The sequence below is a fragment of the Homalodisca vitripennis genome, chromosome 4 (assembly GCF_021130785.1).
Source record: "Homalodisca vitripennis isolate AUS2020 chromosome 4, UT_GWSS_2.1, whole genome shotgun sequence".
Taxonomy (NCBI): Eukaryota; Metazoa; Arthropoda; class Insecta; order Hemiptera; family Cicadellidae; genus Homalodisca; species Homalodisca vitripennis.
In genome coordinates, this window is record NC_060210.1 from 756,026 (window position 1) to 819,080 (window position 63,055).

At 31.8% G+C, this 63,055-nt stretch overlaps 1 protein-coding gene across 4 annotated transcripts; it reads left to right on the forward strand.

The window, feature by feature from the left end:
• Positions 1 to 817: 817 nt before the first annotated feature.
• Positions 818 to 58,669, forward strand: LOC124358883. 4 transcript variants are annotated; one of them, XM_046811120.1, is made up of 15 exons: positions 818 to 997; positions 25,960 to 26,049; positions 35,313 to 35,410; positions 41,954 to 42,047; positions 42,438 to 42,613; positions 43,029 to 43,356; positions 43,811 to 43,939; positions 44,030 to 44,669; positions 47,555 to 47,678; positions 49,575 to 49,682; positions 50,120 to 50,200; positions 52,201 to 52,344; positions 53,236 to 53,418; positions 53,615 to 53,760; positions 57,056 to 58,669. In XM_046811120.1, exons 2-15 carry the CDS (start codon positions 25,984 to 25,986, stop codon positions 57,178 to 57,180), a joined length of 2,442 nt encoding a protein of 813 aa, XP_046667076.1. In that variant the 5' UTR covers positions 818 to 997; positions 25,960 to 25,983; the 3' UTR covers positions 57,181 to 58,669. The 4 variants fall into 4 exon arrangements, with proteins under 4 accessions (XP_046667076.1, XP_046667074.1, XP_046667075.1 ...); XM_046811118.1 differs by lacking the exon at positions 818 to 997 and adding an exon at positions 2,160 to 2,294; XM_046811119.1 differs by lacking the exon at positions 818 to 997 and adding an exon at positions 2,227 to 2,387.
• The last annotated feature ends 4,386 nt before the right edge of the window (positions 58,670 to 63,055 follow it).

Below are 63,055 nucleotides of genomic sequence, written 5' to 3' on the forward strand. Positions count from 1 at the left end.
ATGAGAATTTACAATGAATTATTATGCTAAGTAGATGGAATAAAATATGTAATATTTATACGCTTGTAACCTATATAATAACAAGTCATTAAATATTAAAGCGTTTTATTCAAGAGCTGTCGTGTGTTGCATCTCAACGTGCTTCATATTATATATCAACGTGTATTTAAAACGTACCTTTGTTTTAAAGTTAGGTGATTATGAATCGGAACTAGTCTTACAATTTGGCTACGGTACGCTTGACCTCAAATGGCAATAAACTTAGGAATAGAGTCAAATCGATAGATTTCAACAATATCATGCTATTTTACAGAACAGTTAAAGACAAAGGATTTTTTGAAGAGGAGTGCGATTGTAACCGATCTGGCGTAGCGTACCTTCAATTTGTTAAAACCCACTATTCAGCAAATAAATTATATAGACAGTTATATTGAAGTTAACTTAAATTTATTAACTTAAAGCCAGAAGATGAAAAAAATATACAAAACGTACTCTTGTTAAGTTAGAAATGTATATTTATTTAGCGGTATATAACGTGAAAAATAATACATTAACAGATTCATAAGTAATTTTGACGAAATAACAATTTTTAGAAGTCATCACTTGCCATCACTTGAAGGTGCGGCGTGATTGGGTGGAAATTTGGAAACCTCCCCCACTCTAGGGTCCTGTATAGCAAGAAGACCCTTGTACACCGAACCTCGTAAGTCGCCTCAGTAGTTAGTCAGTATCCGACTAGCTCAGCGTTCGTTCACACGATTTGTTTGACTAGCGCTATTATTTTAGTGAAATTATGTCTTCATGATATAACTTGTTCTGTGTTATTTTTATGATGTGCTAACGTTGTCTTTAATGAATTTCGAAGCAATAGTGTAGTATTTTAAAGTTAATTAAGTAAGTGAGAAGTTTTATTTTCTGTGAGTGAAACATTTCTATACAACGGAGGCAACTACACGCATTCTGGATTTCTCCCACTTTTGGATATCTACAACGAGCTGTAAGTATTACCGTACTTCATTATTTCCATTACTTGTTGTTTGTTATAGTATCGTTTACATTTATTAAAACAAATCCTTGATTAAGCCGTAATAAAAAAAAGGTTTTATGTATTTCTGTTAGTGACTAAAACACCAATTTTTCTGGTTCACTTAAAAAACAAACACTTAATAAGAAAATAATCCTATGTATTTATAGGATTGTCATTTTTAAAGTAGTATTGCTTGTATTTATTTATTCTTGATTAACTTCTAGGTGAAAAATGCGCGTATGGTCGCAGAATGCATAAGTTGAATTGATTAATGAATCGGAAAGTAGCCTTTATTAATTCATGTTTAAAATGTCCGATTCGTATCATTTATGCTCTGGTAGGTTTAATAAGAATCTACTTACATATCTAATACAAATAAAATTAAATAGAACTTAGTAATTAATAAGGAAAACTACATTCTTTTAATTTAACATTTTTCTTAATTTACTTCACAGTTATTTAAAAGCTACATTCGATATATTTTAAAGGATTTTGAATTTTTATAATGGTTACTCTTCTCTTGTAAGTGTGAACATCAGGGTTTCATTGTAACTAGGGCAATATTAAAAAAATGTACCTTATTAAAATATTGTATTTTATAATTTATTCGGATTTAAGAGGAAAAGGAATGTCGGCTTAAATGCAGACGGCGGACGTCAATAGTTAAATCTGATCTTTTCTTACCTTGTTACATAGTAATTAATTTTACTAAGTTCATTTTAAGTACTTAATGTATGTAATTCTAAAGTATGTATTTAATTTGTACAACATAGTATACAATTTCACAAACTTTTGAATGGTTGGTTTTAATATATATATATATATATATATATATATATATATATATATATATATATATATATATATATATATATATATATATATATATATATATATATCCGCACGAGAGTTGAGTCTTTCGTTTGCCGCTAGATAGCATGCACCTAAAATCTGAATTATTCAAGTTGCCCCAAATGAACAAGAATAATATTCCCTCATACACTATTACTTAATCAAGGACTGTACGTTAAATATTATAAATTCAACATTTTTATAGTATACACATTATAGCAGAACGAAGACCAGTAGTTTTATCAAAGAAACGCCGAGGAAAAAGTTAGAAATATACACCACGTGATCATACAGAATTGAGAGGGGGTTTTACTACTACCACCACTTCGGCACTCCCCACCACTACTTCGGAAAATTATCTATCGCGGGGTTTTGTGTACCACATGGTGATTTAGTTCCTAAATTAAAAATTAAAGTAAGTGATAAATTTGTACTTATGTGTATTGTGTATATGAGTTTTCATCATTTTAGTGCTTGTGTCCTTGTAATTAGCTGACTGTGATATCCTGTAAGTAGTAATTTGGTTATCGGAATGTGAAAATTACTGACCACGTTTTCTATTCAGTTATCCTTGTGTTTCACTAAAAATCTAATAATAGCGTCTGCCTAGAATATGTGCTCTTGATAGTTCATAGTATAATATAAAAGATTAGTAAAGGTTATTGCCCCTATTGTAATATCACAATTTGAAGAAATCCCTTATAGGTAATTATAAAATGTGATCTAAGCTCTATTCGTATGGTTTTAAATACCGGCTTTCACTTCTTATTAGCCTAGATTCAGTTTAAATCCCATTGTGTACAAATAGGATAGCAATTTTGTTTAATTATTTAATTAAAAAGTTCAATCTCATTTTTATAGTCTTTATTGTATGTTTGAAATAAATTTAAAAAATCCATTCTAGTTAACTTAACCATACAGAACAACAACACAACATGTTATTACATGTTCTTATATAAATCTGACAAGATTATTGTTAAAACTTGTTATAACTAGCTGCACATCATTGCCAATATAAAATTTAGCTTATTAGGTTGACAAATAACAAACAGCATTCCAAGAATTCAGCATGACTGTTTTCACCTGAATGTTATTTTAGTTTGGCTAGGTAATGGGCCTAATTTACAATTTGGTAAGTCTTCTCAATTGGTAAAATGTTTCAAAATGGTTGAATTATTTTAGTACCTTAACACCTAAGCATCTTATTGCAAAAAGCCATGTTCTCCACAACCTCTATGTAGGCTATTGGGCCTTTGCCCAGATATTAGGCCTAATTGTGTAATTATTTGTATACCTACCAAATGTGTTCAAAATTAATAAAAGGATAGTCATTTTCTGTATAAAATTGCTTGTTAACAATTTAGGTGTATAGGCTAAAGGCTTTTTCTGAGGAAAATTTCCCCACAGTAAAAAATAGACCCTGTACTAAATTCATTGATAGCCTAAATCGAATGTTGATCTTTCTTGAATGAAGGTTATCTTGCTGAACATAAATATTAATTAGCCTAAGCTTGTAAATAAAATTTCTTTATTTGTATAAAGTTATAGCCTAGTTTAAACTGTATTTTTGTAAGTAAAGTGTGTTATCCACCTCTGCTAGTAAACACCCTGGCCCGATATATAATTTCATTGTAGAGTGTAAACATAAATTAACTAACCTAAGTATAGGCTAGTAAACCAAAATCTTCATAATGTCAAGGTCAATTATTTCAGATGACCCTCAACTAGCCATGGTCGTAATTAAGCATATTGTATTGCTCACTGTTTTAATTGCGCTTTGAAATTCCAAATGCTTTTAACAACTGCAGTATAATTTAAAGCGTCCAACACTCAAATTATCAATATTCATGAGTAATGAATCATCAACATAAGTACTTAAACCAAATTAAGTTACAGCTTTGTAAATTACACTAAGTTATAGTCCTGCTGTTTTCTATCTTGAAATGTAATACGTTTATGATGGTAGATAAAAAAACTATCTAGGCTATGTGTATTTATAAAATGTAACATACGAAACAGTGTGACATTTACTTGCTTTTTACTATTTCGAAGGATAAGTAAACGTTTTTGACACTGTGACAAAAAATAAAGGGGTAGGGTACGATAAGCGGACCCGGTTTTTTATATTGAAATTGAAAACCGCTATTAGATATTACTTCATAACCATCGATATAATCAATCGATACTGATTAATTATTTTGAACAATTTACTTAAATTATCTATATTAAATTATCTATTGTATATATTTAAAATTTTACAGATATATTATGAAAACAAACAATTTAAGGAAACCCTGGACAGAAGCTATAATACTAGGCATTTGGCTAAGTACAAAATACACACCCCAAGGACAGACTATGGGCGCAGGCTACCAGAATATATAGTACCGAATCTATTTAATCAACTGCCTAGTGAAATAGAAAATTTACCAAATCTAAAGAAGTTTAAATCGGCAGCCTACATTTGGTTAAATACAGCTAGACCTCTATATCAAGTAGGCCTATAAAGACAAAACTTGCCATTTGTAGATGTCTTAGAAATAGGCCTAGCCTGGCCCAATCCCCACTAGCCTGCACTGACATTCCACTACACTGCACAACACTCAAAACTATTTTCATTACTCAGATTCACTCTCACTGTACTAGACTGTTGTTTATTCACACTACTTTATTTACCGACTACGAAAAGGCCACTAAACCCACTTTACTCAGTGAGCAAACATAACATAAACATAACCCAAAAACAAAACATAACCTAACCACGATTAGCAGAAACTGTTTCGACCAGACGACACTACTGCACACAACTGGAGACAGACAAAGAGGTACAAATTCAGACAGGTATGCACGTATTACACACCACTGAACTCCTAGAAGAATATATTGTTATTATTATTAGAAAAAATCGTTTTCAGATATCTAACCATGTTATTGTAATTTATATTGTTTTTCGTTATGTAATCGTTATATTATTTTATTGTTATTGTTATTGTTATATTAAGTTCAAACCAACCATAATACAATTGCCAAATATAAATAGAAACATGATGCCTGCCCTAAACCGCAAATAAATCGTCATTAGTAGTTTAATTTATTAAATTGATTTAAGCGATACAACTTATTAAAGACATTATTGCCAGTAGAAGTGGAGCAGTAGAAGTAAGGAAATATCGCTGGACCTCGCCGACAAGTTTTTTATGTAACTTGGCGAGGCCAAACTGTGTAAAACAATGTAATTGAATAAATAAATAAATAAATATATCAACAGCTGTAAACACTTTCAAATAATACACGTAAGGTAATATTTCAATTTTACATAAGTAACATTTGATTATTAAAAATGGAAGTCAATTTTTTTTAAACTACACAGCATTTCTTTGATAGATGATAAGACATGTTTTTCGTGGCTTCAACATGTTGGACTCGTACCGAAAAAACCCATTAACTTATGTGAAATTTGTGGGAAATAAACTGTAACTGTGAGAGGAGCAAATATGGTCGTCTTCAGTTTTCTTAACTTTGGTTATAATAATTTGTTTGATCACTGTAAATATTAAATTCATATTTTAATTTAAAACATGATTGCCATTGAGGACTATAGATACTTTTATATCGATTTATAGTCTAGGATTTGAGATGCGAATATTAGGTATCGATGATTACATTCTTCAATATAAATAAACGGGTCCGCTTATCGTACCCTACCCAAATAAAGATATAGCCAACTGTACACCATTGTCAACCCACCAAGTCATTACAGATGGGCAGTATTAGTGTCTGTAATACGTTAATCAATGATAACCTATTTCTAGAATACTGCTATTTAACCCTTTAAGGAGTATGGACGCCATATGACGTCTTCCTTTGATAGTATAAAATGAGTAATGATGAAATCCAAAAAAATACCAAAAGGAGTAAAAAATTAAAATCTCTTAAAAAATGTTTATAAATTTACATTTGAAAGCTTAACCATTTGAGTGCCAAGTATTTTTTGAGTGGGTATATACTGAAAAGTGCCAGGTATTTTTCTAGTGGGTGTACCTAAAAGTGCCAGCCCTTTTTCAGGCATTTTACAAGGTTTTAGTAAAAAATTCACAGTTCGATTATTTAATAAGCTATCAACATGATTCTTTTTTTATTTTTCTCTGAAAACTCTGTTTAATTAACATAAAATAACAAAGTTACCATAACACTCAATTTAGGAATAATACCAAAAATAGACTTACCTAAAAAAAATTCAAAAAATATTTTTTAATTTCATTTTTCAACCAAATTATTATGACCAAAAAAATTCATATCCTTTTCTTAGTCCATATCACTGGTAAGTGTATGCAATTGTCTGCAAATCTTGAAAAATTTATACTATTATCTTCAACAATGAATAAGTTGTACAACTTTTAAGAAACTATTGTCACATTGTTTCTGGTAGCTATGGCAACCAAAAATGTTTATGTGTTTCATAATTTAAAGTTTGATCGGAAGTGTACTATAACAATTTATTTTGAAAAGAACGATTCTTCACAAACATTTCAATATGATATTATTTAAAAATATTAAAGGTTACAATTTTTAGTGACTTTTTCCCGAACGTCCGGTAAAATCGGACGTCGGCACTTTTCGGCCAACTTTTGTTGTCCGGTAAAATCGGACGTTGGCACTCAAAGGGTTAATAAAAAAGGACTATGTGTTCTACAAGTCAATATTTCAGTACTTTTTTAAAATCAAATGTCTTATTTCCTCACTACGACAGACTCAATCAGTATTGTCTGCCATTTGGACAACAGTAACAAACTAGATGGTTGTTTAACAAATATGTCACTCTCACAAGATAAATATGGCCACAGTATGCAGTATACAAGGAATGGCTAGTATAATGTGGCGGCATATTCTGGCAGCGCAACGATGCGTGTGCTACGCGACCTTGAGTCGGTGGCTTCTACCGGGTGTCTATTGCGATCTGGTGGTAAAATCAGATTCCAAGTGAATGCCAGCACAAACAAGGAAGTTAAGTATGTTGCCGATAGATGGAACCACTTTATAGACTAATCTACCTAAAGGCAATCAGTAATAGCAATGCAATTACGATAATACAAAAATACAGAGGCTAAACGTCTTATGACGTCCGTACTCCTTTGGGCCACTATAAGAATATACGTCATATGACGTCCTTACTCATTATGTAGCGTTTACACGCACTCCTTAAAGGGTTAAGTGACAGCTGGGTTGAATAATAAGCCGTTCTCATAACGACTTGGATTAGGCAATGAGGCTAGGATTGGAAATATTACACTATGGAATGTTATTATGCAATACAAGTAGGTTATCAAAACTATTTTACTAGTAGTACTAAAGTTAAAGATAACCTTTACAAGTGCTCTCATGATCTTTGCTTCAATTTAAATAGGCTACCATTTCGAGGGACGTTTTTATTTTTACCAGAAAAGCGGGGCACCAAAGTCCGCACTGATGGCCATGGGCATTCTGAATAGTACTTTGCTGATACTCAGATGAAGTCCCAGATCATCCAATGTTATTTGATATTAGAGAATGTGGATGATCTAGGACAGATATGAGGTTCTCAAGATAGTTCCTAAATTCAAGCTCAGATCATGTAAGCACTCATGCGCATGTAGATTTAGTCTGTTTACTTTTAACTTAGTAATGTCATTTCAGTAAATGCATATGAATACCGAGATGGGATTGGCTGGTAGTATGTTACTACGATAACAGGTTACATGAACGTAATCTCTCAGCACATTATTTTGTGATAGGTTAATGACAAATAACAGTATTTTTCATTTCTAGCGTCTGTTACTCACATACCATACATTATTGAATTAATTTGGAACAGTAATGTCAAAATGAATTAAGTTACTGTATAGATTTTTAAGATTTTATTGTAGTGAAGTTACATTTTTCTTGTAAAAGAAATTCTGGTACTTTGGGATTATACCGACCACACCAGTATGAAGAACACAAAAATAGAAATTTATAGAAACAAACATGATAGAACGAAAAAACAACTCTTCAATTACAAAATTACAAACTTACAAGCATTTCCAGGTATTGTGATCGGTATTGTTGTCGCTGTTATCTTATCATTCTCGAGAATCCTGATTACGGCAGGCCGCGCGGCATCACGTGATTTGCACGGTACATCATTGCCTTTCCATTACAATTCAATTTATATTTCTGATTAGCCCCTCTAGAATTTGATATTTTACTGATAGGTACTATCTCGAGGGATGTTTTTCTTTCGTCGACATCAGCGCGGGGCAGCACCGAAGGTGCTGCCGAAGCCCGCGCTGATGGCCGGAGGCACTCGCATTTTGGGTGGCGGAATGTGATCAAGAATAAAAACAAGTTTTTGAGTGTTTTTTTTAATAAAAAGTTTTAGTTTGGTAAATGTTTGTTTTTTGTTGAATTTTTGTGTTTGGAGAAATGTAGAGGTAAAACACGGAAGTACAACAAAGCGATGCACCAGCTGAACGGGCGGCGAGACTCTGCAATCACGTTATCTACTAGACGCTCGACTTTGACCTCTGTCTGAGGATGGGGAGGTGTTTGCGATAAGACAATTCCTGTTTTATATTGACGAAATATTGTTCTACGCTAATCTAGTAATCAGTAGAAACGAAATGTGAAATAACGATTCATGTCTGGGTGTGGTCGGTATAATCCCAAAGTACCGAAATTCTTGTACAATAATTGTAAGTTTGAGGAGCTTAATACTTACTTTTACTTTGTAACAGAGTAAACATGTCTGGCAGCATTTAAATTGTTTAATCGATATTTGATTCCATTCGAGTGTTGAGCGGTTATTATACTGCAGCTGCTTTAAACCTTTAATACCAGCCTTTTTTTAAAATAGGCTACTAGTGAAAGTAACTTACAGTTTATGGACACTTGCATTAAAAAAGATCTAAAACCACCTTTTAAAGGTACTTTGGGATTATACCGACCACACCCAGACATGAATCGTTATTTGACATTTTGCTTCTACTGATTACTAGATTAGCGTAGAACAATATTTCGTCAATATAAAACAGGAATTGTCTTATCGCAAACCCCTCCCCATCCTCAGACAGAGGTCAAAGTCGAGCGGTCTAGTAGATAACGTGATTGCAGAGTCTCGCTGCCTGTTCAGCTGGAGCGTCGCTTTGTTGTACTTCCGTGTTTTACCCCTATATTTCTCCAAACACAAAAATTCAACAAAAACAAACATTACCAAACAAAAACTAAACTCTTTATTGAAAAAAATACACAAAACTTGTTTTTAATCTTGATCACACTCAGCCACCCAAAATGCGAGTGCCTCCGGCCATCAGCGCGGACTTCGGCAGCACCTTTATGATGGTGCTGCCGAAGCCCGCGCTGATGTCAACGAAAGAAAAACATCCCTCGAGATAGTACCTATCAGTAAAATATCAAATTCTAGAGGGGCTGATCAGAAATATAAAATAAATTGTAATGGAAAGGCAATTATGTACCGTTGCAAGAAACTTAGATAATCATGTGATGCCGCACGGCCTGCCGTAATCGGGATTCTCGAGAAAGATAAGATAACAGCGACAACAATACCAATCACAATACCTGGAAATGCTTGTAAGTTTGTAATTTTGTAATTAAAGAGTTGTTTTTTCGTTTTATCATGTTTGTTTCTATTAATTTATATTTTTGTGTTCTTCATACTGGTGTGGTCGGTATAATCCCAAAGTACCCTTTAAAACTTTAGTGAGGACAGTACTGGTAATTTAATCTAAGTATAGCTTAATATCTACTTAACATCAACAAATTAAGGGACTGGGAGGGAATCTGGTCCTGGGTGGCGGATTTTATTTTATTTATTTAATTATTGCAAACCCATTTTACTAAGAAAATCCTTTCTAATTTAAAAATAACATAAAAGAGATTAGTTGAGAAAAATTGAGATAATCATGCAAGAGTAAAAGGCTATAAAAATAAAATTAAAACTTGTAACAATACAAATACAAATCAACAATAGTACAAGTATGATATTACCAATAGATAAGGGGAAACTTTAATAAGCGGCCTTCGATTGTTATTATCGAATGATTCAATATATTATCAAACTTCAATATTAGAGGCTATTATTATTGTTGCATAATAATCGTATGCAACAAGAATTACACATTGACAAGAAGAATAATGCATTTCAATTTTTAATTAGGCTACATAAATTTAACAGTAACATTAGACAATAGACAATAGACAACTTTATTAACCGTTTAACAAGTAGCATACATGTAATAGGTTTAGTCAGTAGAGGCTAAAAGAACAATCATGGCTAAAACTAAAAACCAAAGACTAATTATGTACAAACCATGCAGTATTAATAAATACTAAAAGTAAGCACTCCATGCATTAGAAGTAATGGTTAAAGTCACTCTGAGATAAGGCAAGAACACACTTTGACTGTAGAAAGGGTTTGCCAAAAGGAAAGCAGTCAATTTGTTTTTAAATTTTGTTGTATTCAAGGTCCGAGCTGAGCCTGGAAGTTTATTAATAAATACAATACCTTGGTAATGCAGATTAGATTTAGATTTAGTGAGTCTTTTGTATGGAATATCAATAAGACTTTTATTCCTAGTGTCATGTCTATGGACATCACTTCTTAATATTAAGCTCTCATAATTCTCTTTAATATTCATAATAACATTAAAAATATACAGATTAACCACAGTCATGATATTCTGGGTTTTAAACAATGGTCTACAGCTAGCACATGAGTTAACTTTGCATATTATTCTAAGAGCTTTCTTTTGCAGTATTAAAACACTATTTACACCAGAACTGCCTCCCCATAGACTGAGCCCATACTGGATTAGGCTTTGAAAAAAGCAAAATATGCTGTCTTAACATATTCAATGGGGACGCAGTCCCTTAGTTTTCTTAAGAGATATATTACTCTAGATAACTTACTACTTAAAATATGTACATGATCATGCCAAACTAACTTACTATCTAAGGTTATGCCTAGTAGGTTAACACTATCTCTAAAAAATATCTACACCACTCAAGCTAAATATAATTTTTTGTGTTTTATTCATGTTAAGCATAAAAAGGTTGGCTCGGAACCAACTCGAGACTGAGTCAAGTGAGTCCTGCATCGATACGTCTAAGTCATGTATATCAGCATTAACATCAATCAGACTGGTGTCATCAGCGTAACAAATTACATCAGAGTTGATGTTACAAGATAAGTCGTTTACCATAACAAGAAAGAGTAATGGCCAAAGAACGGATCCCTGTGGGACTCCGTGCACAACAGCGCCCACCCGAGATCTATGACCATTTACTGTGACAATCTGCTCTCGTCCTCCCAAATAAGACCTGAACAGTTCCAAATTATTGTGATTTATAGTGCCTTAATTTTTCAAGCAATATAATATGTGATACACAGTCAAAGGCCTTACTGAGGTCACAGAGTGTTACCCCCGTATTTAGCCTGTGCTCAAAACCATCTAGTACACCACTAACCAAGTGAGAGACTGCACTCACTGTGGAAAGACCTTTCCTAAAGCCATACTGGGCATCCGAGATCAATCCACCCTCCTCGAGAAACCTTTGGAGTTGGCACTTAATAAGAGATTCAAAAACCTTCCCAAAAATGGGAATATTAGAAACAGGCCTGTAGCTCTCCGGCAGTGACCTATCTCCCTTCTTAAAAATGAAGGGTGACCCGAGCAACCTTTAACTTACCGGGAAAGACACCTTCATTTAAACATGCATTGAAGCAGGCCATCAAAGGCAGCAAGATATACCCAACCACTGATTTTATAAGGCTGTTTGATAACGAATAAATGTCCATGCTTTTACTGTCCTTCATCCGCCCAACCATGTGCAGAATCTGGTCCACCGTTATAGGTGTCCACCTCATGTCTTCCACAGGAGCATTAGCTCTTCTGGCCATGTCTATCGGATTGAAGGGAGCAGCCTGAACATTCTTGAGCAGGGCCTCTTCCGCAACACTGAGGAAATAATCATTAAATTTATCCGGTGTAACCGAAACCTTCGTTATATTTGTACCCAACTTTTCCTGCCTAATTACCTTCCAGGCAGCAGAGCACTTGTTCGCAGTACCCTCAATATAAGCAGCATTTGTCTTCAGTTTAGCTTGTCTTATTTCATACTGATACGTTTTTCTAGCAGCGCTATAGACTTTCTTAGCATCCAAGCTTCCTGTTGACTTAGCAAAGTCCCGGTAAGACATTAGTCTCTCCCGCATCACTTCGAGTTCAGGGGTGAACCATTTAGGTCTAGTAGGTCTATTTTTTCCGAGCCCTAAGAATCACTTCCGGAAAACAAAATTGAAAACCATTTATAAAAACTTGAAAGAAGTCATTAAACCTTGTTTCAGCGTCCCTGACAGAGTCTACCACAAACTCCCAGTTAATCGTTTGGAGATGGTTAATAAAATTACATAATTTATCAGGTGTGATGGGTCTAACAGTACTAACAGTTTGATTATTCTTGTTGCAAGGTATGTTAGGATCTGTTATCCAAACATTGGTACAAACTGAGTCATGGTCACTCAAACCGTAGTCAATTACTTTCGAGTCAATCAATTCAGTCGCGAGGTCGGTTATTATACTATCTAAACACGAGAGTCCTCTTGTAGGATTGTAGTTCATAAAATACATATTTAATGATTTAAAATGATTTTCCAGCCTGAGTGTATTAATATCGGTGCGCCTGAATTAGCACCCCCTGGACATAGCACCCCCTCGCTACTGACGTCATTTTGACGTCACGAAAGGGGGTGCTAAATCAGCACAGTGGCCGTGTCCAGGCCCTGAATAAGCACCCCCTTCGAATACGGGGGTCCTAATTCAGCGCCTTGACCGTGTTCATGTGCTGATTTAGCACCCCCTTCGAATAGGGGGGTCCTAATTCAGCGCCTTGACCGTGCCCATGTGCTGATTTAGCACCCCCTTTGAATCTGGGGGCTGCTAAATCAGCGCCGTATTGATGAGATGAATAATTACCCCAATGGAATAGAATAATAAACGTTTAACCATATTGCGATATATTTTTCAATAAAATAATATATATATATATATTATATATAGTCATATATATTATATATAATTGTATATATATAATAATTTAAATATATTTCAATGAGTATATTTTACTGCATTGCTGTGGTTTACTTAATATTTCAAAAACAAACAGTTCATTACCAATTGTAAAAACTAAGCATGAAGTATACTTAAGTAAAAAACTAGATTCTAGGCATTCAAATACAGGTTAATTTTAAAGTAAAATTAATTTGAAATCATGGTACGAACAACGCAGAGGAACTGATATTGCGTAAATCCGGCATGCGTAATAAATATACATAGTCAGAGATTATATCAACCTATTAACCACTTTAAAAACAATTATTTATTTATTTTAATTTTTCGAATACCAATCAAAAGCGGGAAAATTTAGAACCGTGAAATTGTAATTTTGCGACGGCTAAGAGTCAATTATTTTTAAGGACCCATCATAAACTGAATTATACTATTTAAACTGAATAGTATAATTCAAACACACTTGACAAACAAATTAAATATTATTTTATATCTACAAGAATCAATATCATTCAGTTATATCCATATTAGTGAGTTCAACTATAATTAAAAAAAACGTTGAAAACAATGTTAAAACACGTAGCAATAAATATACTACCATATTTTCAAAAGCGTTATTGCTTAGGTCAAAACATACATTTATATACTGAGTATTATGGATCTACATTGCTTAATTTCCCCTCTGTCGGTTAGTGTGCGTTTTTTTGTTGTTGTTAAAAATGGAATATCTTTTAAAATCTAAAAAGAAAACCTAATAAATTTAATCCTACCAAGTTTTGGTCAAAATTTTATGGCGGCTAAAAATATATAATGATGTTATCTTTAATACTTTCACAATAGTTGCTATTAACCCTAGAATGGTAACGCGTAGTCTCTCAGACGACGCAAGCTACAAAAACCGGTCCAGGTGGTAGGTGCATGACGTGACCGACCCCCCATCACCAATACCTTCCCCCTGCCAGCCAAGGTCAATGCTGGATAATGTTCCATTTTATTTCATTCACTCAGTTCATTTCAGTGAGTCCATAGTCGTCTGGTAGACTACGCGTTACCGTTTATGTAACTTTTTTGTTCCTGAGTAAATATATGAAAAGTTGTTTTGTGCGAATGTAGTGTTAGTTTTTTGTGATAATTTTTACCGTAGATGGTCAAGTAACCATGGCTGATGCACTGAACACTAGTTTTGAAATAAGAGAAATACTATCTGAACTTGAACGAAGTGATTGTGATGAGCAAGAAAGTGATCATGATGAAACGTTTTTTTTATCATTTTAATCAACTCATTTGTTATTTATGTCCATCAGGCATTGTCAAAAAAATTAAGCCAATGACAAGAAGGGCATTTGCTAAAGAAATATGTGTTAAACTAACAACTCCACACATTCAGGGAAGACAAAAACTGCCAAATTTATCAAGGAATCTCAAACGCAACATTGAAGATGTCGTTGGCCCATCAACATCTGAGGCTCAAAGTGTTATTGAAGAAGCAGGAACAAGGAAGATTTGTGCAGTTTGCCCAGCGAAAAAAAGGAGAATGACTCGATTCCAGTGCACAAAATGTTATAAGCATATTTGCTTGGAGCACCGAGGAATGCTGTGTGTAAAGTGTTCCAATAAAGACTGAAATCAACAAAAATCAGGAAACATGACCTCTAAGATGTAAATAATGTCATTTGTAAATAAATTTAATTTTAATTAAATTTTTATAATTTTTCCCTAAAGTAGTCTGAGAGACTACGCGTTACCATTTATGTGTGGCAAATAGGCGTTACCATTCTAGGGTTAAAACATTTTACCTTTTAACTTCTTAAAATCTGCAATTATTCTAAATATTGCAAGAAAATGAATTTGAGAGAGTTCTATCACAAATCTAATGACCAAATATATAAAATATCATATGCACAGATTTACTGTAACAAACCACTGTCGACATTGAGGTTCTCAGCGAGTAGGTCACGATACAAAAATCGAGTAAACGGCAGCTCCAGAATATCTTATGCCAATTGTGCTCACATCTTAGTCCCTTCATTTAAAGTACAGGAAATACATTAATATCTGTTGCCAAGCAACTTTTTTTCTAATAAATTAAAAACTACTAGAGATATTGCAAATTTATCAACAATGAACGCCTTTATGAACAATGAAGGACAAAAACAAACGTCTTAATTAACAATAATAAACTGTTGTATTTATCATAAAGCTTAAATTTATTCACAATATATGTTAAAAAAACTAAATAAAGTGACTAGGTTATTTGTTATATATTAAGAATAATAAACAAGAAAAATCGTCCAGTAATATTCAGACAGTAATGCTGTTATAGATGACAAAATCAAAGATAAGCGGTTTTATTGGAAATACATCTGATTGTCGCTTGACTAAATTTTCATAAATAAATATGTCCTAAAACAACAGATATTTAAATAAATTCATTAAACATCAAATATATGATTCTATTCTATCCTTAGATAGGCCTGAAACATGTATTTCAAATGTTTTGCATAATAAATGACAAAAATAAAAAAATAGGGACAAGATACTCTAAAGCTGATGTTAATTTATTTTCACGAACCATGTTTTTTTACAGTATATATGCTCTTAATGAGTTATTTATTATTAGTTTGAAATAGTATTTAAGTAATTAGATTTGTGATAAAATCAACGATCAGATTTATTCTTGTATACCTGCTGGATTTTAAGGCATTCAAAGTTAATCGATTTAATGGCCGCCATTTCGAAAGTATTAATGAATATTTTTTATAACTGGCCTTATTACCACAAATATTTGATCCAAATTAGGTAGGATTTGTTTATTCGTTTTAAGATATTAAAGCGAATTTGTCTATAAAAAACACATAGAGACTGACGGATAGGAAACAAAGCACCAAAGATCTATTTCCATATATTGAAATGCGTTTTCCATGACCTGAGCAGTTGCGGTATATAGTCCTAAGAATTACAGGACACTCTGAATATAAAATTAATATACAGAGTGTTCCACAACTTCTACCAATATTTTCAGACATTATTCATGGACCATAGGCAAAAACATTCATATTCACCTCTCTAAAACTCAATAATTACTCAAATAGCCACAATTTTGCTTTGTTTTTGTCTTTTTTACTTTACTATTTATATTTGATGGATTTTTTAGGTTAAAATTTTGTATATACCTTTATAACCTTAAGGAATAATTAAATCAAAAATTTAAATTTGTTACAAGCTTTATTTTTAAAATAGTGATTTCTAAAAAATCTTTAAGTGTAAATATCTTAAAAGCGATATATGGTAAACAAGATCTCAATTATTACACAATTTAATTAAAAATCCAACGATACCAAGTTTTAAAAATTGGTTGTGAAATAAGGGAGATAGTTTGTTTTATAAAACCAATTACTGTTTTTTAAAACCAATTACCAAAAAATATCCGCCTTTATTATATGACAGCACTGAATGTGGGCTGCAACAATCAGCTGTTTTGATTTTAGCTGCTCTAATCAGGTGATTTTAACATTACATTGCTGAACTGTGGTTATAATGTCCTTAATTATTTGTGAATATAAGTTTATTTTGATTAAGACGTCAGAAAAAACAATCTAATACATGTTGATTACCTAGACCTAAAATTAAAAATGTCTATGTTATAGTTATTATATTTCTATTTAATATTTTGTTTTTTAAATGGAAGACCTCAGACCTACTTCTGGCTTGTAAATTTATACGGAGTTTGTACATATGCTATTGATTACGGTGGTAAACGTAGATGCTTAAATGTACCAGTAAAGATTGCTATTTGTTGCAGTTGTTAAGTTTGTTCTAACCGAGGTTTGAAGATTTTGTTCTACCCGGAAAATAAAACATTAAAAAACATAAAATTTTACTGTATACAAAATGAAATATTATGTATATTTGTATAGTATTTTTTTATTACTACTGAAGTAATATTTATGCTTCTATAGCCTACATCTGTTGACTACCTAGTTTACAAATCAGCTATAAATATTGCAACGAATTGAAAATTAGAGTGTAACAACGTTCATTACACTTTCCGATATAAATAGCCTTAAAATAAAAGTACAGCTAAGCTGAAGTGTAATTTTAAATTTTACCTTTTTATAGACGCTTTATTAAAGACTTCACTGAGATTTCACTCTTCTTTATACAATATTGTAAGAATGTTCATCCTTAAGTTTGACACTCCCAGATACATGGGGTTAGAAGTGCACGTGTGACTAATGTAACACATAATAGTTAAAGATTCTTTAACTGCATACAAACAGGCGATGATTTTCAGTTTTTGTCCATACATCATTACCGTGTTCTAGTTTATCTTTTCTCTTCACTCGTGTAAAAGTATCCGTTACCTAGAGAGTATAATATGCCACACCTTGGGCCTGTACACTCGAACATTGTTTGATTTCTTCTTATATTTTTTACGAAATTTCATCAAAGAAATTCACTATACATAATAAGTTCTGTATTAATATAGGAATAACAACTGAGAATAACATCGATATTATTACTCGACCACTTGATCCGGCCAGATCAGTTTTGGACAGTAGGGTCGGTAGTGCACGGACGGGTTTCGTCAGCTTCGTCAAAATTATGTGTGCACCTACAGTCCTACAATCGATATTTGCTGGTTGATTTCACTCTGTATATTTCATATTTGGTAGACGGGCCGATATATAACGAGCAACGATGTGAAGGCAAAAATAAGGAGTTTCAAGTTTGTATAATATGTTTACTAGCTGATACCCGCCCCTTCGTACGGAACTTTTGTAGAATAACTGGTACGTCATAGACATCTCCTGTATGTCTTAAAAAAAATGGCATACTACTGATGAAATAAATTATGGTCATTGGAAAATATTCCAATTTTAATTTAAATGCAACATTCCATGATTTTTGTCCATGAATTTTCATGCTTTTCATGCTTCATCTGTTTCATTCCATAAAACCTAATTTTGAAATGTAATTAAAATTAAATATGAAAAAAATGCCGCAAAGAAAAATTCTATACTGTGTAACAGTCAACTATTTTGCCTAAAATACGAGCCTAAATTGTTTACAAAATTATATTAGTTTTTTTATTTGAGTTAATTAAACTAAAAAAAGAACACTCCATTTTGGTGAACCTATTAAATGAAATAAATAGTTTAATTATGGATTCGTATACAAATAACATAGTTTTAATTATATCTAGAAACATGTTTCATTGGGTTTTCACGATTGGATTAAGGATTGGATTAACTGTTAATGCTCAGTGAATACCCTTATCTAGACTATGAGTAGATCTTCCATTGGTATGGACGCCCAGTACTCAATACCTGTACAATAAAAATGACACAGCATAGATACTAGACTAATTGTGTATAAAAACCATAATTACATTTTACCTTTCGTAATATTCCAAAAATCTACTCAAAAATAGCTTTTACTTTCACAAAAATGTATAACTGTAGACACAGCAGTAAATATCTTATATTCGAGAGGAAAACAAATGATGGTATTTTTATAGTATTCTTATAGTTGATATGAAAGAACTTAATATACAATAATACAAATCTTATATCTCAAAAGAATGAATCAATACATCTAAATTAAGACAGCTAATTAAAATTAAAACAAGAGCAGCATTTATCATTAGTTTTAGTTTGTCTCTAATTACTGTATACTCGTAATTAAAAAACGTAAAGGGAAAAGTGCCTACATGGGCTTTAATCATCTGTGCGTAGAGAATTTTATGTTTTTTTTTATATATATATTTAGCAGTGCGTTAATTAAATTTACAAACGTATTAACTGAAAGAATAAACTGAAATAGAATAAATGAAGGATATGATTTAATTAATTATTTTAATAGGTGATATTTAGAAAAAATTAAGAAAGCAAAGTCATGAGTGAAAATTATTACACAAATATGACAATGCGTGTGAGAGGGAGGAGTGCTAAGGTCTATTAGCCTTGTTAGTCGGAGCATTATTATGTAATATTAAGTCTATGGTACTTTTGAAGAGAAAGTAGCCATATTTGATTATTATAGTATTTAATCGTGTATCGGAAATTGCAAAACAATCGTAGATAGTAGCTTATAAGTGGCAGCGTCACAAAAATCCAGATAACAACTGTTATATTTATGATTAAATTGAATATGTAAAATATAAATATCCTTTTTGCTGGTTGAATGCTAGGGGGTGCTAATTCAGTGACTGAGCCATGTCCATGCGCTGAATAAGCACCCCCTTGGAACAGGGGGGTGTTAATTCAGGGCATCGACCATGTTCATGCGCTGATTTAGCACCCCCTTGTAGTCGGGGGGTGCTAATTCAGTGCCTGGTCCGTGTCCGTGCGCTGAATTAGCACCCCCCTGCCGTGACGTCAGAGCCCGAGGGGGTGCTTATTCCAGGGGGTGCTAAAGCAGCGTCCCCTTAATATCACGCCTGGCGATATTTACATTAAAGTCTCCACCTATAAGAAAGTTGCATTTATGTTTTTCCAATGATAGGAACATTCTTTCGATGTTCGACATAAACAGATCCAGGTTACCACTAGGTGATCGGTAGATAACTATCACAATGATCTGAAATGTACAGAGTTTTACAGCTGCAAATTCATTATGCAATTCTGTACAGTAATAGGAAACATCAATAGCTTCATAAATACACTGGAATCTGTCCGACAAGAAAAGAGCCACCCCACCATGTTGTAAAGTACTGCGAGCAAAAGCGCTTATAAGTTTATAGCCACTAATGTTAATTAGGTCAACTTCTGTTGTTCCCAGCCAGTGTTCCGAGAGAGCCAATATATCAAAGGTACCCTCACTTGCTACAATCTCTAACTCCTGGACTTTGTTATTCAAACATTGTATATTTCAAAAAAGCATCCTGATTAAGTGTTTATTATTGCTAAGACCAGGTTGTGAGATATCCATTTTACCTAAGCTTAAGTACTCACCACTTACTTGTGTCATTCTCTCAACTTCTTGCCTACAGCTTTGGAGTTTAAATTATGCCTAAAATAGTCAACAAACGCTCCTCTAGGCCAGAAGTCTGGCTGAAAGGCCTTGTCACAGTCTGATTCTGATATACCGACCTTAAAAGAAGAATATTCTGATGGATATTTAGATTCAAGTTTCTTTACTACTACATTATCGCATTTGCGGGTGTCATTTAAAAACAACTTAGTCATTTTCAGATATTTCAGGACTCACTCTAGACACAAACATAAACACTTTCCTGTCCACAAACTTTAGGTTATGGCAGTTGTCAGAATTGCCAACAAAAAATGTTTTACTCTGGCGTGCACCACTGCCCTTACGTACTTTTTGATAAGTATTGTTTTCAGATTTGTTCAATGCCCTACGCCCATTAACAGCAGACATTCCCTGTTTGATAGCTTCCACCTGACTTGTCCTCCTCTTTCTCAATGACACCTGATGCCATTTACTCCTGTCATCTGTTTCATTAATTTTCCTTCGCTGTCCAAGGAAGTCATTACTTGAAGTAGTGTCTAGTAATTTTTTCCTCACCAAAACAGTGGAGTCGTCAATACGGCTGTCACCACTTAGGTTGTTGTCTCCCTTTCGTATCCCCTTTATTTTGTTTTTTGTTTACATCCGAGTCATCAGTTATGTTCGACCGAGTCGATACTCGCCCATTCGATATCTCTGTCAGTCGATCATAACAATCGGATGAGTCATTCGTATTCGTAACAATCTCGCCAGTCTCTGATGTCTTGTTTACCTGACATAACCTCAAATGGTAATCCTCAATATTGCTAAGTCTGTTGTTAATTTTTATGTTTTCACTAGCCATTTCTTTAACCAAATAAATTACAACCATTCTTTAACCAAATTACAAATAAAGAAACCAACTAGGCCTACATATTATAAAAACAGTACAATATTTTAGCTTGCTTGATAGCAGTGAGTAAGCTTTTGTGAAATGGAGGAAAGGTTCTTCCCATACCAGGAGGTGAACTCATATACATGTCTAAAAGCTTCTCACATAATTTGGCTACAGTATAATAAGTGGCCACCAACAATCAGATTATGATTATCGATTTTAAATATTGATACTATCGAATACGCCATTTGACCTATAGATATTCATAAATGATCATTGCTAGCTTTCTTTATTTAGACTAATGATGTCATTACCAGCTCTTATTTCGTTTATGTAAAGACTAGTGACGGGCGACAAGAACAATGGTGATGAATATGCAGGTATTGGCTCAAAATATTTTTATAAACCCTGAACAATGTTATGAATGGTTACAATTACCAGCTCTTGTTATTTCGTTTATGTAAATACTAGTGACGGGCAACAAAAACAATGGCGATGAATACGCAGGTATTGGCTCAAAATAATTTTATAAACCCTGAGCAATGGTCTAAATGGTTACAAAATAGTTACCTTGCTCCTTAAAATCTGAATTGTCCAGCTTTTATTGATGAGATGAAAACTAGAATTAAAGGTGGAAATCAAATAGTGTTTTGCTGCAATAAAAGAAAGAAAAAACACGATGTATCTAAAAAATGTCTTGAGAAGACTTGTTTTGAACATTCTAAATTTGGTATTTTGCATATAATGAAAAATCGTGTACTATTTTAGTTATCAAACAAACTTTTAGAAATTAAACAAACTATTACTTTGTTTATCAATGAATGTACTTTTGACGGCATCAGTACCTTCAGAAATACCATTTCAGATTGGATAAAGTAATCGTAAGTACTACGCTGCTCAGACGTTGTTTAAATCAAGTTTAGTTATTTTGTGTAATGTGAAACAAATACATTTATTTTACATATAAAAGTATAGCTTCCCTATAATACGATTTTAAAAGTCTAAAACTTAATTCAGTTCGACATTATCACTCAAAATTATCCCAAAGTAAGATCGTGTTTGGAAATAAATAAAAAATTATGTGTTTCGTTATTGCCTAATGGCGGCAAGAATAGTGACGTACATATCTTCTTTGTTTCATAAACAGTCATGTTTATCCTTAATAATACATAAAGTAAGTAAATGTTATGTTTTGTTGTAGGATAATTTTACTAATTATATATTATATTATAATTTCTGAATTATATTAATATTTATACATTAATGTTTAAGATTTGAAAACTAGCAAAACCATATTGTTCTTTGAAATATTTATTACGTAATTTGTTCCGATATTTTGCTTTTAGTCTATTGGATGATGTCATGAATATCGATAATTCGGATCATTTGATAATCATAATCTGATTGTGTTGGTGGCCGCTTATTATAGGTACTGCATCCCATAATTTCTTCATATTTGTCGCCATTTTCAAATTCTCAAAACAACTGCTATTTCTTCATGTTTATTGTTTGCATTCAAAATTACTGTAACTAATAACTTGAAATCATATATTAAATGAAATAAATTGTAGTATTGAATTATTCATTTGGATAAAAACAATTAAATCATGTGATAAAAATAACTGAATAATGTGTATAGGCCGCTTATTAAAGTCTAGGCATAAATAATAACAAGGATAGTATTTAAAAATAAATTATAACAAGAACGATGACAGTTAATTTTTCAGGTTAACACAAAAAGATACAAAATCTTTGACAATTCCTATATAATTATTATTTATGTACTTGACTGCCAGACCTGGAAGTTTCAAATATAACTTCTTTGTTTATTTTGTGTAAATTGGGTTTATACACTGGATTCCTTCATTCACTGCTCAACTTGTAATACCAATTTCAATCAAAGCGGGGTGGAGGGACTCAGTTGATATTATATGATAGGATACTGAATAATACAGTAAGAGTTAGTTCCTGCTGAGATACGTAAGGATGGTCTTGAGTTTGTGCTTCATACTCGCGTTGCTGTGCTTCCGGAAAAGTCGACATAGGGTGAGACAACATTGCTCAACTTCATTATCCTTGGGATGTGAGCATGTTGTAGGTATGACGTTTGGTGAAACCGTTTGACGAAGAAGTCATGGGATTAACAAGATAGGAGAAGGAAGGACATCAGGGTTGACCAACGTGAAAGTGTACCAACGTCAAAAGATACACTAATGAAAACTCACTGTTAACCTAACTACATTCAGACTGTCGTATCTACACGAGGACCAACCCGCCTACCCAAGAGCCAATCACCATAAATAACTTCCTTATATTATTCCTCTTTAACCTAAGTACTAATGTACCCTTATACATTAGTACTTACTATAAGGGTTTCAACAATTCTTAGTACAAAAAATTGGGTGTCTCTATGTCTCAAAACTATATAAATATCAATTTGTATACTTTGTATACACTACTCAAAAACTTCTTTAAATATAAAAAAAATTAGAAATAATAATAATAAAAGCTTATCTTTTTTTTATTTTGAGCATTGACAAACAGCTAGGCTTTAAAAAATATCCCACATTCAATTAAATTAAGTACACTCCAAGAACAATTTAAATATATTATTGTTAAATTAATATTTTATGATACTGCCACTAGCCCGTCCTTAAGGGGATTTGATTTACACTGAGTGGGGACCTTCATCGAACCATAATACTCCACTTATAGGTCTACTTTACACAAACATGATTTGGTTAGATTATGAGAATATGAATTAATGCAAACATACTCCCAACATTCTAGCAAAATACAGTCCTTCAACAGCAGGCAGATAGAATATGATAAGTGGGCCCTGTCTTATATTTCTAAGTATAATCATCTATACTCTATTTCCAAATAACAGAACTGTCATTTGATATCAGCATATCTAAAATACTAAATAAAAATTGTATGTTTGATATTGTAATGGAGTTGAATGTTTAAAATATAAATTACATTAATACAATGACATAATCTCATAAATTATAAATAAACAATAACCATGAAATAAATAAAAGTTTTATCAATGGTTAGTACTTGCTTCGTCCTTCACATTTACCAGACCCTTTAGAATTCGCTCCAGATTCATGTAAATAGAACTAGCAGCTATAACTTGACCATCTTGTTTTTTTAGTTGAAATTTATAACTTTTTCAAATGCAAAAAGTATTTCAGATTAAATTTATTTTTTCTACTGGAAATAAAAGTTATACAATTTTTTACAGTTTCAACCTATAGCCTATTTTATAAATGAACAATGTCTTGGGCTTCGGAGTAATTATTATATACAATTAAACATATTATAAAAGTATTACTTAGTACATAATTTCAACTTATTTCTATGTTCTATAACCTAACGCGAAACTACTTAAAAGTAATGGGAAAATAATTTATTGTCTTCACACAGTATGCATTGACAAAGTCAGATAAGGTGTACAATAATGCTACCATTGGTTTAACAGTCCAGAACACCACCTCTATAGGAAAATGCCAATAAATATACAATCAAAAATTTTTCCAAATTATGTTTAGTTACCTATTACCTAAAATAAATAATAGCAACAAATAACAATAAACAATTTAAAAACACAAACATTGAATCGTTAAAATTTAAGGTAATTTAAATTTATAGAAACATTTAAAAAGGTTTAAAAGTTGAATACTAATGTACATGTTGCTGTTCTTAATTTTACTTAATCTAAAGTATTCAAGGTTTATAAGTTCCGAGATCTAGTACTGTAGTTATAAACATAACTTCTAAAATAATACAAATTAAGATTTTCTGCAAGGAAAAGTAGGCATTGCAAAATAAATATACATGGAAGGGTAAGAATACCTAGATTAACGAAAACGGCCTACAAGAATCTTTTATCATTGATACCTGTGATGGCTCGTAATGCCTTTCTTTGAGTTTTAAAAACTAATTTTGCACCAGAGAGTTGCCTCACAAGAGTGTGCCATAAGGAACATGAGCCTTAAAAAATAAGTAAAATAAGCATTAATAACTATATTTTAGCTTGTAGAGGACTTGTATTTTTCTTAAGTAGAAAAATAACCCTCGGTAGGCAAGAACAAAGAGAGTTATGTGAACCCACCAATTCAGTTTAGAATGTAGGATTATGCCATGCAGTTTTACAGATTATTGTCTACATTTGAGCTTAAACAAACAACTAACTGTTTTGAACACTGAGAGGTGTCATTGACATAAAGAACACTGATTTGGTAAAAAATTAGGCAAATCATTAATAAAGATAACAAATAAAAAAAGGACCCAGAACAGAGCCCTGAGACACACCACTTCTTACATATTGTAGATCCAACCCCTGGTCACCAACTTTTACAAACTGATACAATGAGACAAGTAAGAGGTGAGAAGACTTGAACTGAAAACTTTCTCAAACAGTTACCAATTTCTATGTCATATTTCACAACTTTATAATTGTTTTTAAAGGTTAATACCGTACCTTATAGATGTAAATAAAACAGATGATATAATTTTACATTTGCTTCAAGTAAGTATGTATTTTCAACTGCTTCACCATAATTTTCAAAATTGCTACTCAAAATTGTATTATTTAAATTGCAGTTTAATTGGTACATAGTTTGTAAAATTCTGCAATTTAAGTACAGTTTTTGTCACCTAGTCAAGGCTAGGTGTTTAGGGTATTTTATCGATTGGTTATGTGCCTCCAGTTGCAGCACTTATGGTAAAAAAAATTAGAAAAACAAATCTCTATATTACCATTTACCCTGTAAAAAAGTGTAATTTGTCTATGGAATCTTAAACATACACATACTTCCATTATATTTATGGAAGAGACCACATAATTCCTGTTGACAATATTTATATTTATATTATTACTGATCTCAGCACATAAGTAGAACTGTATGATAGTGTAGTATCCTTCTGTACTTAATTTGACAGTAGAATCTTAATCTGTCATCTACTCCCTTAATATTCATGTGAGGAACCACATGATTGCTGATGACAATGTTGATATTTTTGTTATTACCTATCTCAGTACTCTATTAAAACTGTATTGTGGTTTAAGTTAGTAACCATCTGTATTTAATTTTATTTATAGCAAAAACTGATTTTTTTTTCAGAATTTATCTGCTTTCGCAACAGACATGGAGACTGGTTTTTTAAATCCTATTCAAGATGATGAACATTTCCCCACAAATTTTTATGGCCAAGTAAGTTTATTTTGACTGTTACAAATATATAGGACTCTAGGTTTTAAGTACATGCATGTTAAATACAGTATTAAAAATAGTTATATGAAATGGTAATAGTGTTACCTTTTCAAACCATCCATCATCAGTAATGAATTTTCAATGAATATTATATTATTAAACTGACTGTCGATTGCATTGATAATCCTTCCACCTAAGTCGTGAAACAAAGAATTTATTCTAATGTAATCAAAACTAGGGGTTTACAGTGTCGGTATGTAAACTCTACTGTCAATACGTAGGCCTATATGTCCTTGTATGGCCACATAATCTCGAATAACAAACAGATATACAGGGTGCCCACCCATCTGGGGTGAGAATTTAACGGACAGAAACTAGGAATTTAAATGACCAGGAATAACTAGGAATATGCCAGGAATCTTCTTTAGAACTGGGAAAATCTCAAAAAAATTACTACATTTCTAATAACTTGTGAAATTAAGAAGTAATTTGTCATCTCCTTGAATCAGGACATTAATCTCAAAACATTGGATTTTAAGTGATGTGGTCAGTGAAGTTGTGAATGAAGATCAACATATGTTTGTGAGCCCCATTTGATGCTGGTAGCCTCCACTAGAGTAGAGGAGTTTATCTAGGTTAGTTTTACCCCTGTGTCTCAACAAGCCTGCCAAACACGTAACAATCCATTGTACAATTGAACTCAGCCGACCGATCCCCTGGAGCCTTATTCACTATACGAGTGGCAGCTGTAAGCAGTAAAGCAGTACGAACAGTAGTTTTATGTTTTAGGTTTTATTCAGTCACCAAAATAAGTCTCTCAACAAAATTGTTAAACTCTTATTTTTTAGTGGAAATAGCATTTTAAAAAGATGTTTCTTAGATAGATTGGTTCTAAAGTGGTCACCCTGTAAACAGGCTTAGAGTTTGGTTTAGTGAATATTTTCATTTGTTAACTGTCCATTGGATTTTTACTTGACCCGATAAGACACCTTTTGGAGAAGAAAATAGTGGCTTTGCGACAACAAGGAAAGCCGAGAATGGGTTGTTTAGGTCCGATATGATGCTCAACAATGACAGAATGAGCTAAGGACTGAGCGTTAGGAGAAAAAAAAATAATGTCTGGAATTGGTGGCGGATCAGTTTCTCTGTTTGGTACCGCCATGCTGCTCACATCTGTTGTGCCCAGTATCGAGCATTCTCTGTATGTGCAATACGAACATTAAAAGTCGTCAGTATAACACTCACGATCCACCGCTTACCACTAGTAATGCAACCAAGGTCTCGGTTGGTCTATGAACGATTGCTCCACACACACAAACACGTTCTGATTAGACGTCAGATTACATAAGTTAAAACATAGAAAGTGTGAAATGTTTTGATATCACAGTCACATCCTAACCTTAACTGAACTAGTTGTGTTTACACTGGTAGGAAGTTGCGCAAGTTTTGTATCCGAAAGTAATAATCACTGGTCTAAACGAGCACAAGAGCTCAGTTGTTTGCAAGAACTATATATCAGTGTCGGCCATTAAAATTTCAATTATAAACATTGTCGGGAGCTGTGTGTGATAGACATTGTTTTGACTTCGTTTAACCCTTTTACTGCCGACGTCCGACATATCGGACGTCGGCATTTTTGCCGTAAACGCCAACGTCCGATATGTCGGACGTCTGTTTTTTTTTTATCGTTACTGGCTACTGTTATGTTCAAATGCCAAAATATTCGGTATTTTGGTTGTTTAGGAGCAAAGGATGATGAAAAAAGCTATTTGAAGAACTTTGGATTTCTATTTTTAATCGTCTTTGACTAGAATTGACGAACTACCTAGACAGCTGTCAAAACCAGTTGATTGGGTTATGTTACTGAAATCTTCGTTCATTGTTGTTGTTGACAATGTTATCGAAAGTTTTTTGAAGTGTTACTTTTGTTGATCAAGGATAAAATGAGTAAAAGAGTTACATCTAACTCTCCTGTGAGTGAGGGAAGAATAATTAAGTGCAAGACGAACTGAGTGACGATTTCCTTCAGAACTTGTCAGATTCAGATGCCGAGAACGAATCTGATATTATTGTTAGCTAGGGCTATTGATGACAATCAAAGTGATATGGATGACACTGATGACGATCCTGACTGTATCTTACCATCAGATAATGAGGAGTTATTAGATAGTGAGGGGGATGTGGCACAGATAAGTTTACCTTCCATTTCCACTGGTAGGCCTAGAGGAGGCCTACCAATTTTGGGAAAATCCTCATAGTGCAGCTATGTTTCAAGGTAGCACCTTCAAATTTGGTATATGTTCTAAGCAATTGCTCTAGTTTATAATGATATCATGCTCATAATTTTAGTATAATTTTAAAAATAAATTATCAGATGCCAAACACAATTTTTATTTTTTTATTTATTTTTTATTTACATCATTTTTTAAAATTAAATAATGTGTGTGTTTCAAATTAAAATGTCTTTTTATTATTAAAAAAACAGCATTTAAATACGAGTAAATAAAATAAAAATTCATGCAAATCTAATAAAAAAGATACAGAATTTTTTGTAAATTAATGCACAACAGCGATTTTCCTCCTTGGCAATTTTGACTGGTACAATAAAAAAATGGCCGGCAGTAAAAGGGTTAACAAACAGCCATACACTCGCAGAAAAATTCTTGCGACAGTTCTCACGAGTAAAATTGTTAATCTAGTCAACATTTTGCCACAGTAGTTGCATAAATTCTCTTGCAACTTTACTCGCCAGTCTAAACTTATCTTAATATTGTTGCCAGTTTGCAGACGGCCAGTCGGCCAAATCAATCCCGCAATTCGGTTTTTGTTGTCACAGTGGCATTGGCTGGACAGCAGTAGACAGAAATCCCATTAGGTCTCTGATTGGTTATTCATCTGAACAACTTTCTTCACTCATGACTATCAATCAGAAAGTATTCGAACCGTTCAAACCAAATAATCCAACATACTAGGCTATATGTTGTTTTATAGTCTATGATTATAATGTAGCAAACATGTTGTGACTTGTACCACGGCCTTTCTTGTATTTATTTAATTTCTTGTGTTGTGGTGATGGGGTAATTCTATTCTTGTATTATCGTAAAGGGCAAACACATAATATTGTAGAGCCAGTAATTGATATCAATAATTGTGCTCGTATTCTGAGGGCAACTATGTAAGGTAATGCTCTGTACTGGTGTCTACTTATTCTACAAATCACAAATTAACCTCACTTCGATAATTACTGTAGCAGACAACTATCTAATGAATTCATATATTGGCCGGCAGTGATATATATTCGGAACCATGATACTTCCACGGAACTGTAAACAGGGCTGCTACCAACTATGATAATCTGGAAAAATATGAATTATGCATGAATTTCTCCTGAAAAACATGTGTAGTGATTCCGATACTCTATACCGTGGCTCTTTTCTCTTTATTCTGATACCAACAGAAATGCTTGAAATACGTTTGAAAAATTAAGATTACACAATTTATTACAACTAGTGATGTATGGAGTTGAATCTCGAATCCAAATGTCCATTCTGGGACAAAAGTTGATAGGTAATACGCAAATTACTGATTGGTAACTCATTTGTTTTACTTGCTGTACAATAACATGCAGATAGGAACAATAAAATTAACAAATTACTCCAGTTTATAAATATTATTATTATTATTGTGTTCTATATTTATTTTGGTACAGGAGTTAGTTGCTGGGTGGTAGACAGACGATCGCTAATTTAAATTTTATCTGTACATCGTACTTAATGTAGTACATGGATTCTCTATAAATTCATATCCATGCATTCTTTTGTAAATAGAATATATTCTGGAAGATCATTTTATAAGCTACTCTTTATAATATTTAAAAGGAGAAGGCAGAGGGACTTGTTATTTTTGGTAACACTGTGTTGGTAATATGTGTTCTCTTTATTTTTCCAAATTTGATACATGTCTTTTCCAAAAATCATAGAAAGAAAACTTATTAAATATACAAGATGTTATGTCAACACATTGAAAGACAGAGATAAAAACTAAGTAGTTTAAAATAAGTGGTAGTGAAGAAACGCAAAGTATTTCTTGCATATTGCTAGTGACAAAATTTGCTAGAGCACTGTAGATACGTGGCATTTCCCACAAATACAGCTGGTGACTATAAACCTTCTCCTTTCCACTTAGCGTATGGGTTAAATACCATATTACAGTTGTTTATTTGGTTTGAAAATGTACTAGAGAATCTCGACCCGAATACAAGAGAATTTGAAAAGAGGTTTTGAGTGGCCATCCTGTATATAATTTTTTCATTAGATGTAATACAAAATGGGTAATCTTCAATAAGTTTCCTAAATTCTGTTACAGGTTTTTAATACTATCTCTTACTGGTTAATGGATAATTTGTTAATAATAATATAATTAATGAAAACAAAAATAAAAATTTTAAATAGTGATGCTGGTTGGTTCTACAAGCATGTTTAAATTGACAAAATTGTTCACTCAACATCACAAATACGAAAATTGCTGATTTAAAGGAAAGGCAACTAATCCATTTATATAACTGTACAGTTTGTGTCTGAATTGTTCCAAATATACAGATATTGTTCTACAAAATGACTGAAATGTGCATATCACAGTTTAATTACAATTGGATGGTCTGATACCAAAGTGAACCAACTCCATATTTTTAATTTTTCAGTACGAACAATAATAGATTTTCAATGTTTGATGCTAAATAGCACTTTGAAATTGAAAAACATATTGTTGTTTTGTGATAATCTGAAAAGTTACACTAATTGTATCTTCATAATTACTGAAAAAAATTAATATAAAACTCAGCAAGGGATGAAAATATTTTTTTCAAAATATTTTTGTACTGACATGGTTCAGTCTGGTTCATGAAACTTACCATTGCACCCTGGGTGCTTCAGTGAACCAATATTTATATGTAAAATAAGTTACTTAAAATATTTTTCTTTCATCTTTAAAATTACTGAATTGTATCTAAAATGTTCTAAGGTGGATTTTACTTTTAAATTAGGGAGGAATAATAAGTTCATTACTGATTTTTCATTCTGATTTTATTATTTAAAAAGTGAGAAGACCAAACAAACACAGTATTACAAAATTAAAAACAGGTCAAATTTAATAAAACTTTATAGATTATCAACCAATTCTTCATCGTTGATGATTTCACTGGTAGTTATTTCCTGTTTCTGGAACAAGTCTTCATAAAATCCATGGTGAATCGGTGGCACAAGTTCTAACATTGATTTTAAGTCAGCCTTTTTTTCAGAAGAAAGAGGTTTGCCGTTAGGATTCTTTGTGACTAAGGAAGATGGTGAAGAGGAACTTGAGTCTTACTGGGTTCAGACCTCTTGGTTTTCAAGGGTTTTTTGATTTCTTTTTTTTGGAGCCGTTTACTGAGACTGATTGAGTGGTACTCAACATCACTATTGTGTGTGTACTTATAATACATGACATAAGGATGACTTTGTCTTACACATAAACTTCTGATCTTTAACCATTCAACTTTCTCTCCGTCACACTCTTTTCTGTTTGTAAGAGCTGCGCAAACTTGATCAGTAGTTATCAAATCTGTTTCCTTTATAGTAATGACTTTCAAATGCTTGCTTCTTTGACCTACATCCCTTTATTTATTTCAGCAAGCTGTTGTGGGACATAAATGTATTCGTGTCTTCTCATGCTTTTTTCTATGTGACCAAAATCCGTGTCGTTTGGCAAAAAACTGTGGCCTGGTATGGGAAATTTTTGCTCAATTTTCTTTAATGTTGTTTAAAGGGTTTTGCACTAGTCGCATGAGTAGGGATACCATTTTGAAATTCCTATTCTGGCCACCACATGAGTCGCACCACAACACAATCTTTTCTTTTGTAGGATGGTCAGAAATGTATTTCAAAAGGCAGGATCCAATTTCATCTGGTCCCCTTCCTCCTTGACATTCATTCCAAAGGTGCATTGTTCCTTTTGACGAGGCACAGTTTATGAACGCCTAAAATTATAAACGGACAATTGCCTCTTTATAATATGCTATTCCTGTAGGAACCTTTGGCAATGAGAATGTCTTCTGTAAATCAAAAGTTAAAACGGTGCATTCGCCGTTTTTTGCTTTTAAGCAAATTGCATGTCCCGCTTCATTTCATCTCTTGCTGCATTTTACTTTTCTATGGTGAAGCTCAGTATTGGCCAACACTTGATTGAGTTTCAATTTTTTTTTCTGCAGAGTCTAGTTCACTCTCAATCGCTTCTTCTGGACATTATATGAATCGCACACTTTACAGGTGTCCTTATGAGGTGTCTTAAAACCTAAATTGAAGTCTTTGTAAAAGATTTTTTCATACATTGACTGAGACACAGTCTGATCTTTAACATTATCCAGCTTCCCATTTTTTGGGCATATAAACCTATACATTAGACTTAAATTTAATTCAGCCCCTAAATACTTTTTGTTTGGATTATCTTTGCGACTGTAATGGCTAGTGTAGGCAGGAAAAAGATGATATATGATTTTTAACAGAGTTAATTCGTTCATCTGATAGTTTGTTTATGAGGCGTATGTTTACCTCTTTTGTCTACAACCTCACCACGACTAACTTTCATCAGTGAGCGATGAATCTTCGCGCTATCTATTTTAAGTGTTTTTTATAAACATACTTTTACAAATCCTGACATCAATATTTTGGACATGGCAAATAATAGTAACGAGAGTGAATTCTCTCTTTGAATCATCAGAACCCTTTTTTTCAAAAGCATTTCGAACTTTAACAGACCTACCAATAATAGCAGTCTGTGTATCAAATGACCCTGAATTCCAAAAGAGATCAAAAAACTTTTTCCTTTCATCAATATTAACTTTTTCAGCGCATTTCATTCTACATTTACAGTCAAACGGTTCAAATATTTTACTTGCAACAGGATTACCACTAGTACTCTCATAAGCTTTTCCTGAGTTTCTGATTTATCTTTCTAATATTTTTTTTTCCACTTAGCTGGATCTCCGTAGTTTCTCTTTCTTCTCTTCTTCTCGGGTGGTTTTCTTCTGTTGCTACGAGTGTTTCCTGTCTCATTTCTGATCCATCTGCCCCAACATCTTTTCCATCCTTCTTCTTCTTCTTCTTCCTTTTTTGCTTAGAACCACATGGGGACATCATCTGCAACATTAATGCCAATATAAAGCATGTACAAAGCCAACAATATAAAATAGTCCTATTTTATTAAAGTATGGTGGTAAAAGGATTACTGTAGTTAAATAATGTACCAATATATACACACACAAAAAACAAAATAAGGTTTGTTTTATTAAAAAATGAATTAATTAATCTATTATCATTGTCTATAAGCTTTATTAAAAATCCAGGGGCAAACAAACAATCAGCATTTTTACAATCTCGTCTGCCAGAATGAACTAACATCATTTAAATATCTGAACACTGTATGCCAGAGTGAACTAACTCCAAAATCCCAGTTATGACAACAGATAGTATATCGTTGCATTGCAGATATCTGTTAACAACACTATTGAAAGGCTACAACATTAATATGTTACAAAAAACACAACCACAACAACAGCTGATATTATGGAGGAATAGTTAGTTCACTTTGGCATAAGATGAAAATGCTAAATGTACACTAACCTATTGCATATAATTGAAATGACCTTAGATAATTAGTAAATGTGAAATATTTACCTTCACTAACTAATCTTCAGCATGTTGAGGTGGGATGTACTCGTCGCCAGAATCTATCAAATAAGTCGGATAAACTGGAGTTTAACTCACTATTTATTAAAGAAGAGGATGCACCATGAACCAACTCTAATGCGTCAGCCATGTTTTTCAGGAGTTAGTTCAGTCTGCCACACAAACAAAATCAAAATTCCCCGTATGGTAAAACAGAAAAATAAAATTTCCCTCACAAAACTCAGCTGTTTAATATGGGTTCTCTCTGGCATGTGAATGTATTGTATTTTATAAAGTAAGAAATGACAATACCGGAAAAACATTGAAAATTGGAGTTGGTTCAGTTTGGCATCAGACCATCCAATTACAGTGGCTTTTATTAATACAGATTAATATTAAACAGATATACTTCAAGAACGACTTAGTTACCTAATTAATATGATTCATTAGAAATTAGGTAGAGATATAAAAATATGAATCTGCTACATAAAGTGTCAGAAGAAAGTATGATAATAGCTATATTGCATAGACATAATTAATGTTTTTAAATAATTAAAACATTATCAAAACTGACAGATCAACACCGATAATACTGGGTTGTTTTTTAATGATGATACTATTAAACAGTTGAGTTATTCAGTTGTAAATATTAAATATTAAGTATTGCTAAAAATAACCTCCTTATACATGGCACTATCAGTTGGCCTAAACCTGGTATCTCTTAACAACTATCAGCTGAGTAGTATAAGCCAACAGTGGTAGGAACATGGCAAGGCCGGCCTGATTATCACACCAGTGCTGAGCACTGCTTTCTTACAAATATATCTGGCTGTGTATGTATGTGTATTTCCAGGTTATCTAAATTTAGTTTCTCATTGTGGTGAAACTTAAATGTTTTGATTTAGATGAAACAATATTGATTGATAATCTAGTTGTATGCAAATCTAGAAAAGGGTTTGCTAATAATTTTATGAATTATTGAATTCTTTAATTGGATGGTTATTAAAGGCAATAAAGTGGAACTTAAGGGTCAGAAAAACTTGGTGACAACAGGAAAAAATAAGAAACAGATCTGGAGCTTTTTCTAAATGGCAGTGACATTGACGTTTTAAACTATCTTACAGAGAGTTATTCTGAATGGCAGTGACATTGACGTTTTAAACTATCTTACAGAGAGTTATTCTGAATGGCAGTGACATTGACGTTTTAAACTATCTTACAGAGAGTTATTTTAATTATTAAGGTTTTGATGCCTTGTAATAGAATGATGATTGTCAAGTGAAATTTTTATTCTGTTTATTGTGATTTAAATAGTTAAAAAATCTTTACTTGAAAAAAAACCATGAATTTTCAATAAAATTAGTTTGTAATTTTTTCTGAGAAAAATATTAAATTTGAGGATGATATAAGGAGTAGTATAAAAGTAAGCCATGTCAGGTTGAACATTTTGAAAGTAATTAGCTGTCATTTGTTATTTCCACTAATAAATATGGATCAAATTCCAGGAATATATTTTACTGTGCTCTTTGTATTATATTGATGTTTGATGTTTTTCTTTTTCAGGAGAGTGGGTTAGATGAATCTGAACACATTTTATTCGGAGAAATGATTGTGCCAGAAATTGTGGATTATGACAACTTGTGGCAGAACGCAGGTATCAGGTATGTGTTTTTGCTGTGTATCGGTTTCATATGTTATTTTATAATAATGTGCTTTCAGAAATGATGTATAAATACAGGGTTTCTCCTATGATCGGTGAGGATCCTTAATTTGCTAGATAGTATCTGATCTGAAAGTGTTTTCACGTTGAGTAAAATTCAAATGAAAGTTATAATGTTTCAAATTGTTATTATTAATATTTGCCTAAGAGGTAAGTGGGAATATTTAGGTATAGAATCAATTGCAATTGTATTGTGGTCATTGAATTGGGTTGATTCAGGTTTGGTTGACATCACGCAGTATTAACACAAATGGTGTGCTTGTTTTAGATAATTTTGTTTTCATCAACCATGAAATTTCATTATGACAAATTGTGGCAGAATGCAGATATAAGTAATGTTACTGTGTATTAATTGTGTGTTTTTATACTAATAATATGCTTTCAGAGATGATGATAAATTAAAGGGTTTATCCTACCAATCTGTGAGGATCCTTAACTTGCTAGATAGTATCTGATCTGAAAGATTTGTGTTCAATAACATTTCAATGAAAGTTATATATTTTTTAATCTTAATATTAATTCTTGGCTAAAAGTTAGACATAGAGTTACTTTTTCAATGGGAAAGATTGTCAGTAATAATATTATAAAAAATCAATAAAAATGTATGTCACTTAAGATTATAATTATAAACAAATAATAAAACAAAAATCAAGAATGGCATGATAAACTATCAAAATCATAACATTTTGATCACACACACCTCTGCTTACTGCTAATCATAGTAATTAATATTAAGTCAAGATATACATGCACAAATTTTGTTACGACAATTTGTGGCAGAATGCAAATTATAGCTCATGTTACTACTATGTATTGATTGTGTGTGTGTGTGTGTGTTTTTTTTTTTACTAATAATATGCTTTCAGAGATGATGATAAATTAAAGGGTTTATCCTACCAATCTGTGAGGATCCTTAACTTGCTAGATAGTATCTGATCTGAAAGATTTGTGTTCAATAACATTTCAATGAAAGTTATATATTTTTTAATCTTAATATTAATTCTTGGCTAAAAGTTAGACATAGAGTTACTTTTTCAATGGGAAAGATTGTCAGTAATAATATTATAAAAAATCAATAAAAATGTATGTCACTTAAGATTATAATTATAAACAAATAATAAAACAAAAATCAAGAATGGCATGATAAACTATCAAAATCATAACATTTTGATCACACACACCTCTGCTTACTGCTAATCATAGTAATTAATATTAAGTCAAGATATACATGCATAAATTTTGTTACGACAATTTGTGGCAGAATGCAAATTATAGCTCATGTTACTACTATGTATTGATTGTGTGTGTGTGTGTGTGTGTTTTTTTTTTTTTACTAATAATATGCTTTCAGAGATGATGATAAATTAAAGGGTTTATCCTACCAATCTACGAGGATCCTTAACTTGCTAGATAGTATCTGATCTGAAAGATTTGTGTTCAATAAAATTTCAATGAAAGTTATATATTTTTTAATCTTAATATTAATTCTTAGCTAAAAGTTAGGTAGGCATATTCAGATGGAATATCTGAGTCAATTGCAATTCCACTGTGGTTAGTAAACTGGTTTGATTCAGTTTTGACTTCCATTATGCAGTACTAACACCAATCTTCCAATTGACTGCTCTTTGTAGACGATATTTCTGATGTTGACATTGAAAATCACATTTTAATAGTTTACTTTACCTGAAACAAATGTGTTATATATATACAAGGTAGGAGTAAGCCACACGACATGTGTAATACGCTTCGCTGAGGATCAGTGCAAAATTTTAAGTATATCGCCCATTTCATTATTGATAGATAGAACGACAAGCAATCATAAGGTAAAGCAATTTTTATTCCCCCAGCAAACAAAAGAGAAATTGTGACCGAGTGGTTGGGTTCAGGTTTCAACGGCACTCTGTCAGATTCCATGGTAACATCATAGAACTCATTATTGTCCATGTAGAAATGAAGTTTCATTCAAAATGTCAATTCTACAGATGAAATCTTTCTCGAGATATCTTACCACATGATTTATTTACAGTTTCGTGCAACAAGTTTCACAGCATTGTTCTAATAATAAAAGTTTGGTTGAGCTAGTGAAGGTAATACATTGCAAGTGTGATGTGAAATCAAATCTTCATAGCTAATTAATCACATACTATTATTTATTTTTGTAAGTCTATGAATTAAAATGTCACATATTGAAATCTCATATGATTATACTCAATTTATTTATTCTGCTATTTTCCCGTTGCGATCATGATTATCCATAAAACCAATGAAAAAATATTTGCAAACGCTCATTCAAATCCCATGGAGTGTCATGCACCATGTTCGAATTCAGTGAATGAGTAACTTATAGAAATGAAGCTTTGTGCACAATTTCGAGTGTATAGGTGAGTTCATTTTCAAGATATCATGTGAATAGACAGACAGAAATTAAATTTTTCCGATCCCGCGAGTAAACTACATAAACTACACTGACGCTTAGCCAATAAATAGTATAAAATAAAATATAGAATTGTTTGACAGACAAGTACTAAGTTTGGCAATGGGGTATTTTCATACATCAGTAATTGTGAATTGTAATCATTACAATTTATGTAAAATAAAATATATATGTATATAAACAAATTAGTATATTTTCACATAGGAATTGTATAGTAAATTACATGGAAATTGTAACATTTGTTTCACAGATCTGGATATTGCTAAAAGTTTTTTTGTTTGGTTAAGACATCATACCTATAGTTGCATACAAAATGTTCAATTTAATTCTTTAACTCAAAATATTCATTGTTAAATCTATCATAGATTGTTTCTATTCAATTAACACCACAAATATACCAATTAACACCTCTAATCTAATTTATAAATTTGTATGTAAAAGGATTGTAAAATTTATATTTTAGTAAGACACATTAGAATATTTTTCGAAATGGCTTTGATAATGTAATAAATATATAACATTGTGATACGGTGGGTGGTTTTTTGGCCGGTAATCAAAAATAGTATTGCCCTCTACTGCATATTGTAGTGTAGGTACGACTAACATAGGTTTACACAGTTGGCAGCGGACTCGGGTCTATTTACGGACATCTCTATCCTGTGCCGACTGCTATCACTTATCATTCAGTAGGAATTTTTCATTAAGGCTGTCTAACATCTCACTAAAATTTAGTAAATAAAGTTTTTAGTGATAATTTGAAAGAAACAAAAATTTTTAAAGAAGTTATATATAAATGCATTACTTAATTGCATTCCGTAAATCTTAAATATATAAGTATTTTACAATATGTTTAAAGGAATTGATTTTGAAAAAAAAGAGAACTGTTTAGTATTTAAATTTCAAAATTGAGCATTGATTGAGGACACAGTGTTACGTAGAGAATATTTTAATCTGCCTTATGGGGTAAATACATTTTTGGATTGCATAGTTACATTTTTTATTTTTGGACTATGGCAGGAACAATTTTAATGCCATGTACTGATTATGTTAGATTAAAGAAATCAAGCACACATAAACATAATATGGCGAAGTTAATTGTTTACAAACATTTAATTGTGAATCAAGTTACAGTCATAACATCTCAACCTTATCTCAAGGTCACCATGTATATGATAACACCAGTTTGTTGACGTAGATGTGTGAAGTTATTGTACCTCGACTTTGATAAGAAACAGTGCCAATTAATATTCTTATTTTAAAGCAAGAATCCTAGCACTCATCTCATTGTTAAATTAGGATGGGTCCTACAATTTCCTATACGTAAATTCAAATTTGAAATGAATCCTTTTAACCCTGGACTAATGTACTATAATTAGTAGGTGATGTCCAAAAATTCTAAGCCAAAATATATGAGTTATGATAACTTATAACTAGACTATTTTTTATGTTATCAAGCTAATTCTTCGTTTTTTTACGTCTTAATAAATTTAGTTTACAGGAATATGAAAAAAACTAAATATATAATATCTTAAAAATTATATTTTAAAATATTTCTACATATATAAAACAAATAAGAATTTTAAAATTTCAAGTTTGTTAATAAAAACTATATTGCTAAAAAGTATTTGACATACAAATATCTATTCATTTTATATGTAACATTAATTCTTTTTTTAAGAAAACAAAAAGCCTACTTTATTAACAAGTTGAGTAACATCAATTTTTGTAAAGACTAGTTTTTTTTTTTTAATTCGTAGTACTTAACATAAAACCAAAGATATTTCTGATAAAATAAACATATATTAAAAAAAACTAAAACTCTTTTAAGTACAATATTTACATCAGTAGAAAATGTTTTCAGAAATATAAAGATAGCTATCACTCAAATCGTCATTACGCACATCCATACCACTTGCAACCAAGTTACTAATTGGCGCATTTTCGTTTACGGGAGCCTTTGTCATTCCTGTTACAATATTTACTTACTGCCGTGGCTCTTGGTACCCAAGGTGGTACTTTGCCTCGCCAACACACTGCCTCCAGATCTCTATCCATTGCCTCTTCTTCCCTTCTTCCCAGTTTTCTTATGTCTCTTCTGATCTGGTCTCGCCATCTCAACTTGGGCCTTCCTGGTGGTCTTTTGCCCTCCGGATTGTTTACAAGGACGTTCTTGACTAAGGAGTTGTCCTCCTTCCTTAGTAAATGGCCAGCCCATCTCATTCTCCTACTTCTCACCTCGGCCACTATGTCTGGGTCCATATATAGTTGCCTCAACTCTACATTATGTTTTATCCTCCACTCTCCATCTTCAAGGGTTGGCCCATAGATTTTTCTCAATAATTTGTTCTCAAATATTATCAAACGTTTTTCTGTTTTTTTACTTAACACCCAGTTTTCTGAGCCATATAACAGAACTGGTCTTATAATGGTTTTATATATACGGAGTTTGGTTTTGTGTGATAGTAGTCGAGAGCTTAATAGCTTGTGGCATGCTGATAAACTTCTGTGTGCTGCATTTATCCTTTGTTGTATTTCCATGTCTTCTTCATTATTATTCGTCAGCATTACTCCCAAATAAGTGAAGTTGTTTACTTTTTCAAATTTGTGCCCTTCTATTTCTATATTATTTTCATTGTTTATTTGGGTTGTTCTCCCACACTCCATTATTTTGGTTTTCTCTTCATTTATGCTTAAACCAACTTTTTGTGTATGGTTTAGGAGTTTTGTGACAATATTTACAATATGTTACAATATTTAGATCAAATAAATAACAAAACTAAAATTAATTACTGTACTTTATACAGTTATGAAGCAAGGTGAAATATTCACAGCATAGTGAAATTTCAAAGCATTTGGAAAAATAGGTGGCTAGTAAAAGATTAAAAAGTATACGTCTGTATTATACAGACACCTGGAGTTGACGCCATTTTTACGTCATAAGTATAATATGGACCTCAGTGTTAAAAGAATTAATGTATTTTAGTAAAGCTGGTAAATATGTTTGTAATATAGTACAGAAATAGTAATTTAAGAATAATAACAAAAAGATTAAATTACAAATTACAAGAACTGTAATTTTACCAATCACATCTATACATCAGTGATTAATTTAACAAGTCTGTTCATAGGACATAAGTGTTAAATAAGTACTCAGTCTCTTCATATAATTGCTGGTTATTAGGTCATATAAATTACTAATCCAGTATTTGAGTTGAATTGAATTTAAAAGTATTTATTGTCAATTGTATATTAATAGCATGGCCAATATTTAACGATTTTTAAGGAAAAACCATGTAGTGTTTACAAAAATGTAGAACATAAAAATGCTCAGCTAGTTGGTGAATTACAATATGTGTGATATATAACAAAAATGCAGTACTAAATACAACCTAAATAAAACAACAAAAACTACAAGATAAGATCGCTAACACAATGTATGAAATATTGATATATAAATACAGAACACACTACTTTCTCCTTGTGGTACCTTGGTGTTTTTAGTATACTCTATAATATTCTATAAAATCAGTGTCTCGTGTCACTCAAATTACTAGCAGCTATATTTTTAAATATATTATAAAATCATGATCAATAGTATAGTAGTGAACAAAGTTAAATATGCATATATCTTATTCAAATTTTTATATGTCTAAAGTAAACATTTAAAAAACAAAATTTAATTTTAATTGATTGATCCAGCTAAAATCGATGTGATAATGGTATCAATTTTAATAATGGCATTAATTTTATTTGCTGTATATTTGTTTTATGAGTATATATTGCTCTAAATTACATTTAAGTAATGGCGCGAATAATAAGTAAATGAACAGGGGGATAGGATCACAATGAATGGTATTATGGCCTGCTACATTAAAAACATTCAATAAAACAATGAATGAAATGTAATTACAGTTAGGAAGATATGTGTAATGTTTTTTTAACAATAGTTTCATGTTCAGTCTAAATTAAATGTGATTGCAGTGATATTGCCAACAATTGTTATAGCTCTTGGAAATATCAGTAGTTTGACATTTGTCCATATTGTTTCAGTGATGTTGCCAGCCATGAAGAGGAAACTACCTTGCAAAAAGATGAGTTCCAGCGTCTCCTGTACGAGTGGCAACATCATTTAACTTGCATGCAGGTCAGTGTCCTTTGCATCAACATGACAAATTGCTTATAGAAATGTTGGAAAATCTCAAACATGATGAGGATTTGTGGATAATGTCTGCATCTCTTGATGACCTAACAAGCTAGATAGTTGTTCTGATTTGAGATTTTAAGCATCCGAGACTTTGTAAGTAATTGTAAAGGTAACATAGAATGAACACGTGATGTTATAGACATTGGCTCAAGTCCAGATCACATGGTGAGCTCTTCCCTAAATAAACCGCATATCTCATATATGCTTCAAAATTTCCCAATGTGCCATTTCATTCTCAGTATTCTTCTAAACATATCGTTGAATTATTGATTCATATATTCTGTTGTGTGTTTATGTTTTCGTAGGTTGAAACAAAAATTGTGTTTACAGGAGACCGACAACTTTCAGCAAATGCTGCCCGTAGAGGAACTCACTTCAGGGCAACCGTCCACAGTATTTAATTCTCTACAATCCAGCAACAGCTTAACACCTGCAGCTAAATTAGCAATAGATGAGCTGTTCCCACTGGAATCAATAAAGGAATCCCCTACTCATATGGACTCTAGGTAACATAGTTATGTGAAATAAGTTATTGAAATAACTGTATTGAATAAGTCCTTTTATACTTAAAGTTATCCTGTAAAAACTGAAGAATGATAAGAAATGTATGTTTAATATTGATATTCTAAGATTTATCACCACATTTTATATTGTTGGGTGAGGATTCAGAGTTAAAAATTTAAAGCTATAACTCATTATTTAAACTGTAAAATATGTAACAGCTATTTTATTAGATATTTATTAAAATTATTTAGATTGGAAAGTGCTGTAGAAATGTGAATATAAGTAGTATAGCAGATGAGACGTTTGATCAAGACAAGATAGTCTATAGTATTCTCCATTGCCAGTATCCTAAAAATTCTTCTCAATCTGAGTGTATATTTTAGAAGTGATATATTCATAATCATCTTTTTGTTTTAGTGAGGAAGAAGATGAAGTAATACCTGATGAGGTAATAGATGAAGCAGATAACAATGAGGTAATAGATGAAGTAGATATCAATGAGGTAAAAGATGAAGTAGATAACGATGAGGCAATAGATGAAGTAGATAACAAAGAGGGACCTGAGGCATTGCCTCTTCTAATGGCTGGGGACCTCACTAGTCTCCTTGAACAGTTTGAAGCCACAGAACAAGCAGAATGTACACAGCCAATCAAGCAGGAAGTCACAGTACCACCCTCTCCTCCACGCCCTTCCACTCAGACTATCCGTGATGCCCTACCCGAAGAAGTCATCAACAGGATAAAGGTGAGCAACACTTATCATAAATCATAATGTACTATTTGTCCTAGTAAACTAAGCACTATACGTAATGGAATAGTTGGTGCAGGACAGATACATTGCCCATTTACTTTTTGACTTCAAAACTCATTGGACCAAGATGAACCTGTGAACAAGTTAAAGTCTCCAGGATCTTTCTGTCAAGAATTATAACAAATAAATATAGATAAACAACTTGTTCACCTTTTAACGTTAAAATCAATAATGTTTGGACCAAGAATGTATGTATAAAGTTTTAATTGTAAATCTTGCTATCCTTAGTGTGTAAAAGTTATTGTAAAGAAGGATGGGAAATGAACTAATCAAAAATAACTAAGGAAAGTAACAATTAATTATTGTTTAATTGTTAATATAATTAAGTTATTATTCATAATTAGAGTAATTAATAAAATATAAGTTCATATAAGTATTTTTTTTGCAGGCAACTCGTGAGAATCACAAGAAACACATAGCTGTGATACCTGCGATGCCAAACAAAAAACAAGGCAAAGCGGCAACAAGGATGCAAGATGCCGGAGTCGCGCTGTCAAGAAATAAACTGTTGAAATTGGTAAATTAATTTCCAAACATTTTATTAATTAATCATGCTAATTTTTATTTTGCAGATGGAAAATTTACATATATGTTTTGTTTCTGCCAGGTAACTGGAGGATCAAGTGGGGAGTCTGTTCGTTTGGACCATGACTACTGTTCAAATGAAGACATCCCAAGCAGTAGTAGCGGGTCAGCTGTGTCCACGCCGGAGTACCATCTCCAGGAACTCCAGGAAGCATCTCCAGCTCCAGAGTCTAGTTCCAGGAAAGACTCTGGTCTCGAGTCAGGAGATTTAAGTGAGGAAGATAACAAGTCCAGAACTGTTTGTGATCATAAAACAAAAATAATGGTTAAAACATCGACAGGACTTCGAAGCATGAACATAATTCCAGAAAAAAGTATTGTAGTCAATAGTGCATCAGTAATGAGGACTGATGTTCCTATGATGTCAGTCCTAAAAAAGAACAATATTAAGTTGGAGGACAATATTAAATTAGAAAACAATGGACATTCGTATGACAATTGTAGTACAGCTAGTGTAGTGATAAAAAGTGAGGTACCTGACTGTAGTAGTGGTGATGGAGTTGTGGAAAACAGTGGTGTGAAGAAGAAGCGAAAACTGAATTTGGAGGAATATAGAGTGAGAAGAGAAGAGAGAGATAGGATTCGCAGCCAGGAGAGCAGCAGAGCGAGTACTCCTGTATCCTGCAGTACCCCTCCTACTAACACATTTTCCACTTGCAAAGGTTTGTATCTTTTTTATTTTTTACTTTTGAAAAAAATCTATAAAGTATGTTTGTTATTACTGAAATGTTTTTAAAAGACTACATATTTGTTATACTGAAATAAGGTTATCACTTAGATACAATAGAAAATACCAAATGAACAAATTTGACCGAGTTCAATTTTTAATACTATGAATACGGTATGTGTTAATTCTTGTTTGATTTAGGATTAGTAAGTTTCTGTAGAGCATTTCATGTTAGTTCAACCACTTTGATGACACCCATCAACCCTAATCTTTTATGAAAGTTGACATGTTTGTAATTAAATTTACAACATTTTTTGCACCATCTCTTAACTTAATGGTTTACAGCCAAATGTTTAGGTAATGTATTTTACATTTTTTCCTGTGTCCAGTGGTAAGAAATTATAAAATCTTTCTTGGTCCCAACCAATGTGTATATTACATTTTTTTTTTTTTTTTTTTTTTTTTTTTTTTTTTTTTTTTTTTTTTTTTTTTTTTTTACTGTACTTCAATATTTCAGGAATTATGTTTTTAATGTTAAGTGTACATACAGGCTTCTATATTAGAATTCCAATGATTTAAGAACAGAAAATTGCATGGCTTTAGACATAATATAGGGACACTTAAAAGTGCATGGATTTGGACATAATTTAGGGACACTTAAAAGTGCATGGATTTGTACATAATATAGGGACACTTAAAAGTGCATGGATTTGGACATAATTTAGGGACACTTAAAAGTGCATGGATTTGTACATAATATAGGGACACTTAAAAGTGCACGGATTTAGACATAATATAGGGACACTTAAAAGTGCATGGATTTAGACATAATATAGGGACACTTAAAGAAGCAAATGACATAAAAATCATGTTCTATTCATACATACTTCCTGAGAATTTCATAAGTTTAATATAACCACTTAGATTTGATACTAGTAATGAATAGGAAATCGCATCATATTGAAACATATGTTATTAAAAAAACATTTGCTGATGAACTAATGAAATGAAATTTGATTGTAACTCTTTAGTTGACTTATGTAGTTGTAGGTTTTAGTATTATTGTTTTATTACTACATGATACATATTTCACGTTTTGATTATTTTTAACAACTTATATGAAGTTTGCAGCCAACAAATGTTTTTATGTAACCCTATTCTATTGTTTTTATCAAACAATAAGTTCTGCTTGAAAGATGTTTCATTGCTTGACTGTTTCTTGACGAACACAATAATAATAAAAATGTATTAAAATGGAAGCTGCAATAAACATTGTACAATAGTATCTGCACCAACAGGCTGAATATTGAAATAAACAATCGGGAATGATTCCTGCCTGAGTGACTAAAATTAATCAGCTGTAAAATCTGAACTGTAGGGCAAAATAATTCAGTGTCATCACTTACATTAGTGACAAGGAAATGCTATGCAGTTTAACCCTTTGAGCCCCAGATCTAAAAATATAGTTCTGCAAATTTTTACCAAGTCTAGTTTTGCAAGTAACTGTCTAAAAACCCCAAGGCCTTTTCAGTGATTTTGTACGATTTCATTTGAAAAATCATACCAGCACTAATATACTAGCTAATGGCCTAAATAATACATTAAAATGTTTTGAATAAGGTACTTTACAAATAGAAAATTCAATAAGGGCTAAACAATTGTTATGTACTTTTATATATATGTAAAATAACACATATGTGCAAACTAAAAAAAAATAAAAAGTTACATTTAACATTTTTTAGAAATAAAACAAGGAACAATTAACCCGTGGGAAATAATTTTATTTCATTTGTCATGTTATTGCAAACATACAAAAAAAATTTCAGACTGATTAGTTCAATAATAAATATTTTGTAAAATTTTTTTTTTTTAATGACACAAAACCTGGAAATCGCATAAACTTTACCACAAACTGTTTTATAAAGTATCAACAACTAAAATCTGCTGAGTACTCACCTAAAAATTGTGAACTCTGAGTCTGAAGTCCTCTATGAGTAGAATAAAATGTTTATTTACAATATGTACACTATTTACACTGTTTAGTTTTATATTAGTCTACTTTGAGCAAATTTGCTTTATCAAGCACTGAGTGCCACCCTTCCTTGCACCCAATACATATGGTTCTCGATCTTTTCCTTCCTTTTTTCATATAGTCAGGGCCCCTCTTGTGCAAACAAAATAGGTTTTTTCTCTCTTCCTGGATGTGGAACAACACAACACAGTCTACTAAACGTAAACAATGTCACAGCTGATGCAGATGTTGTTCTTAGTAACAGCTGATCTTCTTACTCTTTCTTTAGGAGTAGTGTAAATATTATTTAGTAACCTTTGACCATGCAATCATATTGTATATGTATGAAAATAACATTATATGTTCTAAAACCACTGGTGTCGCTAAAATTAAACACTTAAGAGCCATTTATAATAACTTATATCATGCCGACGACATATCGTCGGGGGGTTTCTCGCACTATTTTTACCGCCGGAATATCGTCGGCCTGGGGTTTTTAGACAGTGAAATTTACCGACGATATACTGGCAGCTGGGGCTCAAAGGGTTAAATAGCCTTCAGATGCTGAGTGCCAAAACATTCTGGTTGTACATAGAATTGCCACTTTATAATGTTACATCCATTGACCAATAACATGGCATATAAAAATTATTTTTTTTTTTACCAAATTAAGAAATACTCAGTTATTTATTATTTGAAGACTAGAAATAATAGGTGGCCTGATTATTTTTCACACAAAAATCATTTAAAGATGCTCTAGTCTTATAAAATTATTTTTACAAACTAATGTGAGGTAAAATTGTTGCAAATTCGCAGAATGCATGTATAGTGAAAACAAACTGTTAGTATGACAGTTAATGTTTTTGTAGGAACAAACATTGAAAGGCCAATAATGCAGAGTGTTGAAGTGCAAACACAAACCAGCGATATTATTGATCTCACATCTGAATCTCCCCCTGTTTACAAGGCTGATGGAAGGAGCAGGGAATCCAGGTATGATTGAAGTTGAAATTTAATAGAACATTTTTCAAATGACCAATGCAATGTTTTTACTATTAAAGCTCTAGATTCTGTTTTAGTTGCATATGTGTAAATAAAATTGTACTTAATACATTGTTTTCTTTATGAATTACATAAGTTTCAGGCATATAACTTTATATTGATTACATAACATTCCTTGTTCTCTAGACCATATTAGTTTTGTTTACAGCTATTCCATTGGGACATTCAGACCAATTTCAAAATATTTACGTTTTTATGTGATATTATTTTAACAGATTTGAAATGTACATGTTTAAAAACCAACATTTTATATTTATACATATCATAGTCTTATAACATAGTTATGGAACAGGGACATTTTCTACAATATTATATTTGCTATTGTTATTTGTCGTTTTTGTTGTTTTGATGGGATAATTTTGGATACTGCACATTTAATCTAATAGTTAAATAGAATCTAATATTACTGTGAGTTAAAAAGTAAATAAATATTTTCATTCTTATAAACTTATTTATATTTGATATTTCTATGTCTTTCAAATTTTCAATTTAATACTGCAACAGGAATAGCAATTTTAGTTGATTTTTATAAATAAATACATGTTACGGAGGGAACGTAACGGACAGGACAGAAAGTTTACCTGAATGAATAGATAAGTTGATGAATAAAAAGTAATTTATGAATAAGTGTTTAAAGTTATTATAATTAGCCATTTTATCATAAATATAGGTAAAAAATGTAATATGATGAAAAAGCTTATTCTACATAATGATTGCTCAGGCTCAAAAAACTAAATTGAGAAATCTTTTTTACAAACTGATACATAACTATCCCAGCTGGGTTGTGGTTATGACAAAATGCCATTTATTTTACACTTTAATGTATGACCTATTTTTATAAACTTTAAAAGTAGTCCTGCTATTGCCTTTTGAAGTGCATATTAGAAAAAACAAACTCTGTCTTTCTCTTCCTCTACTAATGCTCTATTGCATCTATGTAACTACGGTATGTATGATTGCTGGATGAGAAGGTCTGGCTTGATGTTATCCTTTGAAATTCTTTGGAATATCAGCTTCAAATTCTTCTTCAGAGAAACATAATTAATTATACAAAGTTTTTTGTGAATAGGATAGAATGATTTCTATCAGGATTGTCAGAATGTGATTCAGCAAGCTTGAAGTATGCTGTATATTTAGGCATTAGCTTTATTATTTGTATTCCTTAGTTTTCTCCTTGGTCCTGGTTTCATCAGTTTAATTTATTAGTGTGCAGTCCCTTAATACATAGATATAAATTTGTATTGAGTAAATGAGAAATTCTTACCTTTTTGCTATGCAAGGTGCATGCAGGCTTTAGAACTCTCTAAAATGTAAATGAAAAGTTCAGAAATAGTTTGTATTGATACACATAAACAATGAAAACCGCTTTGTTTCCCTCTCTAATCAGCTGATTGTCATTTGTAGCCTATAATATGAACTTGAGGGTCAGAGAAATCAAAACTAAAATTTGTATCTAGTGTAGGTAATTGGTAGCCTAGTTTACATTACAAAAATCACACAAATAAAATAAATGTAATTTTTAGTTTTGTGCCATGGAATAGCTGTTTAGTGAAAAAGTTCAAATAAAACCAAAGTTCTTAATGACCATGTTGTAGTATTGAATTTTAAATCGTATATTATTTTAAATAGATGACTGTTTTCAGTTGTTATTATGTTTCTATTTCTAAAAAGGAAATAAAAATTAAATTTTTAAGGTACTTTGACCCACCAAGCGATTGTGTCTGTAAATTCCTAATGGTCCATGACTGTAAGGTGTGGTAGTGATAACCATAACAAAATCTCCAGCTATTGGGACTAATTTGTACCAAACGTGATTTTGTGTTTTAGAAACGACTCAAAACGTAAGAGTTATCTGCGCCTTGAGAGCTCTTCAAGCTCGTCGTGCAGTCTGGAATCTGAACTTCATAGAACCAGAACAAAACGAAGGTCTAGAAGGTAATTATTTTTAGTTCACATGTTGAAATATTTTTATCTACCATAACTTATTAACAGTCTAAATAAATGTATGTGCTGAAGAAATTGTTCTCATAACAATAAAATATTTCTTCGTTATTCAAATTAACAAGAAGAATTTTATAAATAATGAACATTCTAACTAGACATGAATGCTGAATTTAAACATGTATTTAAACGTAGTGATGTCATATTCAAACATAGTCCTCTTATTCCTTGTGTAGTAATTATTATTCGATGGATATAAATTATGCTATATTTTCAAACTAAATATCAGAACCTATTTTTAGTGAATTGTAAATTACAAGATCACTGATCTGAAATTCTGCAGCACCATGTTTATCGCGTAACACATCGTAAATCTTAAATGTTAGTTGAACAATTTATTCATATAAATAGAATGACTTCAACTGTTTCAGTAACAAGAGGAGAAGGAATAGCGTGTCACGTATGTGGTCTAGGTCTCGGTCACGCTCCTCGTCTAGATCCCGACATTCAAGGTTAGTCTTTTTCATACATTACTCTTGCAGTTAGGCTGTTTTAAATGTTTTATCATAGTTAATAGTGTGAGATAGTGACCAGTCTTTGATTACACTCTTAAATGAATTTAAAAAATACTTTCCATAGTACCCGATGGTTGAGATACACCCTCACATTGCAACTTGCAAAGTTGCAAATAAAAGTATTTACAAAGTATGATTCACTTATATATCTACACCTTAAGATTCTGCAATGATTATAATCTATTCTTAAAGAGATGTTGTCATGAGATGATATTTAATACAGCAGGTTTTGAGGACAATGTGCCAGGAATGTTGTAGGCATTTTGTGTTTAGGCTCTTTGTTTCCATAAAATAAAATGATAGATTCAAAATTCGCAAAAATATTTATTTTAAATTGAAAATGTAAAAATGCAGTTTTGCAGATTAAGGCCTTGTATGCGAGTTATCAAAACATCAGTGATGGCAGGTTGGTTAGGGTCCACATTAGACAGTGTGTGTATGTTGGGGTGAGGGGGTTGCCCTATCCTCGGGTTTTTGATGCTGCAGATAAACTATAAGAAATAATTGCATACTTTTTATTTGATGGAGCAAAGGGCTTGTGCTCAGACAACGGTAGATTAAAAGGTGAAACCAGGAAAGTAGAATCTAACCTTTTATTAATTGAATAACCCCAGACTGTTATAAATAAGCACCAAAGTAATTAGGCAGCATCTTGAGTCAGAAAACGAAAACATTAAAAAGCATCAATTCCTTGCATGGTGGGATTATTAGAGAAATTAAAAGATTAGACGGAAAGCACAACATTATAACTGCTTTTAAAACCCAAATCTCTCTCACAGCAAGTCCTGTAATAACCAAACAAAACTAAAATGGCTGGTAGGACTCAAAAAAACTTTCATTATACTATAACAAGCTCTTGTGACAGGGAACCTTGTTATATATTTTTCTGTGATACAATAGATTCAACAAAAAGAACACTAATAATGAGAATTAAAAGAACAAAAAACACTATGAGAATGAGCTAGTGGCAAGAGAAGGTTTTAAATTATTGCTTAACATTAAACAATACAAAATATGCTATGAATATTTCATTTGTATAATATATGGTATGTGAAGTCATTTTTACATATATCAGAATAATTTTAAAACTGGCGTGTTCAGCATGAAATGACCTTAAAAAGACATTTTAAATTTTCCTATTATGCAAGAAATTAGTTAATTTTTTTCTCTAAAAAAGAAAAAAATTAACAATCATTAACTATTCTGGTTTTTCCATAAAATTCATGTGACGGTCATTTTGAAAATGACTACTAATTATATATGGCGTACAACATATTTTCCAATAGATTTTTGTGAATGTCTTACTCATAGGGAATCCATAAAAAAGATCAGGAAAATAAAAAAATATTGAGCAACGAATTATATTTATATTAGGTGATTTGAAATGGATTGACCCCAAATATTTATGCGATTATGTTTTATTATAAGTCATCTACATTAATTTCTCATCACGTCATTCTAACTGTGTCATTAGACAGGTGATTTTGTTTTGTATTGTTTTTTGGGAACTTTTAAATTTTGAAATCATTGGTTTCTTAGTCTATTATTATTCCATTGTAGTTAATAGTAAGTAAAAGAATTTTACTTTTTAGTGTTGATGTTGGTCTGTTACTTAAACACAACGGCCAAAGTGTCACAAACCTTTTATTGGGTAGCAATAACATTTTAATGTATAAAATCATTCTTCTTCGTTGTTAACTATGAATGTTATATTGCATCCAGACGGGTGAAATATTACTATTTTATGTTTAAAACCTTCTCTTTCACCATGCAACACCGGAACTGACTGTATTAAAGTTTGATAAATTACTGTTGTAATGTGTAAAAAGTCAATTTATTTTAACAGTGTAGTAATTTGAGTAAAGAATTTTGAGAATGTTGTTCTTGAAGTTAAAGTATTGTTTATTATTTTGAAACAAATTATTGTTCACTTTTAGTCGGTCGAGGTCAAGATCTAGGTCAAGATCTCGTGAAGGAAGGCAAAAATGGCGAAGCCGTTCTCCTTACAAGTACAGCTCCCGCTCTCGCAACAGCAACCAAAGTGAGCGTGACTACTACACGAGAGACTGGTCATGGAACAGGTAACTTCAATCTTTTATTATTATATTTCTTGTATTTTAATGTTATACATTGAATAATGTATAATACATTGGCCTTCAGTTACTTTTTGGGCCAAAATAAATAATGTTTTAGGTAAAAATCAGATTGTAATGTCTTTAAAAATTAGCAAAATGTATAGAAAACAGATTTTCTGCTGACAATTTCTGAAAAGAATCATCTTTGAGTAAAACTTTGCTTTTTACCAAATCATTAATTTAAGAAACAAAAGAAAACTATACAAGTCTTATCTGAATATTTAAATAATAAGAACACCAGGTTCAGACAGAACCGCCCATTTTGGTAAGCTGATGATGCTAATGAAAACAAACACATATGTACTGTACGAATGGTAACTATAGCTGTGATATTTTTACTTATCAATATTGTATTTTCAGACAATCACAATATTTACTTTATTATCAGTGGGAGAGAACAAAAAACAGTAGGTCCAAAGATATTAAAATCAACATTTTTATTAAAAGGGTTATTTTTGCTTCAGTAAGTTTCCCTGCTTTGTTATATATATTCATAAATATTCGATTATAATTCACTTGAACTTATTAACGATTTTTAAAATGTATATCTGAAACTGTGAAACATTGTTTTTTAATTGAGTTTACCTATTCATAAGAATAAGAAAAAGTTCTAGTAGAGTAATTAGATCATATTGAAACTGGTTGATAATCAGCTAGAAATTCAGAATACGGTTTTGGTCGACACCATGCTTTAGAACTTTCTTTTGACTTGCCTTTCTTGTGACCACCTCAAATCTGCAAGAATGAAAAATAGTAATAAACAACAGTATTTTATTGTATCAATATCAAAAAGTAAGTGTGTTAAAATTAATGCAAATTTGATGTTTATGTGATAAGGTCACGTTCTCCTGGGAGAAGAAATCAGGACTTTGGAGCTCAAGAGAAAGTGCGCCAGGTGGAGGAAAGGAGGGTAATTTATGTAGGAAGAATCGATGAAGGCACTACTAAAGCTGACCTTAGAAGAAGATTTCAGCAGTTCGGACCAATCATCGATATCAGTGTGCACTTTCGGGAAAGAGGGTAAGTATCAGAGCATTCAATCTGTAATAAGTAGTCATTACAGTGTTTAGAATAGAGAGTACAGGAAATACATATGAACACTACAAAAGGGAATTTTCTGTAGAGAAATAAATGCAAAGTGATTTAAACTCATCAGATTAGTTTGATAGGTAACCAACACTTATGCTATTTAATATGGATGTGTCATTTTCAACAGAGACAACTATGGCTTTGTGACATTTGCTTACAAAGCGGATGCTTACAAAGCGGTGGAGCATGGTAACGATGACAGAACCCAGCCTCACTATGACCTCTGCTTTGGCGGTCGCCGAGCCTTTTGTAAACAACGATATGCTGACTTAGGTGAGCAAATGTAATAATATCTTAGTCAAAGTATTCATATAATATAAAACCTATTTCATCATAATTTACAATGTTTTGGATTTCAATTTACTAAACGATTAATATATTTACGTGATTATGAGTCTATAATTATATTGCTAGTATAACAATCTACACACAAGAAGAGTACTAACTGGATAGCTGTTTTGAACATGTCTTTATATTCATTTTCGCTGTCTTCTAGACTCAAATCGGGAGGATTTTGCAATTTCTGGAGAACTAGGAATTGTATTTTTTTAATTTTCGTAACAAACCTGGTTGAGTTTTACCTGCTACACGAAGTTGGCAGTGATGCGTTGTATGATTAAATATAGTATTTCAGAATTGTAATGTTAATTTATGTTTACCACGTACACCATACAACCACAGTGATAGACGAACTTCTTATGGGAGTGTTGCTTATTGAAATAGCAAAAAGGATTGGAAGTTTTATCTAAATCAGTTCTCCTACAATCAGGATAAACTCTTGTATAGGGTTAATGAGAAAAAGAAGGTTGGATTGTTCTGTAAGCTTCTTTCTTTCATTGCATGCTGCTTTTTTCTGGTACAGTTTCTAAAATATGCAGTAATGCAGATGTGATCTTACCGAACAGAAAAAAAGGTCACACGCTACTCTCAAAATACAATGCAACACTCCATATCTCCATATTAATTTTCCATTGTTCATTAGGGAATGAAAAGGCAATTTATTGTAATGAAAAAGTCATGACATGTTCTTTCAGAATTCCTGGATTGTAAATTAGGGTTCCACAAATCAATTATGCTTTACATTCAAATCATATACAGGGGTGCTGAAAAGTCCCAGGACGGTCTAATAACTTTTGAACTAATTACAATATAAGAACCAAAATTTACATCAAGCTTTTGCTCATATAAAACTATTATTTTATGTATTTCACCATGATATCCTGCTTATGGGGGACGTCCCGCTAGGGGTTGGTGAAAATTCTTAAATAGAAGCATAGGTCGAGTCGTACATAAAATTAAAGCTCTTTTTAATTAGAAACATTTTGGCGAAAATCTGACGTAAAACAGTTGACGCATTACAAAATGGCGGACACTCAAAGATTATAAAATACAGAATTTTTCAAATGCAAACATTCTGGTTGTTAGAGAAAACTGAGACACTTAATCTTTTATTTTACTTCTTTTACTTCAAATCACTTACCAAAACAGTTATAACAAATGTTCAAAGTGTTTGCCTTCAGTTTGCTGACAATATCCCAATCGATTGTAGAACGCTGATATCGCATTGTTTAAAGCTTGGACAGGAACACCCTGAGCTTCTCTTACAATACGGTTTCTCAACTCATCCAAATCTTGAGGTTTTGTTTTAAACACTTTTTCTTTGAGGTAGCCCCAAAAGAAGTAGTCTAAAGGGGACAAATCTGGAGAACGGGCAGGCCATTCTATTGTTCCCCTTCTACCAATCCACTTATGTGGAAAGACATTGTCTAAAAAATGTCTTACATGTACGCCATAATGTGGAGGGGCTCCATCTTGCTGAAACCAGATATTTTCAAAATTATCACTGGAAACACGTTGAATTTCAGGAATTATCTGGTTTTGGAGTAATGCTAAATACACTGCAGAGTTTAAATTTCCCTCTATAAAGAATGGCCCTACCACATGCCGCCCCACAATACCGGCCCAAACATTTAACTTTTCTGGATGCTGAGTATGTGTTTGTATCATCCAATGTGGGTTTGTATCGCTCCAATAGCGGCAGTTGTGGCGGTTTACTGTTCCATTCAAGCAAAATGTTGACTCATCAGTAAATACAATGTTTGCTAAAAATCCCAAGTTTTCATTGATTTTATTCATCATAACTTCGCAAAACTCGATTCTACGATCAAAGTCGTCTTCGCTTAGTTCCTGCACCAATTTAGCTTTATATCCTTTGTAACTATTAGTTTTTAAAATATCTGAGACTGAATATCGACTAATTCCTTGTTGTTGTGCTATTGAGACAATCGATTCATGTGGGTTCTCAACAAAACACTGTAAAACGTCTAAAGCTTTGTCCTCATTGGTCGTGGTCTTGGGCCTTCCGGATCTAGGGAGATCTGCAATGTTTCCTGTCTGTTCAAACCGCTGTATTGTCCTTCCCACAGTAGATTTTGAAATTGGAGGTCTATTGGGAAAAGTATCATTAAACAGATGCCTTACCTCATCACTTGATCTAATACGGTCACCAAACCCGCGCATCATTAATAAAGTTATTCTTTCTCTCTCGGAAAGCGCCATAGCAAAATAAACTAGCACTACTGAAACTACTTGCAATATTAGGGCTTGAAGACTTCTAAGTGACTGAGTTGATAAAACAACTGTATCTGTCAGCTGGCAATTTCATTGTTGTCTTTTTGGTCTTGTTTGCTCCAGCTGATTACCTTCCAAATAAGGAAGGTAATAACCTTACCTGCTGATAAGGAATTTCCAGATAAACAATGCGATATCAGCATTCTACAATCGATTGGGATATTGTCAGCAAACTGAAGGCAAACACTTTGAACATTATTTTGTTATAACTGTTTTGGTAAGTGATTTGAAGTAAAAGAAGTAAAATAAAAGATTAAGTGTCTCAGTTTTCTCTAACAACCAGAATGTTTGCATTTGAAAAATTCTGTATTTTATAATCTTTGAGTGTCCGCCATTTTGTAATGCGTCAACTGTTTTACGTCAGATTTTCGCCAAAATGTTTCTAATTAAAAAGAACTTTAATTTTATGTACGACTCGACCTATGCTTCTATTTAAGAATTTTCACCAACCCCTAGCGGGACGTCCCCCATAAGCAGGATATCATGGTGAAATACATAAAATAATAGTTTTATATGAGCAAAAGCTTGATGTAAATTTTGGTTCTTATATTGTAATTAGTTCAAAAGTTATTAGACCGTCCCGGGACTTTTTAGCACCCCTGTATGTAGGTGAATTTTGCTGTGATACGACTTGACAGCTATTTACAACAAAATAGCGTCTCTTGCACATATATTTTTATTGAAAATTGAAACAAACTCAGAAATTTCAATTAAGTTATGTTTTTTGCATTGAATTCTGAGTCTGAAATTGCTTGTATTGGCTGATATCTAATGTAAGGTAATGAACTGACTTTGCTGTTTTTCACATATGGGGATTTATATTGTCTTTATAAACAATGGTTACTCTTACAAATAAATTTGAAAATCTTGTACAGGTACCTTTGACAAAGAAATATTTAAAACATTACTTATATCTAAAGGTGTGATTTGTTTCCAGATGGGATGGCCTCCAGTCTTCAACATCCGTACAATGTATCAAGACCTGTGCAGAGGTCTGACGACTCATTTGACAGTATGCTCCATGAACTGAAAACCCAACTGAGGAAACGCTCATCTGTTTGACCTTTGCTCCTGTGGCTAGACGTGGTCTTAGTAATGTTGTAGATAGTAAGTAGCCGAGGTGATTATTTATTTTATACTGGAACTGTATTATAGTTGTTATTTAATTCATACTTGTTAAATTGTTTTAGGTTTTTATTTCGAGGTCACTTTATTGGATGTTCCATAGTTATTTGTAAATACCTAATTGTAAATCAACTACTGATTAATATTGATAATTTTGATTATGAAATATGTCACGTTTATTTTTATCATAAAGATCAGCACCTTAGTTGGTTATTTTTGTAATTTGTATACGATGACTTAATGATTTAATAATTGTAAGTTTGTTGTGTTTAAAAACATGAATGTTGCAAATATTTACAATTTGCCAAGGAATTTGTCATAACAAACTTTGTATGAATTGTTTGAACTTCCAGTCCAGGTTCAATCATTGAGCTCGGTGTCAAATGCGTCCTTTGACCTCTGCAGTGGTCTTGTTGCACTGAGCTAATTTTGAACACTAGTGGCCATTCCGTCTGAAAACAAATAAGACCCTATGATATAAGTGATGTTTGTTATGTATTTTACATATTTGTTACATACCAGATTTAAAATATTTCATAGAAAAGCTAGTTCAATGAAATGATTTGAAATGGCTGTTGAATGATTTTCATTCAAATGTATCAGTGGGAACAATTTTTTCTGTGAAATATTTTAAATCTGGTATGTAACAAATATGTAAAATACTTATTACATAACAACACCTATATCATAGGGTCTTATTTGTTTTCAGACGGAATCAAAATAGCTCAATCAAAATTATCAATATTCATAGGTTGATTTACAATAAGTTTTAGTACTCGTGGAACATCCAATATAGTGATCTCTAATGAGTAATTAGTTTGAAATTGTAAATATTTGCAGCATTCTTGTTTACACAACAAACTGATCACAACTGAAACATGATCAAATTGATAAACAAAGTAATCTTCATGAGTTTCGATTTATGTACAGTAATATACTCTCTATAGTGTATTTATTTTTGACATAACTTACAAGGAAAATTCAATTCTCATAATTTGGAGTTTTTTGTATGTTAGATCTCAAATAGATATTCTCAGATATTTTCTGAATGCGATAACAAGATTGTTGATGTTAGCGATATCAGGGGAGTTTAGGCTGTGCTTTGGACTATATTATGTAGTAAGAGATAGTTGTAAAATACATTTACCAATAATTAATGTGTTCTATTGTGGTTTGTAAAAATAATCAGTAATGTTTATGTTTATCTCACATGTTTAGAGACTTTCACAAGTTAATGGCATGTAATCAATGCAGGTATTTTAAGCAATTTTGAAGACATAAATTACGTTGTCTATAATTTTTTTTGTACATTATTTAAGGAATCAAAAGATTTTTAATGTAGTTAGTAGTGTAACCACCATTGCAAATTTTTATTTTTGTATTTTTGTCATGGCTCTCATAATTATACTTTTTAAATCAAAATTTATATATGCATTGCGTTTTATTTCTCATAGTTTAGAAATAGTTTACGACAGTTATTTAACGACATGTTAATTTTACAACGAAGAAACATTTCAGTTAATTTTGTTATTGTAAACTGCCAGTGTAATTGTGTTAACCCTAAGTACGGTAGTTGTCCTACTGTCACTATATTTGGTACCAGTGATGTGTTGTACCCTTAAGTTGCTTCTTACTTCCTCAAACATTTACGAGAAAAGTTCCAAGAAAGTATTTTGAACAAATCCCACTATGAAGCCTGTCAATTCGATCTATTCTCTTATAAATGAACTGTTGTAGTAATAAAGGCTCCTAACACAATATTGGTTAAAAAAAAATCAAATTGGTTCAATTGGCTTAGAAAATCAAATTGAATAAAATTAAGCTCCATGAACAAACATCTTTATTTATAAAACAACACTTACACACAACTTTACTAAACACCTAGATACATAATGAAGTTCTTGAAATGTCATTCTAATGGTAAAATTGTTGTGCAGATTCGTTTAACTGTTTAAATTTAAAAATTGTATCAATTATTTTACACTAAATAAAAACTAATTGTGATTTATTAAAATGTTATATTATGTGGTGTTTACAGAAATTACAATTAAAGAGAGAAAATTGTAATACAAAATTACAGTTTGAATTAAAAATGATTCTTTTATATGTTATGTTAAACAAAGAATCAAAATTAGTTTTTTTAATTTAAAAACATTGCTTTGTACGGTTTTTGATTAAAGATAGTTTTTATTTTGTAAGTCTAAATGTAGTAATATGTAAAATTAGTATAAATATAATTAAAATCTTCCCTTAGTTTAAATAGAAAATTATAGTGTATATACAGGAATTATGTTTCAAAATGATGAAATTATAATAGATTAAATATCGATATGATAATATGGAACTAATGCTTTTCAATGTATTAGATGAATAAATACATTGTTTGGCTCTGCTAATTATATTTAGCAAATATTTCTGTATGTTTTTGTGTTTAGATAAATTGTATTAGTTAATAAAATATTTTGTTTTATCGATTTAACAAAATTAGGCCTGTACAAAAATTATACTGGAAAAGAAAACAATTGATTAAAGTTAATATTCAATTAAAAATCTACCTAGAGAGGTTACCTCATAGTGTTACTGTTCATCAGTGGATGAAAAGATTCAACTAGGTACTTGATGTATTTCAATATCAAGTTGTAGAAATACAGATGTGTTAAAATAAAGTACTTAGAACTTATTTCTGTACAAAAATTAAACTGAAGAATAAGGAACCAACACATCAATATTTAAAACTGCAATAGAAGAAAAAGACAATATTTCCACTTTTAAGATGTAACTCTATTTATGTTTTTAAGATGTGTGCTATTTTATTTTGTATCAACCATTGATACCTTGCTATCTTAAGAGGATGTAAAAGTATTTCACCTAATTAGAAAATTGATCAGGAATGTAATATTGTAATTGTTAAACAAAATTAAGTTACTATTAGTTTTTTTCCAAAAATAATACCAAGTAAATGTTAATAAAATAAAGGCTGTTAAGTTTTAAATTTACTCACTTGAAATCGTGTATGTTTTGGTATAGGAATAAAATACTATTATTTGTTACAGCACATGTGCTAACTATTGTAGGTGATAGTCAATGGTTGATTAACTGTCAAGTAAGCACTAAGTAGTTACCATTATCAAGTAAGTGCTGTTAGTAAGACAACATACACATATACTCTAGAGAATATTAGCATTTGATTAATAGTCCAATTGATTGGAAAACTTGTTTTTAATTACCACCGAATCATCCTAATTTTGTAGTTTCATTAAGTGTCTTGTTCGTAGCTTATGATTTTACTAACATTTTGAAAAATTTTGGTTTTTTGTATATTTATTTTTACAGTGCTGGGTTTGTATTTACTGAAATACTTGTATTTTTATATAAGTGCAGCCTAATTTGTAAAAAAAATAAACACAATTTGACTTATGTGTGTTTTCTTTTAATTCATTTGTTTTCTTTGTTAAACTCCCACAACTTACAAGAAGATTTTACTATCAATGTATAATGTACTACCTGGATTGCGTGCATGCTTAGGCTGCAGTTCGGCTCTGAAAAGGGTCCGCTGCTTGCACAGTTTGACCGCCAGGGGAAGGGCATGACCCACCCTAGAGTCGAGCACCTTGTCCGCCCTTTGCCCTCCTGCCTCTGTTTATAACAAAGGCAGGTTATGTAGTCATCGTTTATACTGTACGAGTGCTGTGCATTTAGGTGCTGTTTTAATAAATCTGTTTCTATTCTCAAGAACCTGATTGATTTTTAAGTAATTATTTATTACTTTTTTACTATTTCAACAGTAGAGATCCCAATGGAAAAGGTTCCAAGAAACCATTTAAACTATAAAATGTTAATTTTGAAATGTATATTTTTGAAAATGTTATGAATTATTTGAGCGCTTTTAAAATAAAATGTGTATCCATCCATCCAAGGAAAAATTTGCATTATGATTTACAAATAATATCAATGTGATTAAAATGCTTCATATTAGATTATTAGAATATATTAAGCCCAGTTATATTTAACTTGTATGTTTTCAGGAATTAAATACCAGTTGGAATTTTTTTTCATTTATTAGATCAAGAGATGGAAATAACAATAACCCGAATGTAAAGTAATTCCAGTGGGCCCTCGGAAAACTTATGCATAACAATAGTATACATGCTCCTATGGGCAGTAATTGCTTGGAATTTGACAGCAATCTCAATGTTGCTGTATTAAGTTTCTATGAACTACGTGTATTAATAGTGATGAAGTTGAGAAAACTGAAGAATTTAAAGAAATCTGTGACTCAGTAAGTGAAATGCAAACATCTTATTAAAGAGAAAACATACTGTATATGTGGGTATATTATCAAAATAATTCAAATTTTATGTTCAAAAATAAAAGCATAAGTGCAGGTTGATTGGATATGTTGTGTAAAACAGTGCGGTTCATTTGACCTGCCCGCCTCAGTAGACACGGACCGTTTTTAGACAAAACCACTCAATACAGGGAGTATATTATTCATTGATGGGTTTTACATTCCTCATAATACTAGATATTGAACTGCCTTGAAAGAGTGTTATTTAGATTCAAATTAGTCCTTAATAATATTTTTTTAATTAAATACAAATCATATCATTGTAGGTTAGAGCATACTGTAGTGACACCTCACATTGCACAAATTTGTATCAATCCCATTGAATTAGTGTAGCACTCAAAAGTAAATTGTAGCGCTCTATATAACATACACTACAGTACCTATTTAATTTAAAACTAGTTTGTCTGTACACAATCTAGCGTCTGTATGTTAGTGAGATTTCTTCAAATTCGGTCAAATCTTTTTTTTCTCTTGTAAACACGCTATACAGTGGCTAGTAACTTCAGTAGGTCAGATTTATCATTATCATGAGGAGAAACAAAACAAATTTAAAATAAGTGCCCCATGCCAGTTACCAGGGTATACCACAAACAAAACACTGACTAAACAACAGATCTAGACATGAAATTAAAAAATTTAACACTTATTTTCAGATGTTTCTCTGATTTATCTGTCTTGAAAATTAATATGTTCTGCATCATTTTTCAACGATTCAAGATTTAAACACAACAAATTTTAGTCTAAGCATACTACTGATATGTGTAATGAAAGTTATACCATGCTATTTAAATTTTTATCCTAAATTTAAACTACTTTAAACTGTGCTGAAAAATGACAACTGTAACATATTTTTAGAAAGAGTACTTCTTTAGTAGATAAACTTGGATAAAAAATTTGATTTGCTAACATTTTTAATGAGGTATTAAAAATACTGTGAAACGTACAACTTTTGACGTTTAGACCACTCTGTATTTAAGAATCGAAATAAATTAACTTTTTTTTCAAGATTATCAGTGTATGAAGTACAGCCTTTAAAATTAGGTATGGCTTAACCTACCTTTGCATTTGAAAATCTACCTCCCAAAAAGTGTCATTTTTAGGTATTAAAATTATTTTCTTCAGGGTCAAAATATATTTGAGTTAGCTGCTGTACATCATGGACAAGGTCTGCCTCACTCTTTATGTTCAAGTAGGATAATGTGGTTGCGTTCGTTCTTGTACTAAATTTTTTCAGCCATTATTAAGCTTTTGTAAAACCATAATATTTACCTGCAGCTTTGCGTGCTTCATTTAAAAAATAGGGACAATATATTCTTTTGAAATGGAATTTCAAAAGATATTACAATCTCTTGATTCATTTTAGAAGTAAGTTTGAAGATGAGGCACTAAAGTCTGAGAGTGAAACTGTTTTTCATTCGTACCTCTAAAATTTATGATATATTTTTGAATGGCTCCAACGATTTC

Bases quoted from the DNA above. Each gene is read 5' to 3' on its own strand.
- LOC124358883 (XM_046811117.1), top strand. From the start codon at position 2,991: ATGGGCCTAATTTACAATTTG. The intron at 3,012-25,959 runs GTAAGTCTTCTC...TTTTTTTTTCAG, and splicing joins TGGGCCTAATTTACAATTTG to AATTTATCTGCTTTCGCAAC. The intron at 53,761-57,055 runs GTGAGCAAATGT...ATTTGTTTCCAG, and splicing joins ACAACGATATGCTGACTTAG to ATGGGATGGCCTCCAGTCTT.